Raw genomic sequence first — 71181 nt, forward strand, 5'->3', positions numbered from 1 at the left:
TGAGACACCGGAATGTCACTTCAAGGTCGGAGAGGAGGTCGGAAGCCTTCCGTGTCTTGACTACGATGTCATCGACGTAGGCCTTGACTGTGCGACCGATGTGTTCGCCGAACACATGGTTCATGCACCGCTGGTACGTCGCGCCTGCATTCCTCAAGCCGAACGGCATGGTGACATAGCAGTACATGCCGAACGGCGTGATGAAAGAAGTCGCGAGCTGGTCGGACTCTTTCATCCGGATCTGGTGATACCCTGAGTAGGCATCGAGGGAGGACAGGGTTTCGCACCCAGCAGTGGAATCCACGATTTGGTCGATGCGAGGCAGAGGGTAGGGAACCTTCGGACATGCTTTGTTGAGACCAGTGTAGTCTACACACATCCGCCATTTCCCCCCTTTCTTCCTCACAAGCACAGGGTTGGCAAGCCATTCGGGATGGAATACCTCTTTGATGAACCCTGCCGCCATTAGCTTGTGGATCTCTTCGCCAATCGCTCTGCGCTTCTCCTCGTCGAATCGGCGCAGAGGCTGCCTGACGGGTCGGGCTCCGGCCCGAATATCCAGCGAGTGCTCGGCGACATCCCTCGGTATGCCGGGCATGTCCGAGGGACTCCACGCAAAGACGTCGGCGTTTGCGCGGAGAAAATCGACGAGCACTGCTTCCTATTTGGGGTCGAGCGCGGAACCGATCCGGATCAGCTTGGCGGTGTCGCCACTGGGGTCGAGGGGGACGGCCTTGACCGTCTCCGCTGGCTCGAAGTTGCCGGCATGGCGCTTCACGTCTGGAACCTCCCTGGAGAGGTTCTCCAGGTCGGCGATGAGGGCCTCGAACTCGGCGAGGGCCTCGGCGTACTCCACGCACTCCACGTCGCATTCGAACGCGTGTTTGTACGTGGGGCCGACGGTGATGACCCCGTTGGGGCCCGGCATCTTGAGCTTCAGGTAGGTGTAGTTGGGGACGGCCATGAACTTCGCGTAGCATGGCCTTCCCAGCACGGCGTGGTAGGTTCCTCGGAATCCGACCACTTCGAACGTCAGGGTCTCCCTTCGGAAGTTGGAGGGCGTCCCGAAGCAGACTGGGAGGTTGAGTCGCCCGAGGGGCTGGACGCGCTTCCCAGGGATGATCCCGTGGAATGGCGCAGCGCCTGCTCGGACGGAGGACGGATCGACGCGCAGGAGCTTGAGGGTCTCGGCGTAGATGATGTTGAGGCAGCTGCCCCCGTCCATCAGGACCTTGGTGAGCCTGACATTGCCGACAACGGGGTCGACGACGAGCGGGTATTTCCCCGGGCTCGGCACATGGTCGGGGTGGTCGGCCTGGTCGAAAGTGATGGGCTTGTCGGACCAGTCTAGGTAGACTGGCGCCGCCACCTTCACTGAGCAGACCTCCCGACGCTCTTGCTTGCGGTGCCGAGCCGAGGGATTCGCCGCATGCCCTCCATAGATCATGAAGCAGTCGCGGACCTCGGGGAACTCCCCTGCTGGGTGATCTTCGTTCTTGTCGTCGTCGCGGGCCCTGCCACCCTCGGCGGGTGGCCCGGCCCTGTGGAAATGACGCCGAAGCATAACGCACTCCTCAAGGGTGTGCTTGACGGGCCCCTGATGGTAGGGGCACGGCTCCTTGAGCATCTTGTCGAAGAGGTTTGCACCTCCGGGGGGCTTCCGAGGGTGCTTATACTCGGCGGCGGCGACAAGGTCCGCGTCGGCGGCGTCGCGCTTCGGTTGCGACTTCTTCTTGCCTTTCTTCTTGGCGCCGCGCGGCGCTGACGCCTCGGGAGCCTCTTCCGATGGGCGGCCCTGGGGCTGCTTGTCCTTTCGGAAGATAGCCTCGACCGCCTCCTGGACAGAGGCGAACTTGGTGGCGATGTCCATCAGCTCGCTCGCCCTGGTGGGGGTCTTGCGACCCAGCTTGCTCACCAGGTCGCGGCAAGTGGTGCCGGCGAGGAACGCGCCGATGACATCCGAGTCGGTGATGTTAGGCAGCTCGGTGCGCTGCTTCGAGAATCGCCGGATGTAGTCCCGGAGCGACTCCCCCGGGTGTTGCCGGCAGCTTCGAAGGTCCCAGGAATTCCCGGGGCGCACGTATGTGCCCTGGAAATTGCCAGCGAAGGCTTGGACCAAGTCGTCCCAGTTGGAAATCTGCCCCGAAGGCAGGTGCTCCAACCAGGCGCGAGCAGTGTCGGAGAGGAACAGGGGGAGGTTGCGGATGATGAGGTTGTCGTCGTCCGTTCCACCCAGTTGGCAGGCAAGGCGGTAGTCCGCGAGCCACAGTTCCGGTCTCGTTTCCCCCGAGTACTTCGTGATAGTAGTCGGGGGCCGGAACCGGGTCGGGAATGGCGCCCGTCGGATGGCCCGACTGAAGGCCTGCGGACCGGGTGGTTCGGGCGAGGGACTCCGATCCTCCCCGCTGTCGTAGCGCCCCCCACGCCTGGGGTGGTAGCCTCGGCGCACCCTTTCGTCGAGGTGAGCCCGACGGTCGCGTCGATGGTGCTCGTTGCCGAGGTGGGCCGGGGCCGCAGGCGCGGTGTTGCGAGTACGCCCGGTGTAGACCGAGGCTTCCCGCATGAATCGGGAAGTCGCGGCATGAGGTTCCGAGGGATATCCTTGCCTCCGGGATGCAGTGCTCTCGGCCCGCCGGGCCGCGGCGCCTTCCAGGAGATTCTTGAGTTCTCCCTGGATTCGCCGACCCTCGGTGGTTGACGGCTCCGGCATCGCGCGGATGAGCATTGCTGCGGTTGCCAGGTTCTGACCGACCCCGCTGGATGTGGGCGGCGGCCTGATCCTGACATCGTTGGCGACGCGGTGCTGGAGACCTTGGGGCAGATGACGTATTTCTCCGGCCAGGGGTTGGCCCACCCATGCCTGTCCGACGTCCCGACGGATCGGCTCAAGCGCTCCTGTTCCCTCGTTGAGCCTGGCCTGCGCCTCGCGGACTTGCTCGAGTTGTGGGTCGTAACCCCCCGCCGGAGCGGGGACCACAGCTAGCTCCCGTGGGATGTCGGCGCGAGGCACCGGCCTAGGGTGATCACCATCCTCTGGCATGCCAAGATGGTTGCCTTCGGTGGGATCCCCTAGCTCAATGTGGAAACATTCGCGGCTTGGGCCGCAGCTCTCGTCGCCAAGGCTGCGGCTTCCGTCGGAACAGTCGGATAGACAGTAGTCACATGCGGTCATGAAGTCCCGCACGGCACTGGGGTTGCCAAGTCCGGAGAAATCCCAACCGATGCCGGGATCGTCATCTTCCTCGGACCCAGAGGGCCCGTAGGTCGAGACGTCCATCAGTCGGTCCCAAGGCGACCGCATACAGAACCTCAGTGGAGTTGCACTCGCCTCAATGAGAGCGCCCGCCAAAACGAGGTCGTTTGGCGGGTTGAGGTCGAGTCGAAATGACGCAAGATGGGAGTTAGTCGTTACCTTTTGGTCGACGAGGAGCGACGTAGTCATATCGGGGACTGGTTGCGTCGTCATCTCTGGTTCGAGGGCGACGTCCTGCAGGCCTTCCGCGAGCGCGCCGGCGTCGTCTTCTTGCTCAAGGTCAGCGTGCCGCGGGGGGACGGCGCCTGCCTCCGTCTCGAACGCGAGGTCGACGTTGGGCGTGCCTTCCGTCGGGGCGTCGGGGGCGTCGATTCGCTCGACGGCCGACAAAGCGCGGCCTCCCGCTTGGCCTTGACGGCTCCGCCTCCTCCTCCGTTGGCGGGGGAGAGAACGGAGCGAGCCCGAATGTTGCTCTTCCACCACGCGGGGAAGACGTCGTTGATTCCGCCGCCGGCGGGCGGGTCGTCGGCCGCCATTGTCGTAGTCGCGCGGCGGTGGAAGAAGTGTCATGTCGTAGCTGCCGTCGAAGGACATGAACTCAAGAGCCCCGAAACGAAGCACCGCCCCGGGCCGGAGAGGTTGCTGGAGACTGCCCATCTGGAGCTTGACGGGGAGCTGTTCGTCAGCACGCAGCAGGCCCCTACCTGGCGCGCCAACTGTCGGCGTTTCGAGACAGGGGGGTCCCTAAGCCGACGAGTGAGTGTGCTGCGTGCCCCAGCCCAGATGGGTCGAGCGCGTGGGCGAGCGCGAAGGGGGGAGAGGCGAGGTGGCCGGAGTCGGGCGTGAGAGAGGTGGAAGTCCCGCGGCCTTCGTGTTCGTCCCGCGCCCAGGTCGGGTGCGCTTGCAGTAGGGGGGTTACAAGCGTCCACGCGGGTGAGGGAAGCGAGCGGCCCCAAGAGAGCGCCTGTCCCGTCCTCGGTCCCGCGCGGCCAACCTTCTCTGAGAAGGCCCTGGTCCTCCCTTTTATAGTCGTAAGGAGAGGATCCAGGTGTACAATGGGGATGTAGCAGAGTGCTACGTGTCTAGCGGAGAGAGAGCTAGCGCCCTAGGTACATGCCGATGTGGCAGCCGGAGAGATCTGGGCACCCTGCTGGCGTGATGTCGTGGCTGTCGGAGGTGCGGCGGAGCCTGATGGAGGGACAGCTGTTGGAGCGGTCGAGTCCCTGCTGACGTTGTCCTGTTTCCGTAAGAGAGCTGGGGGCCGCCGTCGTCATAGAGCTTGGGGAGCGCCATCATTGCCCCCCTGGCGGAGCTGGCCGGATGAGACGCCGGTCTTGTTCTCCGTGACCCGAGTCGATTCGGGGTGGGATGATGATGGCGCCTCCTGTAGACGTGGCGGTCTGTGCCCTAGGCAGGGCGACGTGGGGTTCCTGCGAAGCCGAGGTCGAGTCTGCCTTCTGTTGCCGTGGCCGAGCCCGAGCCAAGAGGTCGGGCGAGGCGGAAATCGTTCGTCCGAGGCCAGGGCAGAGTCCGAGCCCTGGGGTCGGGCGAGGCGGAAGTCGTTCGTCCGAGGCCAGGGCGGAGTCCGAGCCCTGGGGTCGGGCGAGGCGGAGTTTCGTCGTCTTCCGGGTCTTAGCCCGAGTCCGAGCCCTGGGGTCGGGCGGAGCGGAGTTCGCCGTCTTCCGGGTCTTAGCCCGAGTCCGAGCCCTGGGGTTGGGCGGAGCGGAGTTCGCCGTCTTCCGGGTCTTAGCCCGAGTCCGAGCCCTGGGGTCGGGCAGAGCGGAGTTCGCCGTCTTCCGGGTCTTAGCCCGAGTCCGAGCCCTGGGGTCGGGCGGAGCGGAGTTCGCCGTCTTCCGGGTCTTAGCCTGAGTCCGAGCCCTGGGGTCGGGCGGAGCGGAGTTCGCCGTGGCACCTTTGGCAAGGCCTGACTGCTTGTCAGACTCACTCTGTCGAGTGGCACTGCAGCCGGAGTGGCGCAGGCGGCGCTGTCCTTCTGTCAGACTGGCCAGTGGAGCGGTGGAGTGACGGCGGTCACTTCGACTCTGCCGGGGGCGCGTGTCAGGATAGAGGTGTCAGGCCCCCCTTTGCGTTAAATGCCCCTGCAATTTGGTCAGTCGGTGTGGCGATTTAGTCAAGGTTGCTTCTGAGCGAAGCCAAGGCCTCGGGCGAGCCGGTGATGTGTCCGCCATAAGAAGGGGGGCCTCGGGCGAGACGGAAGTCTCTCGAGGTCGGCTGCCTTTGGCCGAGGCTAGGCTCGGGTGAAGCGTGATCGAGTCGCTCGTGTGGACTGATCCCTGACTTAATCGTACCCATCAGGCCTTTGCAGCTTTATGCTGATGGGGGTTACCAGCTGAGAATTAGGCGTCTTGAGGGTACCCCTAATTATGGTCCCCGACAAGCTGGTAGGCACCAGGGAGAACACCATCGAGGTTCTAGAGGATCAGCTCATTAACACTCAGCAGCAGCTCGCTGAGGCTAACGAGCACCTGGACATGCATCACCAGGAGATCCAGGACCAAGAGGCCAACGAGGACGTCGACATTGAGGGAGGAGATGAGCCTGCCTCCAGTGTGGACACTGCTGGCTCGGGAAGACCACCTTCTCCCGAGTCGAGTGTGGCTTCGTTCGCTCACTAAGTGTTCAGGGTAGGCTTAGAAGTTGGATAGTCAGACTCCTCGCAGCTAGCTTAGCTTTTGCACCCTTGGGGTACTAGGCTAGATAGAGTTGAGTCATTTTGGAACAATTTGATGTAATCGTGCTAAACTCTCTTGGGAGCTTGTTTGATGGATGCGGTTATCAGTTTAAATTTGGAAGGAAGAATTTATGCCTCTTTAAAATCCTTTTGTTGAAGTCGGAGTCTATCATGTTGTCTTAACTTTTTCTCTGTGATAAAATCTTGAACTTGGAACTGTGGTGTTAAGTATGTATGTGGTTTTTCAGATGGCCGGGAGGCAGCGTCATGGCCAGAACGAGCGCGTTCCTCCACCGCCGCCACCACCTCCCACTCTGCAGGAGCTCATGGCTCAGCAGAATGAGATCCTGAGGCAGCTGGCTCAACGTCAGCCACCACCTCAGCATTATGGTGGTGGAGACCACCAGCGTCACCCCGCGGCGGCTACATACCAGGAATTCCTTAGCACCCAGCCTCCATCGTTCACAAGGGCGGAGGACCCACTTGACGCAGATGTGTGGCTGCGAGTGGTGGAATCCAAATTCCCACTGCTACATGGAGTTTGCTCAGAGGTCACCAAAGTCAGGTTCGCCACCCAGCAGCTTCGCGGACCCGCAAGGACTTGGTGGGATCATTTTCTTGCTATGCAGCCAGAGGACCGAGAGGTGGAGTGGAGGGAGTTCAAGGCAGCTTTCAGAGGACACCATATACCAGCCGGGATCATGGACAGGAAGCTCAATGAGTTTTTGGCACTCACTCAGGGCAACAGGACAGTGCTGCAGTATGCCCAGGCTTTTAATGACTTGTGCCAGTATGCTGGGTACCATGCAGATACAGATGAGAAGAAGAGAGACAGGTTCAGGAGGGGGCTCAGCACTAAGCTCCGTGACCGTCTCAACACCGTCAGGGCCAACAGTTACAATGAGTTGGTCAACATGGCTATCTCCCAAGAGGACTGCATTACAGCGAGACAGGCAGAGAAGAAGAGGTAGACCCCTGTGGCAGAACCCTCAGCTCAGCCACAGCGCTTCAGGATTGTGTCTGACACCCAGGGCAGGGGACCCTAGCAGCAGCAAGGGCAATGGGTGATCCGACCTCAGCAGCAGCAGCAGCCGGCACCCAACCGCACCCAATTTCCAGCTCAGAGGGGCAATCAGCAGCAGCAGCAGTACCGCCAGGCAAATGACAACAGATGCTTCACATGTGGCAACACTGGGCATTATGCCAAGAATTGCCCCAGGAACCAGCAGAGGCAGGGGCAGAATGTCAATCAGAACCAAGGCAAGAGACATAAGGTGCAAGTGAGGCAAGGCAGGCTGAACTTCACCACCATGGTTGATATTCCAGAGGGAGCACCCGTCATGACTGGTATCTTTACAGTTTTGAATTATCCTGCTATTGTTCTATTCGATTCTGGTGCATCGCATAGTTTTATCAGTGCAAAATTTAGTGCCAAGTGCCAATTGCCTTTTCACCACACCAATGGAGGTATCACAATTTCAACACCAGGAGGCAGAGTTGCCACTTATCAAATCAACCGACACGTGCCCATAAAGTTTGGTAGTCTAATAATTAAAACCACCCTCCTCATTTTGGGGTTGGATAGTGTGGATATTATATTGGGAACTGACTGGTTGACCAGGCACCAAGCAGTTATTGATATTGCAGCCAGGGCCATTGAGGTGCACTCACCAACTTGTGGTGAAACCACACTCTATTTGCCTGACCAGGGTTGTACCCGTTCTTGTGCTTTCGTCATGTTAAATTCCCCAGTGGAAAAGATCCCAGTGGTCCGTGACTATCCGGATGTTTTTCCGGAGGAATTGCCAGGGATGCCACCTGACCGAGATATTGAGTTCGCCATCGAGTTGCAACCCGGGACTGCTCCTATCTCCAAGAGACCCTATAGGATGCCTCCCGCGGAATTGGAAGAATTGAAGAAGCAATTGCAAGAATTGTTGGACAAGGGGTTTATTCGTCCAAGCACTTCACCATGGGGATGTCCAGCATTATTTGTGAAGAAAAAGGATGAGAGTTTGAGGATGTGTGTTGACTACCGCCCTCTTAATGCGGTGACTATTAAGAACAAATACCCGCTGCCCCGTATTGATGTTCTGTTTGATCAGTTGGTAGGAGCCAAGGTATTCTCCAAGATAGACCTTCGCTCAGGTTACCATCAGATCAAGATCCGTGCCAGTGACATTCCCAAGACGGCTTTCTCTACCAGATATGGACTGTATGAGTTTCTGGTGATGTCTTTTGGGCTGACCAATGCCCCGGCTTATTTTATGTACCTGATGAACTCAGTGTTTATGCCAGAATTGGATAAGTTCATGGTCGTTTTCATTGATGATATTCTGGTCTATTCCAAGAATGAAGATGAACATACTGAGCACCTGCACATCGTGCTTCAGCGGCTGCGCGATCATCATCTTTATGCTAAGTTGTCTAAATGTGAGTTCTGGCTGAAGGAGATTAAATTCTTGGGTCACACAATTTCCCAGGATGGGATATCCGTTGATCCTGAGAAGTTACAGGAGGTGATGGATTGGAAACCCCCGACTACAGTGAAGCAGATTCGGAGTTTTCTGGGATTGGCAGGGTATTATCGACGATTTATTCCGGATTTCTCCAGAATTGCCAAGCCAATGACTGAACTGTTAAAGAAGGGAGTCAAATTTGAGTGGAGCCAAAAGTGTGAAGATGCCTTTCATACCTTGAGGCAGCATTTGACAACAGCCCCCGTGCTGGCCCAACCTGACAGCACCAAGCCATTTGAAGTTTATTGTGATGCTTCTGGTACCGGATTGGGATGTGTCTTGATGCAAGAGAATAGAGTGATTGCTTATGCTTCCCAAGCACTCAGGCCCCATGAGCAGAACTACCCTACACATGATCTAGAATTGGCAGCTGTAGTTCATGCTCTAAAGATATGGAGACACTATTTGATGGGAGCTCACTGTAACATCTACACTGATCACAAGAGTCTCAAGTACATTTTCACTCAGGCAGATCTGAACATGAGGGAGAGGAGATGGTTGGAGTTAATCAATAACTATGATTTGGAAGTGCATTACCACCCTGGTAAGGCCAATGTTGTGGCAGATGCCTTGAGCAGAAAGGCCCAGTGCAATTGTATGAGCATGGATGTGGGAGTGACCACCCTGTGTGATGAGTTGTGCAGATTGAACCTGGAAGTTGTTTCTTCGGGTGACCTAAGCTATATCTCGGTGGAGCCCACATTGCAAGAACAGATAGTCAGGGCACAGGTTGAGGATAAGGGTGTTCAGGTTATCAAGGATATGATCAAGCAAAAGGCAGAGAAATACAAGTGTTTTCGACAGGACAGCAAGGGAATTCTATGGTTTGGAGATCGATTGGTTGTTCCCAAGGACCCTGAGCTCAGAAAACAGATACTAGATGAAGCTCACCTTTAAAAATTCTCCATGCATCCTGGTAGCAACAAGATGTACCATGATCTCAGATCTCTATATTGGTGGACTAGAATGAAAAGGGAAATTGCCAAGTATATATCCGAGTGTGATACCTGCCAGAGAATTAAAGCTAGTCACTTGAAGGCAGCAGGCCCTTTGCAACCCCTTCCCATCCCATCTTGGAAGTGGGAGGACATTTGCATGGACTTCATAGTGGGATTACCCAATACCTCCAGGCACCATGATTCTATTTGGGTTATCATGGACCAGTTGACCAAGACTGCTCATTTCTTGCCAGTGCACACCACCCACAAGACAGAGAAGTACGCTGAAATTTATGTTGATCAGATAGTAAGATTGCATGGTATCCCAAAGACCATTATATCTGACAGAGGAGCACTGTTTGTGGCACGCTTTTGGGAGAAACTGCAAGAATCACTTGGGACCCAAGTAATCCGAAGCTCAGCATATCACCCTCAAACAGATGGCCAGACAGAAAGGGTGAATCAGATTTTGGAAGACATGTTGCGAGCATGTGCACTACATTATGGAAAGGATTGGGACAAGTGTCTGTCTTTGGCAGAGTTTTCTTACAATAACAGCTATCAGTCCAGTCTGAAGATAGCACCTTTTGAGGCGTTATATGGGAGAAGGTGTAGGACCCCACTAAATTGGTCTCAAGCACGAGAAAGGGAAATTTTTGGGCTAGATTTGGTACTTGAGGCAGAGGCAAAGGTCAGGATCATCAAGAAGAACCTAGAAGCTGCTCAGGCTAGGCAAAAGAGCTATCATGACAAGAGGCGGAAGCCTCTACAGTTTGAGGTGGGAGATCATGTCTATCTTAAGGTATCACCCACCAAGGGTGTTCAGAGATTCGGGATCAAGGGCAAGTTAGCTCCTCGCTACATTGGACCCTATGAGATCAAGGCAAGTTGTGGACCCGTAGCCTACCAATTGGAATTACCACCTCACATGTCAGCAGTTCATAATGTGTTCCATGTATCTCAGCTGCGGAAATGTGTTCGTCTACACACGGAAGTGCTACCGGAACCAGACATTGAGATAGAACCAGACTTGTCCTACCAAGAGTACCCCGTCAAGGTATTAGATCAGAAGGAAAGATCAACTCGGGCAAGGTCAGTCAGAATGTACAAAGTTCAGTGGAGTCACCATTCAGCAGAAGAAGCTACATGGGAGACTGAGGATTTTCTACGCTCTCGCTTCCCCGTCTTTCTACCCAAAGGAGTCGGTACGTAACCCCAGAACCCCACCCCCACCTGCCCTTTGAATTCAATTATAAGAAAAACTTAGATAACAAGGATAGTCTAAGTTGTGGAATTAACTTAAAAAGGGCTTCCTTCTGAAGTTGCAAAGAGGATGACATTCGAAGAGCAGTTAATAAGAGAAACTTAAGTGTAAAGGAAAAACAACACCAGCACACCTTCAAGCATCCTCCAAGGGACTCTACCTAAATCTCGGGACGAGATTCCTTCAAGGGGGGAGAGCTGTAACACCCCAGGTGTTACCTTGGCACTAGAAGCTGTGATCACAAGGGGTAAAGGCTTAGGGCAACACTTGAGAACTTGGAGATCAAGTGCTAATAAAGTTGCCAATGACATGAGAAGCATTACTCTAATCCTTGCTCACTTACTACTTTGGATAAGAGGGGAGAAGAACCCTAGACCTCTCTTAAAACCCTGTCTTCCAAAACCCTAGGTAAGGGGGGAAAGAGAGTGATCAAGTATGCAAAGTATGTGTAACTTTTACCCAAACCCTAAGCAACTTTATAACCATCAATTAGGGGAGGGAAATGTTGCAAAAAGACCCCTGGAGAAACCCCATTTCAAATCTCCAAGTGGAGAGAGAGCTAGAGCTCTTTATTTCCCTCTATGTCAAATTCTAACCCTAAGTTAAAATTCAACCGTGTTCACTTTGAAGATGGCACCAAAACCACTTGGGTTCTATACCAAAAATGTAGTATACCACCTAAGGCACCCCCTGGAAAAAGTGGAGACCGAGACTCGGACGTTTGACAGCTCTTGACATCAGTTTTGTCGCAGGGTGGGCAGTGAGACAAGCCAGATTTGGCGCCCGTCTATCTCCTGATCTAGGGCGTATCCTCCATTGGAACTCACACATGTGAGATAGCCCTAGGTGCCAGGAAGAGGCCTGCGCCGGATTCATGGCAAGATTCGCACGTTTGCGATCTCTGGAGACGTTTGAACACTGGAAGAAAAACACCTCCACGTGTTCGACGCCTTCTGCCCGCGCCAGAGCACGCTCGCGTGCGCCCCCGCATGCCCAGCGCCGCGCCCGAGCCAAGCCAGCGCCATGGCCCGCGCCCGCGCTTATAAAACCCTCCCAGACTTAGATTGTACCCTTCCGCGCACCCTCAAACCTCACCGGAGTCTAGCTCGTCGTCGTTTGCCCGTGCGCAGCGAGTCCGCGGCCGCCCAATCCCTCTGCCACCGTAGACCGGCCAGTGGAGCCATTCCCAACTCCGTCCAGCCCACGGAAAAGACCGTGCACACCTCCGTGAAGCTCCCCGAGCAAGGAATCGGAGTTTGCTTCGCCGGAGAGGCCAGTCCACGCTCGCCGGAGCTCTCAACCCCGCCGGAGTACGTGGACCGGGTAAACCACTCCACCATCCTTCGATTCTTTGTGCACACGGTCGCTACGTTACCCCGTGAAGCTCACCATGCCCTCGGATTGAACCAGTTCGCCGTGGTTTGGCTGGTATACTCGCCGCCGACGAGGACACCCGCCTGCACGCGTGGACCGGGCGATTCCGGCCATCCCCGACGTCAAGCCGTACCTCGACGTGACCGCCAGAGTCTCCCCGAGCCAACCCCACCCTTCGCCGGACCTCCCTCGCCGCCGGTAAGCCGCGCCACCCTTTTCTTTCCCGCGGTTACTGTTTACATAAGGGGAAGGACTGCGGGTGAGAGGGAGAGAAGGTCAGGGGGTTTTGTGAAATGTCAGAGACACAGGGGAATAGTGGCGTGGGGGTAGATTTGCGAAGGTGGATTTAGTTTAAACCTAGGGACCTCGGTGTAAACTGTTTTTCTAGAAAACCTTTATTACATCTGTTTTTAAATTGGACAGAAACTTTGAAATGCATAACTTCTGTTTAAATCATCCAAATTTGGTCAAACCAATTTTGTCAGACTCTAAATAATGTAACCTACTTAAGAAAAATATAAAACCCCCTATGTACTATAGAAAACTTTAAAGCTCTGATTTAATTATAGTTTTGACCAAAAGCTTAATAATAGGGCCAAAATTTGTTGCACTATTTGACTGGGGTTAGAAAAATTTTGAGAAGTTTGTATCTACCTACTAAACCAAATAAAAATGCTAAACCTCTCTGTCCACTCCATTAAGTTAGTTTTTACCCCTTATTCTATAATATGCTTAAGAGTAAGGAAAATAGAAAATATACTTTAAACAAAGAACCAGAGAGTACCTCTATTTTTGTTAGGATACTTATTTAATGTAGTTCACTGGAAAAATATATCATGCCCTGTTTTAGTATAAAATAAGTAGGATCCCTTTTGTTTTAATAAAACAAGTGAAACTTAGAAAAACTCTACAAAAATAACCCCAAAGTAAAAACATCCCCACCCTTGGGATAACTAATGTTTTATTAAGGAGAATTTGGGAAAATATGAAATCTGCTGTTTGACATTTTTCAAATAATAATGTAGTAGAAAGAGTCTTTTTGACCTTAAACTTGAGAAAATCATACCTAAATAACCACCCCTTAGTTTCCTGTGATTTTTAGCACAGAGGCCTATTATTACAATGGGATGCCAGCAAAAATAACCTTTAGGACAGAACCTACCCCTAACTAAGAGGTGTAGTGTAAAGTGGCCCATTTTGCCTAACTATTGTTATTTTTGTTTAAAGTCTAGCTTTTGTACTTTAAGCCTCAAATTCTTAAAACAAGCTAGAATAGCAAGTGACAACTCACTGTAATTTTTACAGAAGTTTTGGAAATTATTAAAACACGGTCGTAGTTCAAACCTACACTAGAAACCCTAAATGGAAATTAAAGAAAGGAAAATGAATAATGGAAATTAATGTCATCCTAAGACCTTTGTAAGTTTGTCCACTGAAATCTATAAAGACAATACCAATCCACTATGTTATCCTAAAAGAAAACCTAAACCTAAAGGGTAATAAGTCTATGTATATATATACCACTAGAAGCCCCACATAACCAAGAAACCCTAAGTTAATTCTTGACTTAGTTTCTTTAGCTTAATGTTCTTAAATCTTGCATAATCATGACATACATGTTCATTGCATTCGATAGACTGTAATCTTGCTGACGGAGAGTACATCCTCGTGCCGGAGCAAGGAGCTGCTCAGGAGGTAGCCCCAGATCCAGCACCCGAGCCTGCACCAGAGGACCTGCCAGCCACTGCTTTGGAAGGCAAGCCCCGGTCTTATGCATAACCTATTATTTATGCTATTTTACTTCACTTAATGATTGTAGGATTGATTGTGCACTTAGGTGTAGGAATTGTTTGAAACCCTAGTTGCATGATCTCAGGAATCCTTTTGAAATGAATACTAGTATGACAGGTCGAGTAGTTGCTTTATTTAATTAGGATCTCGGTAGAAGACGGGTGATTTTTCTAGCACTCGCGCGAGATCAGGAAATTGATTGTACCCACTTTCACACTGTCATGATACTAGTTGGTGGACAACAATCCATGGGGATTGGTTGTTTACGAGATGGAAAAGGGAATAAGGATTAACGTGCGGATACCTGTGTCAAGCGTTTGAACGTACTAAGCACATGCCGAGAAATATGGTAAATCGGTAAGCCTAGTACCTGATTGAACCTGGCAGTGGACTTTACCCCTCACGCGACCTGAGACGAGGTCTCCCATTCCGGTTATGGTGGGTACAAGTGCGGTCACTGCACGACGGCCAGTCGGGGTCAGTGAGGCATTGTACGCCAAGGCGGTGAGCCCTGATCCGCTGACGGGGAATCGATGGGGACGGTTGATGTGTGTGGGGACGGAGTGCCCCTACATGTCGTGTGTTTAGGTTTACCTTGCAAGGATAAAAACTCGATTCGAATCGTCTGCTTCTCGCAGCTAATGAGACTGCTTGATCCATTGTACTGCATTGAGTAACAAGTGGAAATATGATGAGTTGATATAAGATGTTGATTGCTAATAATGCTTGCTACCATGTATGAATAGATAGTTCACTTTTAGCCTTAAGAGAGTCACACTTAGTTTTGACTAAGTTAAAATCTTGATTTAGAAACTCAGCTAGTGCTTTTGGCAACCAAACCCCACAGCCAAACAGCTGCATGTCTAGAGGTAGAGGAGTAGACTCCTCACACCGGGTAAGTCTAGCTGAGTATTAGTATACTCAGCCTTGCTTGTGGCATAATTTTTACAGGTTCTCTGGAGGAAATGGTTGCTGGAATAACTTGGCCGTCCACCTTGCCACCGGGTTGGACTGTCGAGTGGGACCCTGCCTCGGCTGAGGAGGAGCATGAGGAGTGATGGTACAGGCTTCCCCATCTCTCCATTTAATTACCGTTAGTTTTATTCCGCTGCACTTCGAACAATGATGGTTACTTTTGCAAAAACTCCGATGATGATGATGGTGATGTAATAATTAAATACTCTGGCATGTATGGTTTTATGCTTTATTGTATTTGCTCTGTGACTCACCTTCGAGTGAGATTGTGGTACTTGATCCTGTCAGTGGCCGTGTCGGACTAGATCCGAGGGATTGACGGGTTATTCCCATTTAAGTGTGGTCTAGCCTCTAAGGCGGGGCTTAGGCACTTAAGTTGGAATAATTCGGGCAGTTCCGCCTCACACTTGTACCCATAGTAGTGCCAAAGAACGAAGAACTCCGCCAGCAAATTCTTGATGAAGCACATCTTAGTCGTTATTCTATTCATCCCGGAAGCACTAAGATGTACCAAGACTTAAAGCAACATTACTGGTGGACAAAGATGAAGATCGAAATTGCACGCTATGTGGCTAAGTGTGACACTTGCAGACGTGTCAAGGCCATACACATGAAAACTGCTGGTCCATTACAATCTTTGCCAATCCCAACATGGAAATGGGAAGACATAAGTATGGACTTTATTGTGGGACTGCCCAGGACGGCCAAAGTGTATGATTCTATTTGGGTTATCATTGATCGACTTACAAAGATCGCCCACTTCTTGCCTGTCAGGACAAAGTATACAGTAGCCACCTATGCCGCATTATACATTGCCCGTATTCTCAGTTTGCATGGTGTTCCGAAGACTATAGTGTCGGATCGTGGACCTCAATTTGTATCCAAGTTTTGGGAAGAATTCCATAAATCCTTGGGTACCAAATTGCTCCACAGTTCGGCCTATCATCCTCAAACAAGTGGACAGACTGAGAGGGTAAATCAAATACTTGAGGATATGCTGCGGGCATGTGTTCTGGACTTCTCACAGAAATGGGATGAATGTTTGCCCTTAGCGGAGTTTTCATACAATAACAGTTACCAAGAAAGTATCAAGATGGCACCTTTTGAAGCTTTATATGGGCGACGGTGTCGAACTCCGCTAAATTGGTCTGAACCTGGAGAAAGGTACTTCTTTAGGCCTGATATGGTGAAAGAGGTTGAAGAAAAGGTTCAGAAAATTATTCATAATATGAAGAAAGCTCAGACTCGACAAAAGAGTTATGCAGACCGACGACGACAACCCTTATGCTTTCGGGTAGGCGATTTTGTCTACTTGAAAGTTTCACCAATGAAGGGTGTATCGCGTTTCGGGGTTAAAGGGAAGCTTGCACCCAGGTACATTGGTCCATTCCTGGTGCTTGAGCAATGTGGACCAGTGGCATACCGACTCAAACTACCCGAAACATTGTCTGCTGTGCATAATGTGTTCCACGTGTCACAATTGAAGAAGTGTCTTCGGGTTCCCGATCGAACCATTGAAGTAACAGATGTTGTCCTTGAACCGGACTTGACATATTCTGAGCAACCTATTCGAGTCTTGGATCAAAAGGATAGGGTTACCCGGAGAAAAACTCTCAAGTTTTATAACATACTGTGGAACCAGCATTCTGAAGATGAGGCTACATGGGAAACTCAAGACTTTTTAAATAAGAATTTCCCAGGCTTTTTAGCCTCTTGTAAATTGTAAAGCCTGTATAGCTGTGTAATAAAGAAGTGACCCCCACATCACCCCTGCCTTGTACCAGAAATAAGGAAATGAAAGTATTCCGCGTTTCCTTTTCCATTACTTACCCTAGGACTTTTAATCTCGGGACGAGATTCTTTTATGGGGGGAAGGATGTAACACCCCTGGTGTTACTATAACTAAAACTTGAGCATGGCATCATAAGCATTGGCATTGCATATGTTTGACACACCTAGAGTGCATTCACTAGGCAAAATTTTCAAACAAGTTGTATTGTTTTAATGTTTTGCAAATAGAACCCTGGATAGGAAACTTAACCCTAAATAGGGATTAAAGGGGTAAAACTTAACCCAAGTTGAGAAAACCTAAAGACTTTAGGGAAATAGTTGTAAAATATCCCCAAAAACAAAGTTGAATCACATTTATACCCCTGGGATACTAAAAACCCTAATTGGAACCCTGGAAAACCCTAAAACCAAACCCTAGGGGCCTATGTGCAAAATTAGTCCACTTTTGGGCTAAAGTGCAAAAACCAAGTCAAATAAGTTTCTTAAGTCCTTTGGTTCACAAATGTGTGGACTTGAAAGCCAAATATTGGATTTTGGACTTAATTGCAAAATGGACCTCATTTGAGTTCTATACTAAGTCTGAAATTCTGTGTTGAAGGCTCAACTTTGGGGCTTTGTAACTTTCAAAGCATAGGGTTTGTGCCCTAGGTCACCACATCAAAATTATAGCCCAATTATAGGAGAACAAGTTTGCTTAAGAGTGCAAGCCATGTTCTTGTGAAAAGTTGGGAGATAATTAAGCCTGAAGTTGGACTGTCAGACTACTTGAGGTCTGAAATTCAGAGTAACAGTGTGATGGGATGAACTTTGAGCTCGATTTTGAATGGGATCCAGTGACTTTTTGTGGGAGCACATTGTATCAAAGTTATAGATGGTTTATAACTCTACAACTTTGCTGCAGAAAGTTGGCATAGGTTTCACACAAAATCGGGAGTAAATTGAGCTCCAAAATGCACTGTCAGGCTGTCTGAATACCATTTCCCCATGGTACAGTGACCTGATAAGGATCAGGCCGCCAACGCGGCAACTTCACCGCCGGCGACCGATTGCCGCCGTGATTCGTGCGGCAGCCGGTCCACGTTGTTCTCGGGGTAAGTGGGTAACACCGGTGTACGCCGCCGTGGATAAGCTTCAACCGATAAAGAACTCCGGCCACCGTACTGTGTCACCACGGTAGAAGCCGATAAGAACTCCGGTGATAGCCGTCGTCCGGCCTTGCGCCGCGTGGCCTAGCCTCTCTGCAGCACCGCCGTGACACCTTAAGGTTGTCCCATCGTCGTCGGGGAGCCTGCCACGGCAATGGACACGAAATCACCGCGCCACAGTTTTTACTTATCTCCGACCGCCACCCGTCGCCGTTAAAATTACTGGCCACCGTTGAAGCTGCCTATAAATTGAGCCCTCCCCTAGCTGCGTAGCATCATCACCCACCCAGCCCCAGCAATTGTTAGCAGTCGTGCCTCCGAGAGCTCGAATTTGGATTTCTCCCCAAAACTGTTTCCGCCACCGTGAACTCGCCTCACCGCGTCTAGCCCCTCTCCCGGTCAGTTCACCTCTTCCTCTTCCTCGTTCAAGTTTTCCCTTAAGCCTACGATGCTTGCCGAGCCACTGAATTGAATTAGGAGTCCATTAATCACCGGGAACACGACAAGCTAACCGCCACGCTTTCGGTCACCGTGGCTAGAGCTCCATAGTTAGTCTTATATGCAATTAGTTTGGGGAAAATATTCCCCTGGTCATGAATTTGGGTTAGCCTTAGTCTCGACGCCGGTCATCGCCTCAATCGGCTGGTCCAGGACCTCGCCGGAGTTTCTCCGCGCGAGAACGCCGTCGTGGACCTCCCACTGCAAAGAAATAGAACCTGGGGGGTTTATTTGCAAAGCGTCAGTGACTTGAACAAATAGTAAAAGAATTCGTTCTCAGTTAACCAAAAACCAGAGGCCCTTTCTGCAAAGCTGCCAGGGCGCGGGCGCACGCGCGCGCTTTCCTCGTTGAGCTGGGCCGCCTGGGCTGGATTTGGCCCAGGTCTGTTCGTCTCTTTTCCTTTTTCTTTTATTTCCATAGCCAAAATAATTATAGAAAAATGTAGAAAAATGGTAAAATTGTGAAACCAATTTTCCTAGGTTTTTTATTTTCCCTAGAATTTAATAAAAATGAGTGTGTGATTTTTAGTGGAAATAAGAAATTTTAGGGCATTTAAAGTGGTTAAAAGTATTAGTTATGGATTTTTAGAAAACAATTGGTAAGTCCAAAAATGCCCAAACTTTTTATGGGAACTTAAAACAATATTTAGAAGCCTTGGGTAGGGTTTGAGTTGATTTGGACCATGTTTGATAACTAGAACCCAAAACCACCCCCATGCCCTTTGAACTCCTTTACCGACTCCGGAAACCCTAAATTCTCGGAGTTCCGTGAAGGAAAGTTGTATTCAAGACATAGATAATAAGTTTATATTATCTTTGCATCCTCATGCACATTACATGGCATCCATTCTTATATGTGTATATATATGGTTATGTTAGAACGTGAAGAAGAAATAGAAGTCACCGAAGAAGGGACACCACCACCCTCGGATTCTCAAGCAGGCAACTGCTTCTACTTCGATATTTGTGGATCCGAACCCGACTCACCTGTGAACGAAGGCAAGCCCCGGTGCATGCAACCCCTTTCCTTGTGTTTTTAAATAATTTTCGCACACTTTAAGTCTAGTGAAATGTGCATTAGGTTTATAGGAGTTGCTTGGAACCCGTTGATGCATTGCTTTCCTTGATATCCATACCTTTATAGATACTTCTGTGAAGTATCAAAATATGATTTACAAAAATGCTTAGCCTTGCTTAGATCTTGTGGATAGAGGTTGTCCTTAGCCTAGCCCGGGAAAGGATGGCTTCTACCTGCAAGAATATTTTTTCATGTGGAGCAATAGTGGGATCTTACTGCAAAGTTCCCTGTGATGCTCTTTCATCCTAAGGAACAGAAACAATCCTAAGGATGGAAATACTTAAATTGAGACTTGGGTTAGGAACAGGTGATGTTCTACCCAGGTTGATTAAGGATTGATGCGTATGTAGGCGTGCTGACCGAGGACCCTTTAACTGGTCACATGCCTCGTCATGGGTAAGCCTTGCCTCGGGCAGACTAAGGCCAGAATAAGATAACACGAAATGGGCGTGGAGCGGTGGCGAGAGTAGCGTGTACCCTTCGTGGCAAGAGGCTGGACGGTGGTGTATCTGTGCTCTCGGTTTGCGTGAACCTGATCTGGTCTTAAGAACCCCGGTGGCGGGTTGACATATGCAAGGGTTAAGTGCTACATATGTCGTGTGATTGGAGATCCTCAGTTGAGTATAATCGATTCGGATCGCCGTACCTTCGCGGTTATGAAGACTTGGTCACTTCCCTGCAACCTAAGTCAGGATGTGAACACTATGGATAAAAATGATGTTGTATTGATGAGATGTTGAAATTAGACTAGATGCAAATAGAGTCTATTAATACTTAATATGGCGTTAAAAGATTGAAAGTAAGGACTCACTTTAGTAAGCTACTTCTGCAAAAGTATAAGTTGATTTTTGCTAAAGCCTCTCCTTGACTCCTATTTATCCAGCATACCCTTGAGAGTCTTTTCCTTAGTCGGGTAAGACTTGCTGAGTAATTCCATACTCAGGGTTTATCCCTTCGTTGTTTTTAGGTGAGGAAGTAGCAGATTTCTGTTGCTTCTGTGCTAAGGTGGTTCCCCATGATGAAAAACAAGACTGAAGTGCGGGAGGACTTGGTCCTCCACATAGGATCTTCTGCTTAAAACTTATCGGGAGGAGTTTGTGCCTCCCTTGGTTTGTATAATATTACTACTCAGCACTCACCTTTTTAGTTCTGGTCTGTAATAAAACAACTTGAGATTGCTTTTAAAATAAATGTAAGTTATGTAATCGCTTCCGCATTTCTTTATCTCAGATGTTCTGTAATGTCTGCAAGACGGGTGAAACGTTCCTGGTAAGGTAAGGAAAGATACCGAGCTTGTCAAGTAGTTCAGGGGCACCTACAGGGTTATCTGAGGTCCGTTGGACAAGGACAACTGTAGGTGGGCCTAATTACTTGGGAGGTTTCGTCACATGGGACATGGTATTTTGTAAAACCTTCTATACCTAATGTTCATTTAAAGTTAAATATAGAATAAAAAAAAGTTTTAGATAGACTAAACCACTAATACATAGAAGCTATATAGTGACGGTTCTAGATGTATTTGCACTGTTATTTTCGGTGCCACCAGTGCTAGGGTCAATGGAAAACAACATTTCCATTGTCGGTTATTTCTACTGGCGATTCTCTTAATGCAACCACTAGTGGAAATGCACTTTCCACTAGTGGTTTTCTTTATTTGGCCGCTAGTGTTAGTTTTCCCATTTTTTCAAATTTACAAAACAAAACTAAATTATATATATTTAAACACACAAACAAATATATGCATATTGAAATCAACATGGAATTAAATTATATCAGACGTTTATATACATCGAAGTCTTGTGTTTACAACCATCACATATTACTAGGTAGGTGCCCGTGCGATGCCACGGAACATAAATTGCGAACCTTCAATGGACTTCATTTGAGACAAGTGATGCCCAAAAAAATGGGGGTAAATTGACACAGCTATCACTTGCATTACTTGCCCTATGCGCGGAAGAAGCTGACACAGCTATCACCCATGAAGATTTTCGGTTAACTTGTGGAACCGGACTTCATTTGAGACAAGACAACAATACCAGTGTTGAGCTTGCCACTCGGCCATGGCACACGCGAGAACACGGGATGATCAAGTAAGAACTGAACAGAATGCACTAATACAAAAGGTTGGCTTGCGTTCGCTTCCTTGCTCCACAGGAAGCATAGCTGATATACAAATCGAGAAGCAATTTATGTTCTGTGGCATCGCACGGGCACCTACTTAGTCAACACTTAAGTTCACTGTTTTTTTTAAAAATAATAAAGTTCACCAATCAGATTGGTGGGATTTAGAATTGAGGGATTGAATACAGACATTAAGTTCTTTCAGCGCAGCAGGAACTCCCTGAATCCAAGCATGTATACCAATTCTTGGCCCTCCGCACAAGAATCTGCAAGAGGTCCCCAAGAGGTTAGGTTTTATATATCACAAGAGGTGCAAGTTAGATCTAGGGCACATCAAGAGGTGCAGGTTAGATTCCAATACCTTCTAAAAATGCATCTGAAGATAAAATGCATCTGAAGATAAAACAAACCACAATGTATTGCATAATCCACTTGTATTGTGTGGTGATGAAACTAAATGTAAAAATATACTAAACAAAAAGGTGACAAGGTATGTACGTTTTCATCAATTGTTTTGTGTCCTTACAAAGATTTGGGAGTAGAGAACAGACGAAGTGCATCATTAAGTGTCTGAACATCATTTAGGAATTATATCATGATGGAGCAGTAGGCAGGGTTGAACAGTAGCTGATGCTTTGTTACCTGATAGATATATATTCATCAGTATGCAACACTGGAAAGTGGAAAGACATGATAAACAACACAAGTGGGCAGACTCAAGCATAAGTTTCACTCTATCCCTATGGTGAGTATGATCAGGGCATTTCATTGAGCATAAAAAGTAGCTTCGATGTGAACGTTTATAGCATAAATCTGAAAGCCTTTTTGTCAAGCTTCTTTTTCAAACTCAATATATATTGGTCTGGCCATAAGCAGATAATAACAATAAGCAGATAATATCATGTTCATTGACATAGAGAAGCTGCAAAATGTAACTTGCACGCCTTGCCATTTTACGACCGGATCATTTTACTGGATAATCAGACAAACGTTTCATAATTAACATATGAACAAAATTACAAAAAATGATATGGCTGAAACGAAACCTCTCAGTCAAGATTTAACAATTAATAAGGGTTTGTAATTTCAGGCTTTTAATCTGTTTAGTGATATAATGATATCTAGTAAATGTGTGTACCTTGGAAAATCCTGGTCCAACAATAGGATCCTTGTACCAATAGAACATTCCTCCTTGAATATCCAGGCATAAATTGAGAGAAACAAAAATATATGCACATGGTCTACAGACCTCAGGGCACTTCAGTGTTCTTCCCATGGATTGTATTGCTTTATAGAACTTCTTGTGAACCTGAATTCGGATCAACCTTATGTTGCTTTACTGGATGAATTGAACAATTCAAAAATAGAAATGTTGTAACACTTTCCATATATCTATTGTTTTAAGTAAAGATTTAGAAACTACTGGATTTTTTTAAAAAATATATATATATATTAAAGACATGAAAGGATGAGAAGAAGTTTGAGCTTGACATCACATATTCAACGTTCTCCCAACACACATACAACACAGGCTCTGCTTCAGTAGAAATAGAGTTCAGTAGTCGTTTAAGCAAACTGACTAACCAACACAGGCTCTGCTTCAGTAGAAAAGCAAAGAGCACACGACCCAAACAAATGGTACCATCGAAGCGATGATACAAAACAATGAGCAGCAGCGAGCCTCAACCTGACAATAGCTTCTTGTCAGGGGATTGAAGCGCGACGGAGCCGAGCTTGGGCTTGGAGTACTTCCTGTACACCGCCTTCTGCTTGCTTTCCAGAGCCAGGGTATGGAAGCTGATAAGCCGCCTAGCGCATTCCCTGCGGTTACGGTTAAAAGCATCATCCTCAGCAACCAACAAGTTACTCCTAGCCAAAGAATTGAAAAGTAATCTACATTGTTTTCAGCACACAGGATTGTTGTGAAATACCTACAGAGATCGTCAAGCAGCTCTTACGGCGGCAGCTGCCCCCTCGATGAAGACCGGTTCAGTCCCCCGCCACCCGCCATCGTCATCCACCGGCCAGCGCGCCTTCTAAGCGCCTGTTTGTTTGAGATAAGAGTTTGGTTGTGAGCAGTTAGTTCGGAGAAGTTTGTAGGCAGTCGCGGACGATGATGGAGAGGTTGAGCGCCTTAACGACGCAGTCGGAGAAGTCGGGGACGAGGCAGACGAGCGGGGGCCGCGCGAGGGGCGAGTCCCGACTCCCGAGATCCGAAGAGCAAGCATGAGGGAGAGGGGAGGGTGCCGGGATGGAGATCACGGGGGTGCGGCTGAGGTCGACGCCACGACAACGGCGAGGGTGGAGGGAGGTAATCGCGATCTGCGGGGGCCGGCTGCGGCTCGTGCGGAGGAGGGGGGGCAGGAGGCGGCGGGACGATGGGGTGCTCGCACGGTTGGACGATGGGGGCGGGGCGATGCGTGGGGGTGAGAGTGCGCGCATCGGACGCATCAGACGGTCGAGAGACTCTAAAGTGTATTGGACGGTTGAGATCGTCAGAAGGCAGAACAAGCAGAGGCAGCCTACCCCTTAGAGCCTTAATAGGTAGTATATAGATTTTAGCTAGGCGTAGGGTGCACGTGGGAATGAGAATGAGATTTACGGGGAGGGGGTAATGAGAATGGCAGAACATGGAATGGCAGCCGGGAATGAGAATTGGCAGAACACGGAATGGCAGCAAGGAATGGGAATGGGCTTTGCGGGGAGGGGGGATGAGAAAGACAGTGCGGGGAGGGGGAATGAGAATGACAGAACACAGAATGGCAACCCATGTTTGCCATGTTTCCACTTCGATTCCTAGATCAATAAATACAATGCTAGATTGCTAGTGCTATGAAATTATACTAAATCAAGAGAGAGATGAAAACCTCATACTACAACATAATACAATGGATGTAGGTATCACTCATTGCTATGCTCCTCAACAAAAATCAGCTGGTAGCTGCCGCAGTTAGCTTGTACTTAATGTATGCTCTGATAAAGGGATCTAGCTCTCCATCCATTACGCCAGTGATGTCCGACGTCTCACACCCTGTCCTGACATCCTTGACGAGCTTGTAGGGGTGGAAGACGTAGTTGCGTATCTGCTGCCCCCACTCTGCCTTCACAATGTCTCCACGGATCTGCTTGATTTCTGATGCACGCTGCTCCAGGGCGATCACCAGCAGCTTCGCTTTGAGCCGGCTGAGGGCCTTTATTTTGTTGGCCAGCTGGCTCCTCTCCTCTGCAAAGTTGGACATTAAAAACAAATGCCAGATTTATCTCGTATTACCTGCAGTTACTTTGACTTCTTGATTTCAATTTTCAAAGATATTTCAGACATCCTGGCTACACAAAGTTGTAAATAGCTTTTCTGCAAGAGTGGCAATCCAGCATTGGTAAAAGCTAAGATTTTACCTATCAACTATGGTCACGATTCAGGGGTAGGAAGTTCTGGTACTTTCAGGAGGGCATCAATTAGTTTTTCACATCTTTTGCTTACCACCAATTCATTTACTACTTTTTTTTGCTTTTTTTGTAATCGATTGCCTAAGATCCAATGTACATAGAGAAGACTGAGTATGTGTTGTTCACCACAATGCAAATGCAAACTGGTGTGAAATTATACCTGAGCAGCGAACTGCAATTCCAGTTGGAATATGAACCATGCGAACAGCCGTTTCCACCTTGTTCACGTTCTGGCCTCCTTTACCTCCAGCTCTTGTGAAGCTTATCTCCAGGTCCTCTTCAGGTATGTCCACAGCCATGGATTCCTCTGGTAGAAGAGGCATAACCTCAACACCAGCAAAGCTTGTCTGCATAAAGTAGCACATATAGCAGAAAACTGAAAATTAGAAAGGTACAATATCTTTAACTTAGACAAAATGTTGATAAATTTACAGAATTAGAACAGTGCAATGAAAATATTACCTGTCGAAGCCCTTTAGCATTAAATGGTGATTGACGAACAATCCTGTGTGTCCCTTTCTCGCCAGAGAGATAGCCATAAGCATATCTCCCCTCTAGTTCAACAGTTGCTGATTTTATACCGGCCTGTTCACCAGGTGATTTCTCAACTACTCGTGTCTTATAACGCTGCTTCTCTCCCCATCTAACATACATCCTTAGTAACATGTCAGCCCAATCCTGCATAGATCAAACGATTTTTTTAGTAGGATACAAGCACACATAGAGTAAGCAAACAAATGCTTTTAAATGAAAATTTTGGTCATCGACATTCTTTCATGAGGTCAGTACATAACTATATTTTTTCACAACCATGCCAGACAGATCCATATAATTAATAGGTGAGTGCCCGTGCGTTGCAACGGAACCGCTACATTGCAGCCATATACGTGTGTTGCTATGGTTTCTATATATCACATATGTCGATCTTGTTTAAATGGGTGTTGTGGAAAACTGGCAATCATTTTTAAGTAGCAATATACTATATGTTACCATGAAGCACTGGTTTCGTACAACAATAACGAAATGTTATTGTTAAGTAGCAATACCCATAAATTAGCACTAAGATGAACGACAATTGCTCAACTCGGTTTTATCCTGTGAAATAGAATACAACAAAATTACCATTCTAAGCAAACAAAGCTTCAGAGTCCACAATAATATCATCAGTTCACTACTACAGGTGCCATAAGGTAGAAAGCAATAAAGGCTAACACAAAGTTTCAAATCACATGCACTGCATGATAAAAAATAAGTTACCGCAAAAACAGATGGTACAAGCATTGTGCCATTGTAGACCTTATATTGGGATAAGAACACAGACTCCTATCTCATCTCATAAGTTAAAGGCTTCATACCGCGAGATAGGAGCAGAGCCCACAAGGGACGCCTTTGCCACTATCTCTTCGGTCACCACCCCTCCGCGGTGGGCGTGAAGACGACATTTGGAAAAGAAATTCAAAACCCGCAATCTGCTCCACAACTAAACACCTACATAGAAGGGATCTTGTAGCTCCACAATCAGCTAATATGTGCAAGCAGGTTCTTTTGGAAAAGAAATTCAAAACCCAAGAATAACATAGGTTGTTTGCTTAGTACCTCCATCCGGTTTTGACTTTTGTCACAACCAACAAAATGAAGACCATCAATTTCAAGCATGGGAACAAAACAGGGATTGACCTATAATAAATAAATAAATAAAGAAAAGAAACAAGTAATAAGTTCCAAGCATATTATTACAATGCACATAAAAAATAATAACTAATAGGATGTTTATAAACAAAGATTGATGACAAACCCCATATCTATGATGATAACGCTCATCTACATGTGGAGAACTTATGTACCTAAAAGTTCCAATCAATAGTCTACCGGCTGCAGCAGCTTCCCGAGCGAGGTCCGCTCCGCCGTGTCAAGACCACAACCATGGATGCACACATTAACTTTCTATGATTCATTCTTCTGCAGACTCGAAACGTTATCAGTTCCAGCAAAACACTGAAAGAAAGATAGATGTAGCTTTGGCCAACGACAACTCTTGAGGCTCTAGGATAAAGTTCAAGCAATCTCATAAGCAGTACTTGAGCAGTATACAACAACACAAATGCCATGCAACGGAGACAAAAATTAGTCTGCATATACATCCTTATGCTAGTGAAGGACTGATTATCACCTCAACATTAGCATAGTTGATGTGAGAAACCAATATTGATCTAAGCAGCAGCAAGCAAGCTAACAAATCTTGATTGTGTTTGATAGAACAAAAACCTTATTACTATTTTTAAATTTGTTTTCATTCAGTAATCACTTAACCAAAGGACGAATAAAGCTTCAGCACAAATTTTCCTCTCTCAATTTTCATTTTTACCAATTTGTAAAAGGTTGCAGGAACCAGCAGTGTAAATTAACAAGCCACTATAAAGGCATACAAAAGAACTAAATATGGTAACAAGTTAAAGTGTGCAATATCGATGGGGATATAGCTTAATGTTGTGCAGCTTACATCTGAGAACCCGACCACTCTGCAGTTCCAATCTGCAAAAATAGCTTTACATTATACTCTATATTCAGATAGCACATGAAGTAAAAGCACAGGGCCATAAGAAGATGAGAATGTTGGTATTTTCCTATCAGTCAAAGCAAACATCCTATCAAATATTTCCCTACCAAGCAAAGCAAACATCCTATCAAATCTTTCTCTAATAGGCAAATCAAATATCCTACACATTCCTACATTAGGTTTCAATTACAGAAAAATAATTTGGAGCATCAATTGTGTGAAATATAGTTGTGAGCTCGTTTTTCAAATATCATGATTGTCAACTACAACAGAATGGTTTGTCTAGTTCACCTGTTTGTAACTTACATCAAAGTTCTATTTTCTCTACAGTAGAGTTCGACAAAAAGATTAGAAGATCACTATAAGAAAACAGATAACAAGCACATAGAAAAGTTATATGGACTTAACCATAACTGTTTTGTAGTCATGGTTTCCTAATACACCGCATGCATACATATGCCATGACTACACTATTTTTCTAAAACAAAACAATTAACACAGTTTAGCAAATAAAGGAAACTGTACCTTGAAGGTGCTTCGGTTCTTGATCATCGGATCATCACTAACAAAGCTTCGCAATTGACCTACTATTTAAGGATTTATCTTTTGCAGGTCACATATAGATGGAGATTGCCGCACAAGCGGCGTTAAATTATCTATGCACCAGTTAGGAAGTAGCAGTAACAAGCTTATTGACTCCAGTCTAAAATGTAGGGAAAAAGAAACGATTAGCGACTGGTTGAGGGTCAACAACACATCATTGTATCATCATAAATAAAAAAAATGTGGAGCTCACCTGGAGCTTCTTGATAGCTGAGCCATCTTTGTTAAACTATAACTCATTAGCTGCTTTTACTCTTAAGTTCACCTTCCTTTGAAGGCGCACATTCTTCCCTATTGGAGAAGCCATAAGGCCGACCGTAGAAGTGGTGTGTGCGGTTAGACACATAAATTAGTCGATAAAAAACATATATTACCATCGATTTCAATATCTCATAATTGTGGCATTGACTTGACTGCCAAACAATATAGAAACAGATGAATTCAATATAATTGTGGCTTCAAAAAACATCCACTAAAGGTAGCTTTTAAGAGTATGATAAAACCAAATGGTCAAGGCATAATAATAAGTTTATTCAATGGTTATATCTAACAACAATCGAATTCATCTTAAGAGTATGATAAAACCAAATGGTCAAGGCATAACAATAATAACTTTTAAGAGTACGCTGCATGTAAAAATCTAGTGATGCAGTGAATATAACTCACTGCAGGCCACATGTCTCACTACAGATGAAGGCAAACAAAAAAGAAAATTACACCAAGAGAATAAATAATCAAGCATACAAAAATAAAAATAAAGAGACATTAGGGTTTAACTCTCTGCATTGTGATTTAAGTCTGTGATACTTTTAAGTGCTGATCTGAATATAATTCTCTGCAATGTGATTTAAGTCTGTTATACTTTTAAGCGCTGATCTGAGTATAACACTAATCAGGAAAAACTTGGTCTAAATATACCACTGGTCTGAGTATACCACTAATCAAGAAAAACTTATGTGATACTGCTATGAGTTCGAATGAAGAGACGAGAAAATTACCTGGGAGAGCGCCGAGAAGCCATAGATCGAACAGATGCACGTAAACAGCTAGCAAGAAATGGGAAGTAATCAGTAAAAATGCATTTAAGTCATGGAATGAGTCACTTAAAAGATTTAGTGCTACTGCTATGAGTACATCGCAAGAAAAAATTTAGTGCTGATTTGAATATAACTCACTGCAATGTGATTTAAGTCTCAGATTTTTGAACAGGGCTAGAGTAACTATTCTAGTATTAAATATGCTTACTAATTCACAATTGCACGACACAAATATCAGTAGAATATATATAAAAGGTTTACGTTATTGTTTTTCCCCTTTTAAATTCGAGAGCATGTTTAACTCACATGAAAGAATGAAGGTTTATCTGAGTGAAAAAATTACCTAAGAACATAAATATCAGCTGGTTCATCTATATCCAGCCATTCTTCAATATCCAATTCATTGGGTTGACATACGTCTCAATGTTCCATGTTCCTACACAGATCATGTATTATCAAGACTTTGCGGATTAAATGATAGAACATCACTCCAAACTACAAACTACAGAATAATAAGTAGCATGCTTTTACATATTTCAGCTGGCCAACAAGTAGCAGCTGAGTCTGATTGCTGCTACTGGCATGTCACCACCATATCAGGAATTCCGGATTCAGGAGTAAGTGAGTAGCAGGAATGCGAATTCAGTCCAAAGAAATTATGGGAGAAGAAACGATGTTATTAGACCGACTAAATTTGTATGCATGGTGTCTGTACCAGAGCTCTCTAACGTCAACATACTGGGCACGAAGGATCTCTGATTTCTGCCTTCTATGCCTGCATGGTGCAACCTTCATTTGACTCTCTGAGTGGCAAAGTAGACTACATTAGCATACGTACAGGGCGGCACGTAGGCCAATGAACGACGACCACAATCTAAAAGACACTCCATCCCGTGAGGGAGTTATTATACCAGTCAGGGAGGATACCGCATTACCATTGCTATCAAATGATCAACTACCTTTAACTCTACTATAGTCAGGTGCCCGTATATTGTTACTTCACATCATGCTTGTTAAGACGCATAATTGCATCCATGTTTGCTAGTAGAAACTTCTCCATTTTGAAGTATAGTGAATGGTAGTTGCAATTCTTTAGTATTCGTCAAAATAAATATGCCATGAATTTTTAGATCGAGGGGTTTGTAGACTCACTCATCTTGGTCAATACCAGAGCCATTCATTGCTGGTGTGTGTCACTCTTGGATTGCGTCGACCCATAGATGAAGAAATCTGAGAGTGATATTTTCCTGTGGCGGGAGGCGAGGAACCGGCCACCGTTCCGAGAGGAGGTGACCTTGTTGCTGCGGCTGTCATGGCGTGCTGACGATGAGTAGTGGCACAGGTCCGTCTACGAGGTGGAGCACGTCATGTTATCCTGGAAGGAACATGGCGACATTTGGATTGCAACGACGGGTCGCTCACGAATTTGCAAAGCGATAGGATGGCAGGTCGAGCAATAAGTTGAATATAACTCACTGCATTGTGATTTAAGTCTCAGGTTTTTGAACAGGGCTAGAGTAACTATTCTAGTATTAAATATGCTTACTAATTCATAATTGCACGACTTAAGCATGAGTGTGGACGCCTACGTTAGGGTCTTAAGGAGTAGTAAAGACTTACCTCGACAAAGACAAATTATAATTGTGAGCAGTAGCTCCCCGGATGATAGGCGCACAACACCTGCATGAGGTTTCAGGACTGTACCTGATAGAAATGTATAATGCTGCTATCTAGAGCAGGTGCTAACCTGATAGGGAGTGAGCTGGACAGGAAACTGAAGTTTGTTGAAGCCGGTCACTACTGAGTACTGATGACAGGTATATCATCTCGAAGAATAACAAGGACCAACATGTTTGCCACTACTGAAGCTAGCATATCCTCTGGTCCACTTCAAAGTACCGATGGCTCGCCTTTTCTGCTGAATTATTGCCGCCCGAAGACCCCTGCTTCTTTTTATAGCAATAGCAAAGCAGGGGGAGGCATGACAACACAAACTTCAGAAAACCCTATCTAAACAGAGCAATGGAGAGAGTACCTGGGGTGGAAGAGCAGAAGTCAGCAGACCAAGTTAACCAAGCTGGTCTAGCTGATGAGAGTACCACAGTACCGTGGCTGAAGTTGGGTCTTGATGCGCCAAAAAGTGAAGAAGTCAAGCCTCAAGAGGTGAAACCAGTGGGCACTCCACATAGGACTTTCTCCTGCAACTACTGCATGAGAAAGTTTTTCAGTTCGCAGGCTCTCGGTGGGCACCAGAATGCGCACAAGAGGGGAGGTGTGCAGCAAGAAAGACATACAGACTTCAGATGATGATGGGCCTTCCTCCATCCGCTTCCTTTCTCCATCCTTCGAGAGTGAACTCGCACTCCACGATTATGAAGGGTCATGGTGAAAGAGCTGCGGTTCCCGTAGCAAGATTCGACGGAGGCCGAATGAGTGGTTGGATGCCTTTTGCAGTTGAAGAACCTGGAGGGTTAGTATGGCCAGGAAGCTTCACAACAAGTTCAGATGAGTCCAAGAAGCAAATGGAGAAAAATCTTGACCTAACCCTACGTTTGTAAATTAAACTGTAATAAGAAGTAGGTCATCATATGTAAGCATTTTATGATTCGACCAGACGAGGGAAGGCCTGCAGGAGAACCACTCGGGGCTCGACCGGCGGTCACTCGCGGTCTCGCGCAGTCGGCCGTAATTTCACAGCAAAAAAACACAACGGAAGCCAACAAATTTCCCTGCCTCCGCAGCATTTGAGATTGAGAAAAGCCCTAGGTGGACATTTTGTCAATCAGACTGAAGAACCCTAATTATGTGGCTGCTCTACTGCGGGGCACGAGGAGCAGAGGGGAACCCAGGGAGGTGGAGGCGCCCGCGGGTGTGTGGATGAGGATCTGTCGTCGCGGTTGGGGAAGGTCCTGCGTTGCGCGAGCGTGGGCGAGGAGCAGAGCGCATCGAGCGGCACCACACCGCACCCAACCTCATCCCTGTCACCGTCGGTTGCGCTAGGAGGAGTGGGAGATGAGGAGGTGAGAGGAGGCGGCAACCATGTCACGGTGGAGGCTGGTCGGGGAGGCGAGGACGCGTGGTTGTGGGCGGCTGGGGAGGTGGAGCAGAGGCGGAGGGAGAGGCGGTGAGGGCGCCGAGCGCAGAGACGGAGGAAGGGAGGAGGCCGAGCGCAGATCCGAGCGCAGAGACGGAGGGAGGGGCAGGACGGGGAGGAGTGGGAGACGTGGTGCGCGGCGTGGAGCTCCACGAGGCAGGGGTGGCCGCGGCACGCCTCGAGGCAGCGGACCTCGCGGCGGAACATCTTGTCGAATGCGTCGCTCTCGCCGTTGATGGCGGGGAGCAGAGGGAAGGAGGGTGGGGGATCGGCGGCGCGATAGGCAGAACCGTGCACCAGATTGAGTGTGGACGCCTACGTTAGGGAAGGAGTTGGAGCGGGAGGGGAGTGGAGGAGGTGGTGGAAGTGGTCGCGACGCGCACGGCCCGCAAGCAGAGGCGACGGACGAACGGTGATGATTTGACGCATATAGATGGACGGTGTAGATTGGCTGAAGGCAGAACCAGGGGAGGCAGCCTACCCCTTAGAGCCTTAATAGGTAGTATAGATATACATCAAAGTTCTTGCCTAAGCTCTAATAACTATCTCAGCTAAGAGACAGTCTACTAATTTATGTGAGTACTCTAAACTCTAGCCTTGCTAATGTACCGGTAGCATCGTGACATTTTCCTTCAACTGGAATGACCTCTTTCAATATTAATGTGCATAGGTCCTCAATTATGCGATACAATGCATCTTCGGTCAAGTTCTTCGGCTTTCCTTGTTGAAATTACTGTAAGGTCTCGTTTGTTTCGTTGGAATTGAATTTCATTCTAATTATCATAATTTAGACACAAACTGATTAAGTTAATATATTTTTATATGTAATATATTTGTATAATATACTAAATTATATGAGAGAAATAGTTATACGCTAAACTTATGCTATAGAGAAGCAAATAGAGGAGTGTGCTATAAGTTGTACATTTGAAAAGTAACATGTAAATCTATAGAATCAATTTCCATCTCTCACCTATGAATTTGAGATAGGATTATATATAAACTTTGCAAAGTTGTGGAATGTCACATTCTAAAAACTAGCCTACTCTATTAGTTAGATTCTGATTCCTCAAAATGAAGGAAAACAAACGGGGCATAAAGGAAGTTTATAGATATCATCTATTTACACTCAATAACACATTTTCATCTTTAATGACATAAATACATACATGACTATTACTAATAATACTTGGCCAGGGTTCGTGATGTATCGTCCGTTCTGTTTCATGAACTCTCACACATAGAACCCACATAGGACTGATCCAGGTGGTTGCTTGTGGCACTACATAACGGGAGATTGGTTATTTAGTTACAACATTGCCCTATGTATGTACATGTATGATATGTATTTACAAATTCACATACTTACTGGCTAGTTATAATGGATGTATAGTGGCACACTTTTTTTGACAAATCATACATTCCACCTTCCCACTTATAGAACCTATATGCCCTGTGATCTCAAATAGAATCACCATGTTATTCTAAAATTCTCATCGATATAAGTATGCATACATAAAAAAGGCTTACATCTCTAAGATGCTGAGGAATTTTGCACAGGTCAAAGGGTCGTAGTTCAATGAGTAGAGCCCAACACCTTTCCAACCTTAGAATAAATGATGAAGCATATCCAGTGGTCCCTGTACGAATAAAATTTGTGATGCATGTGTATTGAAATTATTAATTTTATTTATGAAAAATCACACTTACTTAAAGTTATACGGGGCCACTACGACTTCCCTGTCTTGAAATTCAAGCATTGTGTGTCCTATGTAGGTGGCGTATCTTGCTTCAAAATCCTTCTTCATATTCTATGTAAGCTTCTCAACTGCTCCATCTGTCTTTCCTTTTTAATTCTTCGTTGTATTTTCCAATTCTGAAAATGTGATTTTCCTCGGATATCTATATTGGGTTGAGATACCCCAACCCTTTTGAGAGAACCTAGAGAGGGGTGAGTAGGTGATCCTACAAAAACATAACTAAGAACAACAAACTTGGTATATAAATGGGGTTAGTGAAATATAAAACCAAATTCCATCAAGAATAGAAGGAGGATTTCTTCACTTATTTGCTCTCACAATATGTGTATTGAAACTAGAGCAATAATGAAAGTGAAGTGGGGAGCTCAGAAGAACAAAATCGCAATGAAATTAAGTGGACAATAAGACACGGTGATTTATCCCGTGGTTTGGCCAAAGGCCTACCTCCACGTTGTGACATCCCAATGGATGACGGTTGCACTCAACCCCTCTCAAGTGATCCAAAGATCAAACTTGAGTACCATAGTTGTCTTCCTTATAGTATATTCTCGTTTGTGTGGAATCTCCATAAGTTGGAGTCTCTCACACCTTACATAATATGGTCATTATCAAGGACAAGATTAAGGGTGGGTACAACAACACGCACAAGAGCACAAATCCAGCAAGACCCCACACAACAAGTGAAGAAAAGAGTGCACGAATAAAAACTGATAGAGTCTCAACTCCAAATGTGCTCAAATCTCTCTCTCGAATGAACCAAAGCGTGATCGGAGTCTCGGAGTTTGTTGTATGCTCTTGTGATTCTTTTTCGGTGTGTTGCACGAATGCTGCTCCATGGCGCCCATGGGGTCACTAACTAGTACAAACTACATTTCCTAAGAACTTATTGCAATCCTAATAACATTAAAACATATTCTAATGCATCACTAATTGTTTCTATGTTGTTGATAATCAACCCACATTTGTTGTGCAATTGTGTCTCTGAGATTGTTTCCTTGTTCATTGCCTTGATCATTGCTTTGATCTCCATCTGGAAGGTCAACAACATTGCCTTGAACATTTTCTATCTGATCTTCTAACCATTGTTCATCTCCTTTGAGAGATCGAATAATGTTGTGCAAGACGGCAGCTGCTACCGGTATCTTCACTTGGTTTTCTATTTTGTGAAATGTGGCAACCTTAAGGATGGGGAAGCATTTCTTTATAACTCCCAAGGCCCTCTCAATATGAATCCTCAACATTGCATGGCGATGATTAAAGATCTCCTTGTAGTTTTGTGGTCTTCGACGACCTGCCCCATATTCCTTCAAATGATACCTAACTCCACGATATGGGGTAAGGAAAGATGCTTTGTTGGCATAACCGCCATCTACTAAATAAAATTTCCCTAGGGGTACTTGAAAGCCACTATTCATTGCAGCCCTAAGAACTCTAGCATCCGTCGCGGACCCCTCCCACCCACTGGATATGAAAGTTACATTGAGATCAAAATCACACGCTACCATTACATTTTGAGTAAGAATGCCCTTCCTATTCCTAATGGAGCGGCTTTGTCAGGTGATATCGATATAGGCACATGAGTGCCATCGATTGTGCCAATGCAATTCTGCATAGAAAAAACTACATGTGATTTTCTAAACATTGGAAGGAAAAGGACAATTATTGACATATGATAGAATAGTCCATGTAATCACCTTGAAGTAAGGATAAAACCTAGGATTCCTTTTGATTTTTTGATGGACATGATTAGGATTTGGTGGCTTCAGGAATTGCTTGGAGAGGACATGAACAACTAGGTCAAAGAAATGCTTTATGTGATGATGAAATGTATCACCACTGAAAGGATCACGATGCCCAAGAGGGGGGGTGAATTGGGCTTTTCTAAAAATCAACACTAATTAAAAGCTAAGCAAGAGCCCAACTTCACCCCAACAACTAGCACTAAGCTAATAATACTAGAAATACAATAATGCTAAGACAATACTTCAAATACTTGCTAAACAAATACACAATGTAAAGTGCTTGAATTAAGTGCGGAATGTAAAGCAAGGTTTAGAAGACTCCTCCAATTTTTCCCGAGGTATCGAAGAGTCGGCACTCTCCACTAGTCCTCGTTGGAGCACCCGCGCAAGGGTATCGCTCCCCCTTGGTCCTCGCAAGAACCAAGTGCTCACTACGAGATGATCCTTTGCCACTCCGGCGCGGTGGATCCCTCGAGACCGCTTACAAACTTGAGTCGGGTCACCAACAAGATCTTCACGGTGATCACCGAGCTCCCAACGCCACCAAGCCGTCTAGGTGATGTCGATCACCAAGAGTAACAAGCCGTAGACTTTCGCTTTACCAAGAGAAGCCTAATGCAAGTGGTGTGTGCTCTAGGTGGCTCTCGCTAGCGCTAATGAGGAACAAATGCAGATTAGGATTCTCTAATCTCCTCACTAGGCTTTTGGTACTTGCAATGCTCTAGCAATGTGCTGGAATAAATGTGGGTTCAAGACATTGAATATGGTGGGTGGAAGGGGTATAAATAGCCCTCACCCACCAACTAGCCGTTACCAGCATTTTCCTGCGCGTGGGCGCACCGGACAGTCCGGTGCGCCACCGGTGCGCCAACGGTCGTTTCCAACGGCTAGTTCTGACAGTTAGCCGTTGGGCTGATGGCACACCAGACGGTGCACTGTCCGGTGCGCTATCCGGTGCGCCACTATAATTCAACTCTGAAACCTGCGCTCTCGGGTTTCTACGTGGGGAAGGCTCTTCCCTGGGCCAGCCTGGCCCCACCTGGCAGAGGGTGCACTGGACAGTCCGGTGCACACCGGACAGTCCGGTGCCCCAGGGCCAGAAACCCTACTTCTTGTTTTTCAGCTATTTTTCAAATCGGTTTTCGTTCTAACTTGTGAGTGAGTTCTAGAGTGACACCTAGCACTTAATGTGAGTGTGATTGTGCACCAACACTACACTAGAACTCTCTTGGTCAAACTACTCATCGACAACCCCTCTTTATAGTACGGCTAAAAGAGAATAAAAGACCTTACTAAATCACGAGTGTCCACATCTCCTTGACACTCGGACTCCATAGTCCTTCACCTTTTGTTTCGTTGTTTTAGCCGTCGCTTCGAATTCTTATCTCTGGGATTGTTTTCACCATTGTAGTACTTCTACCTGTAATGCGACCTAACTTACCATTTGTCTCTGCAAAACACACGTTAGTCACATATAACATTACGTTGTCATTAATCACTAAAACCAACCAGGGGCCTAGATACTTTCAATCTCCCCCTTTTTGGTGATTGATGACAACCCTACAAGATTTGTGAGAGTAGTTTATTTTGAAGTTTCTGTCAATAGAAAGGATGGTTAGTTATACTCAGTAATCTTTGACAGAAAGAACGTGTACCATAATAATAAGAGTGAGCGCATACACATCGTAAGATTCTTGTTCATATAAAAGTGAAGTTAAATCAATGAAACAAGAACTTGAAGACTGGTGATAAAATATAAGGTGAAAACATAATTCACACAGTCAATCATAAGCAACGAGAGTATATATAGAGTTTGTGAGCCAAAAACACCAAGCTAGTACAGAGAGTAGCAAGCACATATATTACATCAAAATGACTCTCTACTAACTCTCTAACTCCCCCTAGCTCTCACAACTCATATCTCTCCCCCTTTGGCGTCAAACACCAAAAGGGTACCCGAACCTACACATCTGAGGCGGGAGGAGGCGGCGAGGGCGCATCCGGTCACGGTCGAGTCAGCAGAGCAAACGCCAGCGGGGGGTCAGAGTCAGTCTCGGATCCAGGATCTGCGGTAGAAGCTGGAGCTGCTACTGACTCGGACGGAGGCCGCGCTGCAGAAGCTGCCGGAACTGAAGTGGTCACAGATACTGCCGCAGCAGTAGTGGTAACAGCAGAAGCTGGTGGCACTGGCGGCTGAGGGCAGACAGAGCTGAGAACCGGTGACGTGAAAGCCAGGGTGACCGGCCGGAACGGAGAGGAAGAAGGACCAACAGAAGGAAGAGGGGGTCCTGACTGAATCGCTGGCACAACAGGAGCCTGAAGCGGAGGAGGTGGTGCAGACTAAACCGGGGGAACTGACACACCAGAATGCTGTAGCATAAGAGCCATGAATGCCCTGCTCCCAGCCCGATCCTGGAGTAGCTGCTGCTGAAGAGAATCATGTCTGTCCTGTATAGTCTGAAACATCGAGAGCATCCTCTCGGATAACTGCTGATGGGCTGCTGCCTGGCGGGTCTGCTCGGCTGCCAAGTGAGCCTGCTGCTGAGTGAGAGTCTGAAGAATCGAAGCAATAGTATGGTCAATAGCCGGAGGGGCAGCAGGGCTAGCACTAGAACTCCCAGCCTCATGATCATGTGAGCGTGGAGGCATAGGAGGCGGAGGCGGAGGAGGAACCCCAAAATCATCATCATCATCATCAACTGCTGCATCCTGAGCTTCGAACTGATGAAGAGCAGCATCCTCGGCCTGAGAGTCAAAAAAATGGAGCAGAAGCTGGCACATGAGCCTCAGGCACAGGACGGTAGGACCCAAAGACAAGGCGTGAGGCCTCAAGTTTGCCCTAAAACTGGGGAGGCCGAATCAGCTGCGCAAAAATGTGGCACAAGTAGTGAGCATACGGCAGCTGGCGTCGAGCACGCAGACCATCCAATACAGTGTCCTCGATCTCACAAATAAGGAAATCCACGACGTCAAACTCGGAGTGAGAGACCAGGGCACCAAGGAGCCAGAGCTGGATATGTGTGGTAGCCTCCCTGTATCCCATCCTCGACGGAAGAGTCCGTCAGATAAGCTCAAATAAGTACTTGGCTGCTGTAGTAAAATCTGCCGGTGAACATCGCGACCCATCTGAGAAGGGCGGGCGGAACAGAGCCGCGACGTGAGCTGTACCCGGAGCCACACCACTGTGAGGGCGACGAGGAGGGTCAGAGGTGCCGTAGCATAAGCTGTGAAGTCGAGTCGACGACTCGAGAAATCCAAAGAGCTGGCGAATCTGACTGGCAGTAATAGTGACATCCTCTCGCTCAAAACGAAACCTCATCCAGTGATGATCTGGGTCTATCCATATAGTCGCGTAGAAAACTCGGACCCACTCCTCAACATACCTGCCGCTGGTAGTCAAAAGAGTCAGAAGGCCAGGCAGATATGTGAGGTGCACCTCAGAGTCAGCACCGGCGGCAAGCAGAAAAGCTGGAAGATCCAAAAGCCGGTGCACTCGCAGAGCAATCTGTGCAGACATCTGAGCTCTGAACAAGGACTCCTGAATACGGGTGCTGAAAAGGTCAACTGTAGCAGGGTCCCTCTGAGCCGGTAACCAAGATTCCACGGGTACGTATCTGAACCTACGTACTCGTGCCGCTGTAGCACGCTGAAGGTCAAAAAGTCTGGGATCCGCAGCAAGTGGTCGTACCTCAGTCTCATCGCGCTCCCGAAATCGAGGTGGAGGGATAGGAGGAGCTGAAGCGGGAGCGGGAGGAGGAGCAGTGGAAGCTGGTGTAGTGGAGGTAGCGGGTGTGGCTGTGGTGGTGGATGGCGCAACAGGGGTGATGGGAGCAGGCAGAGTGGGTGGTGGAGTGGAAGCAGTGGTGTGAGTGGAGGAGCAAGGCCGGGAGGCGAGACGACGAACACAGTACGCAATCTAATCCGACGGAGTCTGTGGCTGATCTCCAAGCTCGGCCTGCGCAGCGGCTGCTGCTGCTACTGCCGCTGCACGAGCTGCTCTGTTTGTACGCTGCTTCTTGCAACCTTCCTGCTGCTCCAAGTATACTGTCTTGCCCTTGACCTGCCTGAAGGGGCGACGAGGATCCTCATCATTGCCTCCCCCTGGCGCCGACACATTCTTCGTGCGCGGCATCCTAACCTGATGACTGCAAATGAGAGAGAGTGACTAAGCACAGATCGATAATATCCGATAGAATATCAAAGGATGAGATGACTACCTGGAAAGCTCACACGAGAGGTGACGATCCAGGCAGGACAGGTGACGGCACACGGGCAATCAAGGTCACTGAAATGATAGAAGAGGTGAGCACGTATTAGTCACATAGTCATAAGTATATGAAATGTGAATAAATACATATACAGAGAAATATGGCACAGGAAACAAGAGATGAGACGATCGAGAGGTCAAACGACGTGAAAACAGCGTTTGAACGATAAAAAGTGCCATAGGAGGTTTGGAATTCGAATTGAGGCACGAAATGACATGGAATTGAGCTGATACTTCACGAATAGGTTTATATAGGTGAATATGAGTGAAGTGTGTGTTTGGTTTGAATTTAGGCGAATAAAATGAGATTTGGGCACTCGGCTCGGAAGAGATCGCTCGAAACGGGGAATTTGGTGAAATTAAAGCCTGGAATATCGGATGAGCGTGAAATTTGGCGTATATGTTACTGGAGGTGTTGTGAAGGTGCCTGAAAAATCTGGGTTCAATTGGAGCATTTTTGGCTGGTTTGGGCATTTCACCGAGCACGTGACGTGCGGAGTTCTAGGGTTTCGGTGAAAAGACTATTTGAAGTGGGAAAACCCTCCCGAAGGAGCTAGGAACCTGCAAGGATACTCAATGGCCACATAGGAACACATTGCACCACATGGATTCACTGGGATTCACAGGATTTTGAATTGGGCACAAAGGGTGGAAATAGGGGGTGCACAGCCTAGAGAAATAGAGAGAGAGAGAAGACAGAGGGAGAAGGGGCTGCTCACCGAGCGAGGGCAGGAGAGGAGCACTGGGTCGAGGTCGCCGGAGAACAGTGGACACCGGTGAGGGCTTGTCGCCGGCGAGGGGGGCTGGAGATCGCCAGAGACAGAGAGGAGAGGCAGAACAGAGAAGAGAAATGTCAGGCCTCGGGCGCGAGAGGGGAAAGATTTTTTAAAAAACCGAATATGGTCGCACCGGACAGTCTATAGTGCCTCTCCGGTGCACACCGGACAGCGCACAGTAGTTGTCCGGTGAACCACCGGACAGCGCACAGGAGAAAGGAATTTTAGCGCGCGGCTGCCGGTGCACCGGACATTGCACAGGGCAGTGTCCGGTGCACACCGGACTGTCCGGTGAGCCCAGACAGAGGGAAAATTTGGATTTTTTGAATTTTTTCTATCTAGTTCCCAACCAAACCAAATCCCAACTTATAAACACACAAAATAACACTTGTTGGGACAGGTATTGGCACCCTCATATACTTTTCTCATAATTTTCAAAATATTTTGCCATAGGCTAGATACTTTTTAGAGAAAATAGGCAAATTGTGAAATTTGCATTTCGGCCTTGCACTAAGGGTTTTCATGAGTGATTTGAGTTTTGAATACTCCCCCTAAGTGCATCACCTCATGCATATTTCAAGAACCAACAATTGCATAAAAAGTAAGAATTTAAGTGCTTAAAGCTTAAAACTAAGACTTGTCAAGTTTGATCCGAGTTAAGCTTTTTCACTCGCTTTGTTGGCGGTTATCTCAACTAGGTTAGACAAGCCCTAGATGCAATACAAGAAATTTAAACATGCAATGCAAGCTTGACAACACCATTTGACATTTTACATAAAATTTCTGAGATCAAAAATATTTAGTTCATTCCTCAACATGCAAAAGCGGGTCTTATCAAGTGGCTTAGTGAAAATATCCGCTAATTGATCTTCCGACCTCACTCCTTCTAAAATGATATCTCCTTTGGCAACATGATCTCTAAGGAAGTGATGACGGATATCAATGTGCTTGGTGCGAGAGTGTTGTACAGGGTTATTAGCAATTTTAACAGCACTCTCATTATCACACAACAAAGGTACCTTTTCTAGAACTACGCCATAGTCTAGAAGAGTTTGTTTCATATATAAAATTTGTGTGCAACAAGCACCTGCGGCAATGTATTCCGCTTCGGTAGTTGACAAGGCAACACTATTTTGCTTTTTGGATGTCCATGAAACTAGTGATCTACCAAGCAGATGGCATCCCCCAGAAGTACTTTTCCTATCAATTTTGCAACCGGCATAATCCGAATCGGAATAGCCAATTAAATCAAAAGTAGCTCCTTTGGGATACCACAGACCAACGCTTGTGGTGTGCCTGAGATACCTAAGAATTCTCTTAACAGCGCGAAGATGAGCTTTCTTAGGATTAGATTGAAATCTAGCACACATGCAGACACTAAACATAACATCGGGCCTAGATGCGGTAAGGTACAATAAACTACCAATCATAGAACGGTAGAGAGTTTGATTAACCGGGTTACCTCCCTCATCTAAGTCGAGATGTCCATTTGTAGGCATGGGGGTCTTGATTGGTTTGCACTTCTCCATGTTTAACCTTTTCAACAAGTCTTTGGTATACTTCTCTTGTGAGAGAAAGTTACCATCTTTCATTTGCTTGACTTGAAAACCGAGGAAGTACGTTAGCTCACCAATCATTGACATCTCGAACTTCTTCGACATCAACTCACCAAATTCCTTGCAATGATAGTCATTTGTCGAGCCAAAGCTTATATCATCAACATATACTTGACAAATGAAAATATCACTGTTATGTTTCTTTGTGAATAGAGTTGTGTCGACGGTCCCGATCTTGAAGCCCTTTTCGTTGAGGAAGTCGCGAAGGCGCTCATACCAAGCCCTTGGAGCTTGCTTTAGCCCATATAGTGCCTTGGACAACCTGTAAGCATGGTTAGGATATCTAGGGTCTTCAAATCCAGGTGGTTGCTCAACATATACAAGTTCATTTATGAAGCCATTTAAAAATGCACTTTTTACATCCATTTGATAAAGTTTTATATCATAGCATGATGCATATGCAAGTAGGATACGGATGGCTTCCAGTCGAGCAACCAGTGCAAAGGTCTCTCTAAAATCTAAGCCTTGAACTTGAGAGAAACCCTTTGCAACAAGTCTTGCCTTGTTCCTTACAATCACACCTTGATCATCTTGTTTGTTTCTGAACACCCACTTTGTTCCAATGATTCTTGCATCTTGTGGGGGCTTCTCCAAGGTCCAAACTTCGTTACGGGTGAAGTTGTTAAGTTCTTCATGCATGGCATTCACCCAGTCTGGATCCTGTAGCGCCTCATCTATACAAGTAGGCTCAACACAAGAAACAAATGAGTGATGTTCAATAAAAGAAGCATGTCTATGTGATCGAGTAATAACCCCTTGTGAAGGACTCTTGATGATTTGGTTTTGAGGATGAGCTTGAAGTAGTGATGAGTTTCTCCTGTCAACCACTTGGGAAGAAGATCCTGGAGCATCAGCATCTTCAGCTTGTACCCTTGCTTGTTCATGAGAGACAAATGTATCTTCATTTGCATGCCTCTCATCTTTTTCATCATCTTGTGGTACATTTGATGAATAAGGTCTGTCAATGTTTTGCACCTCTTCTTCATCTTCTTTTGGTTTGATAGCTCCAATTGGCATGTTCTTCATTGCTTCCCTAAGTGGCTCATCACCTACATCATCAAGATTTTCAAGTGCTCCTTGGGAGCCATTAGTTTCATCAAATTCCACATCATATGTTTCTTCTACCACGCCAGTGGCATGGTTGAATACACGATATGCTTTGGACTTTAATGAATAACCCAAAAGAAAACCAATATCACAACGTCTTTGAAACTTCCCTAGGTGATGACGTTTCTTGTAGATGTAGCATTTGCACCCAAACACCCGGAAGAAGGAGACGTCTGGCTTTTTCCCATTTAGCAGTTCATAGGGAGTCTTCGCAAGTAGCCGGTGAGGAAATAGCCTGTTTGATGCATAACATGCAGTGTTGAAAGCTTCGGCCCAAAACCTCTCCGGTGTGTTATACTCATCAATCATTGTTCTTGCAAGTGTGATCAAGGTCCTATTTTTTCTTTCAACAACTCCATTTTGTTGAGGTGTGTATGTGGCAGATACTTCATGCTTGATCCCAATTTCATCACAGTACTCATGAATGTTGGTGTTGTCAAATTCTTTGCCATTGTCACTTCTAATCTTCTTGATCTTGCAATCAAATTCATTTTGTGCTTTCTTGGCAAACTTCTTGAATATAGATGCAACTTCAGATTTGTCATGGCGAAAGAACACCCAAGTGTATCTTGAGAAGTCATCAACAATCACTAGACAGTAGAGGTTGCCACCGGCACTTACATAATTTGTAGGTCCAAATAAATCCATATGAAGTAGTTCCAGTGGCCTTGATGTTGACATGAAAGCATTAGTAGGATGTGTATTAGCAACTTGCTTTCCAGCTTGACATGCATTACATGGCTTGTCTTTTTCAAACACCACATCCTTTAATCCTCTAACCATGTCTTTCTTTAATACCTTCTTGAGTGTGCTCATCCCAACATGTGCAAGCCTCCTATGCCAAAGCCATCCAAGTGAAGCTTTGGTGAAGAGGCAAGTTCTTAAGTCTGCATCTTCTGAAGTGAAATCCACTAAGTAGAGGTTGTTGTATCTAAATCCCTTGAACACCATTGATTCATCATCCATCTTTGTTACAATAACCTCTGTTGGAGTGAATAAGCATTGAAGTCCAAGATCACAGAGTTGACCCACTGATAATAAATTGAAGCTCAAAGGTGCAACTAAGAGAACATTTGATATTGATAAATCATTTGAAATTGCCACCTTGCCAAGTCCTTGCACTTTTCCTTTTGAATTGTCTCCAAATGTGATTTTATCTTGTCCATCAACATTCTCATCAAGTGAGGTGAACATCCGTGGGTTGCCTGTCATATGTTGTGTGCATCCACTGTCAATAACCCAATGGCTCCCACCGGTCTTGTAGTTCACCTACATCCACAGACAATTCAAGCTTGAGTTTTGAGGGCCCTATATTGCGTAGGACCAGTGACTCTCTCAATCAAGGACTTTGCAACCCAGATTTGTCTAGGTCTACTCTTGTTTGGTGGACCTAGGAATGTAACTTTGACCTTTCCATTTGCAACCTTTCTTAGAACATAATGAGCATTGAAAGCAAATGGTCTTGAGTGCTTAGGCAAGGGAGTTGGTGGTTTGGCTTTGCAGTTGTAGGAAAAATGACCTTCATTTCCACACTCAAAGCATTTGATAGGCTTGTGAGTCTACTTTGGCTTGTATTGAGTGGTAGCTTTCTTTTGCACAAAAGCATTGTATCCAATACCACTCTTGTTGTTTTTCATGACAGTGTTCATAAGCAGCTCATTTTGGAGGTATTGACCCTTGTTGAACTTTTGCACACTTGTTGCAAGATGTTCATTTTCACTTTTTAGTTTCTTGACCTCATTTTTAAGCCTTTCATTATCCACTGCCAACTCATTGTTGAAATCATTGTTCTCAATAGCAACCTTTCCTCTAGTAGTTGCATCAGTCAAGTATTTCTTCAATTTTTGGTTGTCTAAAGTCAGGACTTCAACTTTTTCAGTCAATTCAGCATGTAGACTAGTTTGCTCTCCTTGACTCAAATCATCACATGAGGTTGCTACATCAATCTTAACAACAGGGTTAATAGCCTCATGTGTTTTGCAAGATAAAAGTTCATTTTCAACAAGAAGATTGTCATGATCAAATTTAATTTGAGTATAGTCTTCCTTGATTTTTACTAGTCTATTTTGCAACTCCCAATTAGCTTCATTTAGCTTGTCACATTTATCCTTAGCATCTTTTAGGGAGTTTTTGAGCTCATTTACAGTTGATGACATAGTTTTATTTTCTTCTTTTATTTCATCACTAGCTTTCATAAATATGTCATATTTGGCATTTAAAGATTCATTTTCATTTTTCAACCTATCACATTTAGCTTTTGACTTTCTAATAATTTGAGTATATTCTTTAAGCAAGTCAGCTAGTTCATCATATGAAGGTGAAGCAAATTCCTCATCACTATCACTATCATCAGTAATATCAATATCATTTTGTACCTTCCGTTCACCTTTAGCCATGAGGCATAGGTGAGAAGTCGATGATGGCGATGGTGGTGGTGAAGAGAAGTCCCCGGCGATGGCGGCAACTTTTTCATCATTCTCTTCTTCACTTGAAGAAGATCCACTTGATGACTCAATGTCGGTGAGCCAGTCACCAACAATATATGCCTTTCCATTCATCTTCTTGTGGAACCTCTTTTGCTTCCCATCATTCCTCTTGAAGAATTTCTTTTCCTTCTTTTCATCATCGCTGTCATCTTCTTTCTTGCCCTTGAACATGTTCTTCTTGGGCTTGTTACATTGATGAGCAAGATGACCGAGCTCACCACAGTTGTAGCAATCCATCTCAGAAATGGGCTTTCTTTTGCTGGAAAAGAATTTCTTCTTTCTTGAATCAAATTTGATGCCTTCTCTGTTGAGCTTCTTCAACATCTTGGTGGTCTTCCTTACCATCAAGGCAATGTTAGCATCAAGGTCATCATCACTTGAGGATTCTTCCTCAACTTGTATTTTTGCTTTTCCTTTTCTTTCTTGATTTGCTTTGAGAGCCAAATCCTTTCTTTTGGAAGATGACTCTTCTTTGTCGTTGATGTGCATGTACATCTCATGAGCATTGATCTTTCCCAGAATCTGTGTAGGTGTGGTAACTGAAAGATCCATTTGATGTAGCACAGTGACAATGTGTCCATATTTGTCTATTGGGAGGACACTGAGAATCTTCCTCACAACATCCGGTTGTGAGATTTGAGTAAGCCCCAATCCATTAACTTCCTCTACAAGAATATTGAGACGTGAGTACATGGCATTGGCATTTTCATTAGCAAGCATTTCAAAAGAATTTAGCTTTCTCATGGCTATGTGATATCTCTCCTCACGCTCACTTCTAGTTCCTCCATGTAAAGCACAAATGTCCATCCACAAATCATGAGCATTTTTATGATTTCTTACTCTATTGAACACATCTTTGCAAAGGCCTCTAAAAAGGGTGTTTTTGGCCTTAGCATTCTATTTCTCATAATTGAACTCATCACCTACAAGATTTGTGGGATCTCTAGGTTCGGGGAATCCTTGTGTGGCGGCTTTATAGACACCAATGTCAATAGCCTCTAAATATGCTTCCATACGAATTTTCCAATATGGAAAATCGTCACCATCAAAAACGGGAGGAGGTCCATCCCCACCGGACATCGTAACTCTAGCGGTTAAGCTAATCTACGAGCAACAAGGCTCTGATACCAATTGAAAGGATCACGATGCCCAAGAGGGGGGTGAATTGGGCTTTTCTAAAAATCAACACTAATTAAAAGCTAAGCAAGAGCTAAGCAAGAGCCCAACTTCACCCCAACAACTAGCACTAAGATAATAATACTAGAAATACAATAATGCTAAGACAATACTTCAAATACTTGCTAAACAAATACACAATGTAAAGTGCTTAAATTAAGTGCGGAATGTAAAGCAAGGTTTAGAAGACTCCTCCAATTTTTCCTGAGGTATCGAAGAGTCGGCACTCTCCACTAGTCCTCGTTGGAGCACCCGCGCAAGGGTATCACTCCCCCTTGGTCCTCGCAAGAACTAAGTGCTCACTACGAGATGATCCTTTGCCGCTCCGGCGCGGTGGATCCCTCGAGACCGCTTACAAACTTGAGTCGGGTCACCAACAAGATCTTCACGGTGATCACCGAGCTCCCAACGCCACCAAGCCGTCTAGGTGATGCCGATCACCAAGAGTAACAAGCCGTAGACTTTCGCTTGACCAAGAGAAGCCTAATGCAAGTGGTGTGTGCTCTAGGTGGCTCTCGCTAGCGCTAATGAGGAACAAATGCGGATTAGGATTCTCTAATCTCCTCACTAGGCTTTTGGTACTTGCAATGCTCTAGCAATGTGCTGGAATAAATGTGGGGTGCAAGACATTGAATATGGTGGGTGGAAGGGGTATAAATAGCCCTCACCCACCAACTAGCCGTTACCAGCATTTTCCTGCACGTGGGCGCACCGGACAGTCCGGTGCGCCACCGGTGCGCCAACGGTCGTTTCCAACGGCTAGTTTTGATAGTTAGCCGTTGGGCTGATGGCACACCGGACAGTCCGGTGCACTGTCCGGTGCGCTGTCCGGTGCGCCACTATAATTCAACTCTGAAACCTGCGCTCTCGGGTTTCTGCGTGGGGAAGGCTCTTCCATGGGCCAGCCTGGCCCCACCTAGCAGAGGGTGCACTGGACAGTCCGGTGCACACCGGACAGTCCGGTGCCCCAGGGCCAGAAACCCTACTTCTTGTTTTTCAGCTGTTTTTCAAATCGGTTTTCGTTCTAACTTGTGAGTGAGTTCTAGAGTGACACCTAGCACTTAATGTGAGTGTGATTGTGCACCAACACTACACTAGAACTCTCTTGGTCAAACTACTCATCGACAACCCCTCTTTATAGTACGGCTAAAAGAGAATAAAAGACCTAACTAAATCGCGAGTGTCCACATCTCCTTGACACTCGGACTCCGCAGTCCTTCACCTTTTGTTTCGTCGTTTTAGCAGTCGCTTCGAGTTCTTATCTCTGGGATTGTTTTCACCGTTGTAGTACTTCTACCTGTAATGCGACCTAACTTACCATTTGTCTCTACAAAACACACGTTAGTCACATATAACATTACGTTGTCATTAATCACTAAAACCAACCAGGGGCCTAGATGCTTTCAACCACTATGCCCAAATTCTTCTATTAGGTCTTCAAACGAGGCATTATGGCTGAGCATGTATAAGAAGAATGCTAGCTTTTCCTCGACCTTAATTCTTGTATCACGAACCAGCCCCTCCCTTCTAAGATAACTTGCCAACGATTTGAAAATTTTAGGCTCCATTCTGAACGCTACCCGACGGTTCTTCACATGACCTTTAAGCAACTCCTGAACATGTTCTTCGCCACTTAATTTTGATGTATGCCTTCGCTTCTTTTCCCTTACTGTGTTGGAACTAGAACCCAATATATGTAGCATAGGTAAAAAAACAGCATCATATCATCATCATCATCATCTCTCCTCTTCCTAAGGTGATCACTTAATGCCACATCCATTGATAACTAAAAGGAAATTCATTGCAGATAATAAACACCAACAAAACAGACCATGATGTAATAAAGAACATATAGGATATAACAAGTACCTAAAGGAGAGGGTATAGGGTCCCAAGACGGTGGAAGCTCGTCTTCTCCAACTCGAACCGATGCAGGGATAATCTAGAAATATAATAGGTTTTTGTTAGAAATACATCTAGACAATTAATTGGGAATAAATGAGATTTGTATTGGCAGAGTTCTTCAAATAATTGGAAATAAATGATTGTGCTGTTTGATCTAGCAATTAGACCTAAGAGTATTTTCTTGAAAGCCAGAAGAGTAGGTAATCAGTGAGTAACTAATATATATATATATATATATATATATATATATATATATATATATATATATATATATATATATGCTCTAGGGAGTATTATGTGCATATAACTAGTAGTTTTGACCAATCACAGTTCACAACTAATGACAAGAGCAAGTCACGGAAGAACCCAAGTAGCAACTTGTGAAAAATACATTTCTGTTTATTAGCTAGCATAAGTTGTTTACTAGCTAGCATGGCATTTCTATTTCTCCATGCGCCCTTTATTTCAAAACAAAACTCTACCTTGCATTGCGTAACGAAACTAACTTGTCTACATGCAGTTACATGGCATGTGCTCCTCCTCATCACATGATTCTAGTGCCAACTAATCATGTGCTTGTATATATGGACAATGTTAAATATTCAGATATGAGAGATGCACTTGCAACAAGCAAAGATAACAAACAAGTGAGGTCACCGACGCTTAGTTGCTCTGAACCGCCAAATGTAGTTGTCCAGGCACTGAACTTGTAATTTCCTAGGAATCAGGATCCTCCTCTTCTGGGATTCAGCACACTTTTGCTTTGAATCATCCAAAGCCGTGTCCCACGTGAAATGAACTGCAGCAGAACAGAATGGATCGAGCTCGCGTCCAAGGATCACAGACTCATAGTTCAAGCACCGGCACTGGCCTCCACACGCACGAGCTCAAGCACCGGCACTGACGCCTGCGAGACGGAAGTGCTCAACAGCGACGATGGTGAGGAGGAGGGAGGATACGTGCCCAAGGTCGCTTCGTCGGTGGCGGGCGCCTCGAATCGGTGGTGATAGAACTCCGCGACAGCATCGACGCAGGAATCAAGAACCCTAAATGCTTGAGCAGATCGATGCCGGAGGAGATCCTAGGTACGATAGAAGAGACATGAGGAATAAGAATACCGGGGAGAAGGTGGCTGCCGGAAGAGATCGACGCCGGAGGGGGGAATCTCGCATCGTCGCCACCGTCTTCGCTTGCCTTCATGCGTGCTGCTTCCAGTACGTGCGCTTGACGGCGCTTGACGGGATATGTTCCACCTCCTATGGACCGGGCGCCGTTCCTAGGCCGGGGTGGCGGGGAATGGCCAGGCTCAGCCGGGATGCAGTCCATACGAGGCTTAATCGAACGTTATTTTCTTTTGGGTCGGGATTCCTTCCAGGCGGCGGAGGTCCACAGGGATTAGGCTGCAATCCCCACCAGGAAGGGGCTAAGCAAACATGCCCATAGGGACGAGGAGCCTAAAGGAGGTGGAAACGGCAAGGCACCAGCTGCTCTCCATAATAGTGTCTCCTCGCACCATCATAGGGACCTTCAGGAGCAACTGCGTGCGTGCTGGCACAACCTTCCTCAAGCGGCTTAGAGCATCAAGACTCTTTATTTTGAACTCTCTGTTTAACTTTTTATTTGTATCTCCATAAATATTAAACTCTATATATAATATCTCATTCTAACAGACTCTCCAACATGCAAGTTAGCTTGGCTAGCGAGAGTTGCTAGCCAAATTTGGCTAGTGAGGGAGTTAATTTAGAGAGCCAGATAGATTAGAAAGTTAAATGGCTAGTCTGTTGGAGAGCTATTATGCTATTAAATAGCTAAAATTTAGCTTGACAAGCTATTTAGCTAGTCTCTTGGAGATGCTTTTAGGACAACTGTCGGCATCAACGGCACAGGTGCCGATGACGATGAATTGCCCTACTTCGTCACAAAAGCCACGTCCTTCATCGTCTTCCATGACATGTATGCATTGAGGAGATGACAAAATAAGAATTCCAAACAAGCATTGAAAAAGGGAAGGAGCAAGCCCCACGTACTCGGAAGAGCACGCCCAGCGCGAGCCACATGCTCAACCTTCTTCTTCTTTCTCGCCTGGCGGCTCTTCTTGCATGGCGCCAGGGTCTCCTCATCCTTCTCCCTCTTCCATTTCCTCTCCGCCTTGAGGGAGATGTCCTCGGGGATAGGAGGAAGGGAGGGATTGATGGACCCAAGCCTCTACAATACGAACATGTTACACCTAAGGGCTTGTTCGGTTAGCTCTCAATCCATGTGGATTGAGTGGGATTGGTTGGGTTTAAATAGTCAAATTTCTTCATAATTTTTTCCAATCCCGTCCAATCCATAGGTAACGGGATTAACCGAACAAGGCCTAAGCAAACCAATCACCCAAAGGCAGAGGAGGACGAAGGAGACTTACCAGATCGCTCAATCTCATGTCACCCCCTCATCCACGCCTCTACAAGATCCTCCCACATCCATGAAATCTGATGTCACCCCTAGGGTGACTTTGTTGACGTGGGCCTCGACCTCCCCCTTTGAGAGGACTTCAATAGAGTGACAGTCAGGGTCGCTCTCACCACCATACTGCCACATTGGGTTCCGGCAGGCCTTGAGAGGCTGGATCCATCGCTACATAAAGGTATAGATAAACCTCTTGCCTGAGAGCCCCTATCTCTTCGACACAGTGACTGCTTCTAGCATGTAATCCACCTTCTTCTTAAACCGCCGGGTCTCTGCGCCAAAACCCCACTTAACACGGTACTCCAGCATCCGGCCAGTGAATGGTGGTGTGTTTCCCTCTTGATTCTTAACATAAAACTACTTGCCCTCGTAATGGAGAACGAAGGACAGAAGTGGGACCTTGAAGTACTTCGCCTATCGACTGGAGCATAGTTGGACGATAACGCTGCCAACATGTGATTGCCCACCTCGCCCCATGGACAGCCACAAGATGAATTGGTACTTATAGAGCTTCCAATGGGGGCGATACCGAGGTGAGCCTCAAATAGTGTGATGAAGCACGTTATGTGAAGTATGGCATTTGGGTGGAGATGTTGGATCTCCAATCCATAGTAGAAAAGCAGCCCCACACGAATGGGTGTAGGGGCAGCCCAAAGCCGTGCTCATAGAATGATACATGCACGACCACCTCGTCATCCCTCGGTTAGGGGAGCTCGCCCTCCTACTCAAGCCTCCACCCCGAGACATCCTAGAGAGGAAGGAACCCTTTCCTCTCTAGACCCAATGTCGGGCTGCGGGAGATCGAGCAGCGGGGGAAGGAAGCCATGGGCGCAAGAGAGGAGATGACCGGACGAAGCGCTCAAAGGCAAGAAGGTTTTATGGCAAAAAGACGAAGCGTTCCATCAGTTGCCCACGCCAAATTACATCATGATGGCCTCCACTTTCTTCGCACCGCAACAGCAATCATGACTATCTCGAGCCGGCCAGGTAAATAGTACCACCAAACCTCTCACGTAGAGCGAGGGGTAATCCGAGTGATCTCCCAGCGAGCCACAAGACAGGTGTGCCAGCACAAGGCCACTTGCTTGGAACAGCGTTCAAGGTCGCACCTCACACTCCCTTGCGATCACCTAGCTAATGGGGTGCCCACTGCCCCCCTTTGGTCGGATGACCGACGAAAGGGCCAACATAGGGTTGAGTAAGGTAGAAGTTAATAAGATGCCCCCAGCGGGCTGAGCCCCCTATCGGAACCTCTCGCCAGACTAGACCCTACCAGAGGGTGGTTGGATCTTAATTGGATAACACGTTAGTACCTCGACAACCCCTCATCGTGCTGGCTAGGTCGGTGAAGGACGACCCTCCCCTTAAGGACAAAAACCTTTCCGAGGGGAGATGCGTGCAAAACCAAAGCTACGACCAAATGACCGAGCCAAGCTCTAGTCTAAAAAACAAGACCACGCTAGGCTCTGGTCCAAAGAGCAAGGACACACCTAGTTTCGACGAAAACTCAGCCTACGCCCACCTCTAGCATTAACTGAGCACACACTCGACTCATTGAACTAGACCAACCATCACAAAAGAGGGTTCGTCCCAACGCTGCGAGCACACCACACTCACGAGATAATCGCCCAAGCAATCCTCACAGATAACTCAGGGCTTGGGGCTACATCTAGCAGATGCGCTTGCACGTGTCAAAAATCCTGATTCCCAACAAGAAAGTCTCTGAGCGACTCCAAGGAGTCACTCAAAGGCTTGGGGGCTACTAATGGGTTCCCAGGAAAAGGGTACCCAAATTAGACCCATTACATATGATGGGCCAACTAGGCAAATAGCCACGAGAGTAAAGTCGACCAACTCCCATTGAGTAACTCTGTAAGGTGGACGAACTAACCATGTCCTGCTGAGCAACTAGGCGAGCCGGACGAACCAACCAACCAAGTCATGCCAAGCAACTCTGCGAGGCAGACGACCTGACCAAGTCCCGTCGGGCAACTGGGCAAGGCAGACCAAGTCCCACCGAGCAACTAGGCGAGGCAGAGATATGAAGACCCACAATTGGAGGCAGTACATTTATGAACCGCAGTTCCATGACCCCCCGACACGTGCCTGGCAGGCACACACCTGTACCCGCTTAGCGTGAAAACACAGACACTATTGACCCACGCCAGCCACGATAAGGCACGTCACCACTAAATACTGTCTTGATTGACACCATGGAAAGTCGGGGAGTGTCAGAGAGTCCCCGTCAACAAGACGAGGCATCATCACGTACGACCCTTAATGCCCCCGACCCTACGACGTGGGACCAGCCAAAGTCCACTATGGGGAGCCTCAACACCATAGGTCTCTAAAGTACCCCATGAACAAGACATGGTGGAGCGATTCACCATACCGGTCGTGTGCTTACTTGCGTATTAGAAGACGATGTCGGAGGAATTCCGTCAGAGATACTCCTGTAGATAACAGGTCCCACTTTGCTTCAAATGACCCATCTCATTATAAATGCCTCCCCTTGAACTATAAAAGGGGCGGATGAACATGAACAAGGCAGGCAAGAGAGTAGGAGCATTCAGTAGCAGTTCTCCTCTTCCTTGCCATTTTACTCTCACTTGCACCCTTTGTAACACGTCCTCAATAGCAATACTAAGATCAACACTACACTGGACTTAAGGCATCCGCTTGGACCCGTATAAACTCCTTTGAGTCTAATGATTCACCATTCGGAGTGAGTCCGTGCTAGCCTCCTCTACCAAATATAAATTATATTGTGTCCCCGGTTTCCGAAACCACGACAGTAAGTGGAACTGCTTCTAAGGTGGTTTGGCTTGCCAATTATCTCTGAAATTACAGATGCATCTAAAAAATGTGAGACTAGCTAAATACTCCCTCCGTTGTTTTTTATTTGTCGTATTTTAGTTCAAAAGTAAATTAGCGGGCGATAAATATTCGAGAATGGATCTAGTAGTATTTTTAAAGATATTTTGATAGTGCCATATCTAGCGAAAACGGAGTCGCCTCTATAAATAAATTAAAAGTTCATGGCTTTAGAAATTTGTAGAAAGGATAAATCATAAGGGTATCATTGGAGTCGTCGTTTTCCATGAATGTTCGATAGCTTTCCTTCTGCTGTGAGCCTGTGACACACCGAAATATTTGCTCGAACTAATAGAGGAAATCATCATAGCTATTTTTTACACGTCGCGCTAATCTTCTTCTGCACTTTCTGACGAGTTTGAATTCAAATCTCTTCGGAAGGCAGCCCTCTCTACACTACTACGTACAATATAATCTCTTGGGAAATCATCTAGCTAGAGTATCCAATAATAAAAGTGAAAGAAAAAAAAAGAGAAAAATATACACTATAAAAAGAACATTAATTTGATCACGTACGAATGTTTTGCTTGGCAGCATTGATGAACGGTGGCCTCCGCGTCCTGTGACTGTCAAATGAATCGCTGCAGATCAACGAGCATGACGGTGATGTCGTCCCGGCTCCCCCTTTTCCTGGCCAAGGCGACCAGGTCCTTGCACGATTCCACGGAGGACGATGCTCCAGCTCCACCTGGCGGGGCGGAGACGACGACGTCGACTGCCTCCTGGCAGGACACCTTGTTCCAGAGGCCGTCGGACGCGACGACGAGGAAGCGGCAGTCCGGGGTGAGGCGGCGCCGCGAGACCTCCGGCTCACAGGTGACCCAGGCCTTCATGGACGCGTCGCCGAACGCGCGCGACACGGCCAGGCAGTCCTGCACGCGCCACACGCCACTGCTGCCGCAGCTCACGTACCCTCCCTGCATATATAGCCACACCACACGTACGTGTGCAGCCTCATCATCAGTACCGGCTCGACTGCAAGAGAAGCTTGTGCGCGTGGGGATCACTTGTGCAATGCCGGCATGTCCGTCTCGATCGCCACATACCGAGCTCTCGATGCGACGCCTCTCGTCCTCGCGGGCGGCGGTGTGGTCGCTCGTCAGCGCGGTCGCGATGCCGCTGTGGCTCCCGAGGACGGCGCGGCAGTCGCCCACGTTGGCCACGAAGAGCTCGCCGTCCTTTACCAGCGCCGTCGCCGCGCATGCGCCACCGCGTACACCCTTCGTAATTATACATTCATAACACACAGGAGTACGATTAGTAATTATCAAATGCAAATTTCTAGTAGCGGTAATATAATGAAACACATGTAAATTCTTCAGGCCTTGTTCAGTTCCTAATCAATCCAAGGATCAAGTTGGACAGAAATGAGATTTGAGAGGGTTTAAATCCCTTGTAAGTCAAAATCTCACTTCAAAATCCCTTCCAATCCTCTCTAATATAATCCCTATAGAATGGGGAATAACCGAACAAATTAAAGCCACAATTAGTTATAACTCCGACGCGTTTATTAGGTAAGAGCGCATGTTATTTCAAGCTAAGTCTTCATGTTAGGCTATGCGCAACGCTGCCCCCTTGGCAGCCCCCTCCCCTTCATACGGTGCGTAGGGGGCACTCTACGGCCGCAGCGGTGCCCCCTACGGCGCCCTCTACGCGCCGGCCCCCTTCTCTCTCTCCCCAGATATAGCGTGTTACTGTTCATCTCCCTAAACACTGTGTTGTGGGTCCACGAGTAATTGTTAGTAGATAAAAATTGATAGTTGGTATAGAAAATGATATTTTATAGTGGTAGTGGGATATAGGGGGTATTTAGGGGGAACTGTTGCGGGAGATGAAAAAATAGGGGAAAAATAGGGGGAAAAATGATATATGGGGAAAAATTTAGAGGTAACGGTTGCGGTTAGCCTTAGTAACTTGCTAGTGGTGGTAGTGTTCATGAAAACGACGTGTGCAAGCTAAGCTTAAAATTCCCTCATATTTGTTTGTGCCTGAGTTTTTCATTCAACAGTTTTACACAATCATAGTACAATTAAAAAGATATACGTATGATTTATAAGAGATAGTTCACGTTTTTTTATTTTATCCCTAAATGAAAAAATTATGTCACACGACAGTAACAAAAAATTAACAACCTAAAATCTAAGAGAAGTGATAAATCAAACACTAGTAGAATTTAGAGCAATGTACTTCGTCCTTTGATAGTGAGTATGTTCTGTATTCTCTGCTAGTTCGAATATAGGAGTTCGTTTTTAGTAGGGAAACACGAATCACTCTAGATCTGAATTCTCTTACGAAATATTTCAAGAGATGATTAAAAATCACTTTTACGAAATTATTTTGCTTGTAGACTGAATTATAATTAAAAATGTATAATAAATAAAAATATGCTAAAATCTAGAACACCATAGGGGCAAAGATAATTAATTTTAATTTATTGCACTAAAAATTATTAGGAAAAAAATAACGGTGCGGATGTATCGGAGAAACGAAATGGAATCTAACGAAACCAGGCTCAAGCCGTTTCGTTCTCCCTAGCCAAATGCGCGGAAGGACACAAACATTTCGAGGCACAAAATCTCATGGATATATAATGTTTTGTAGGTTTATTCCAATTGGACAAGATTAAGAATCAATCCGATCATCCAAATATACTCTTAAGTATAACTAGTTTAACGTTCACTGTTAGGGCTAATTTAAAAACTTAAATCTTATTCGCAATTCCCGAGAATAAAATGAGAAATATGTTCATTTTCTCACTTAATACTAGAAATCCCGAAAACTAGCCCGTAATATATAAAATTTTGGAGAGTAGGTTTTCAGCCACCCAGCCTAACAGGCAACAGTCCCCCTCACGTTAGCTTAAGTGCTAAACAACCCTCCATATATAGGCCACAAACCTACCTCCCCAGAGCCATCCGTAGTCCGTGCCCCTCCCATATTGTGTTCCTCATCAGCATTGCAAAGCTCGATTTCCGAAAATGAGGTGTACGAATGGAGGGAGGTGGAGTCCAACGGCGCCCTCTCTGGCACGCTCTCTAGGGGGAGAAAAGAAAATCCCCCTCTCGTAAAGGGGATCTCTAATCTCCTATCATTTAGTTAATCCGTGTTTTAATTGTAAAATTAATTTATTTCTAATATAATTACTTGATAATAATGTATTTTATGATACTACAAAGTACAAATATGGTAGTATTTTTAAAACTCCAAAAACTATTGCAGAAAAGTCAAATAGTTCAGTTAAAAAGTAAAGGTGGAGTTGAATACGGGGAATAGTTGGAAATGAGATAAAATAGAGAAAAGAATAATTAAGAGAGATATTAAATACAAATAGAAAGTACGGATGGGAGGACCACGTGCCTAGTCCAGTTACTCACTGCTTGTATTTTAATTCTTTTTTTATTTTTAGTATTTAGTGATTCATAAATTTAGATACATTGTAGGGCATTAGAATGGGAAAATTTTATTTTGGTAAAAAACACGCACTTTGAGTGGATATCATGATTTCTAGTATATGGCTGGTACGGTATCGTTGAGGGCTTCACTACTTCCGTCCTAAAGTAAAATATATTTTACCTTTTTATTTGATTAATAAAATAATTAATATATTTGTTTTATATGTATCTATATTCATTATCATCCATTTAAATATAAATATAAAATTAAATCAAAAGCTAAAACAGCTAATATTTTATGATGGAGGGAGTATTAGCCCAGCTCTTGGCCTATCTATTTCTAGATCCACCACTACTAAGAACTAAACAATGTGCCTGCATATATGTAATCGACGACAAAGCAGAAAGCTAAACTTTTTCAGATGCACAAGACCTTAATTAATAACGTAGGTTGAAAGCACGAACATATATATGATTGTTTAACTCCACCCACACGACGCGGGAGTACGAACTTCACATGAACCGGGAAATTTTGACATTTGAAACTGACATGAGAGAACGCGTAGCCGTGCCGTACGGACTAGGGTGCACGGCTGGCAGGCAGCCAGCCAGCCAGCCAATGTGAACGTGTGTACGTACGTACGTGCTACCGACGGCCGTCCTCTGCATGCTGGATGCATGCCATTGCCATCCAATGCAAGCTAAGCTAGCAGAAGCCACACGGCACTGGCACTGAAGCAGCTAGGAGCGGCTTTTGCTGGACATGCAATCTCTATCACACACACACGCTTACAACAGCACTTGGCTAAAAACCTAACCAGTTGGCCACCACCTACGTATACGTGGCTACCAGAATCGCGACGCAAACTGTCAACGTCCAGCCGAGAGAACAACAGCAACCAACACGCAAGACTTGACCCGTTCAAACAAATTAAACCACGCCGATCGACGCCGTACCGACCCATGCATGAATGTATATATGAATATAACAATGCAGGAAGAGACCCGGTCAGACAGGAGGAAAAAAGGGCTAGCTAGTTGCATTGCAATTTGCAAGCTAGCTACAAGCTAGCTAGTAGCATATACGAATCTGATGATGCGCATGGTGTGGTGTGGTGGGCGGTAGATGATGCATACCTGGGTCAAGAACTCGCGGTCTGTCGTCAGGTAGGCCGCTCTGATCGCCGCCGCGACCGCGTCAACCTGCTCGTCACCACTTGTTTTGGCCGGCTGCGTCGTTGACGACGATGCCGCCTCGGGCCGTTGGTGCTGGCTCGTCACAGTGGCGGCGGCGGCGAGCGCGGCAACGACGTTCTTGCCCAGCTTGTCGGCAACGAAATCCACGGCGGCCCGGCCACCGTGCCCGTCGTAAACACCGTAGAACGCCTGTACATATATAGCATGCTTGTTGAATATATATACTCATCTTACATGCATATATATATATATATATATATATATATATATATATATATATATATATATATATATATATATATATTGACGAAATAAAAGAACGGAACACATCAGTGCAAGATTTAATTTGCAATGCTGCCTTTTTTCTCTCTCTCTCTCTTTGAGATATGGGAGGTGGAATGTTGCTGCGTTTTGACCAACAGAGTCATACGGAGTATGCCCTATACTTCTCTCGAGTGAGAGAGATAGAGAGATATTGAGAGGGGAAAAAATTAAATACATTTTATGTTTTGGATGTTTCGCAGCTAAGCAATGGACTCGTTCTCGCTTTCGTCGTCTAGCTATAGTAGTTTCTTAAATAAGAGCTAGTTGCGTTGCTTTTGCATAATAAGAATAATACAAAAGAGTGCTCCATGCATGAGAAGCTAATTATTAAGAGTTACAATTAATTCCATATGCTATATATAATTTTGTTTTTTTAATATTGACGGCATTCAACTTGAGTTTAGAGTTTAAAATCCGTACATGTATGTTTACTATGGTAATTGATGAACCGCTAACTGTATCCTATTAATTAAACAAAATACTACAAAGCCATGTTGGTGTAACACCTCATTCAATCCCTGTACCGATGGTACTTACTTCTGTCAGCTCTTTACGATTATATATCATCCTCACATACCAACATAGGTTTTTTGTGCACACTTTGTCTTCACTCATGCGCATCCGAGAAAACTTTTCGGTCGGTCACTCATCCCAAATTGTTTCAAGCCAAGCACACTTAACTTGGAGGTTTTTTCGAAATAGGCTTCCGAAAAAGAAGATGCATCTTGTTGGTATGAATATTTTTTAAATTTTATTAAGCCTTGGATCAGGACATCACCATCCCAGGGGCCAGGATATCACAGTTGGTTTCTTCAGTTTTAATTATTGATGAATTATTCTTAAATGGATCATGGTATACATTGTAACTATTAAACTAGAGTGTGTATATTTCACACAAGTCATACATATGTAGACTAGTATGCACTTATTTGAGTGTTTTTATATTTTTCAATCCCAAAAATTAATATGAGGTCAAACTACCGTATCAGTATCATTGATTGATTGAATTTATAGTTTTTACAAGATCGATGATCACGAAATTAATAAGCACTAGCCATGGAAATTTATCCAGAAAATGTAGATTTCTTCCACACCGTGTCGTTGTTCGTCAGATATATTCTTGTATGATTTTCATTTGGAAAAGAAACTAGACCATTCAGAACACCTAGGCAGGTTAGATGTTAGAACACCTAGGCAGGTTAGTTGATCGAGCTAGCTGATAAAATGCGCGTACCGTACCAATTGGGAGGCTCCGTGATCAGTGATGACAACCCCATAGCCATCCTCCATGGCGTGCCTGACCCCTCTCCTGCTCGCCAGGCAGAAGCCCTCGCCCTGCACTTCCAGTTCGGTGGCCAACTCTGCCTCCACCGCGCCGAACGGGTCGACCCCGGGAGCGCAGGGCAAGGGCGGCGGTATGGCAAGTCTGGTCGGCCTTCCCCTCGCCGCCTTGGCCGTCTTCGTCTCCGCAACTCTCTCGGCAGGCTGCTGATGCTTGAGCGCCGGGACAACGACGACGACCGCTGGCTGCGCCGACGACGACAGCGCTGTCAGCTGGTCCTTGGGGTCGTCGAGAGCCATCAGCGGGCCCGCCGGGTGCACCTTCATGTAGGGCGCCGCCCTCGCCGGCTGCTGCCATGTTGGCGCGGGGATCGCTGAGGTCGACGTCGGGGAGCAGAGGGGCATGAGGAGGAGGATGCTGCGGATGAGCGCGTGCGCGAGGCGGGCGACGGCAGAGCACAGGAACCTGGCGCCGTGGAGCATCGCTCCGATCCGGCGGCAGGATAAACGGAGACCGTACGTCGGCTGGAGGACCCGAACCCGATGCGCTTCTTCTTGGATTAGGTGTGCTACTATTCCTGCGGGGGGCGGTTGAAAGAAGCTGGCGGAGGTACGTAGCGTAGTGGCTTTGGTTGGACGGGGTTTGGTTACGTAGTACGTTTATATATAGGTAGTAGGCGGGAAGGAAAGGATCCGAGACCGAGAGAAGGGGTCATCAGGTTGACCGGTCAAATTTTACAGTTTTTTTTTATATCCAAGGATTGAATCGAGCGGCGAGCGCGGGCGCGAGCAGGTGCAATCAATTTTGTTTGTGTGTGACTGTGTGTGAAGCGTTTCTATTAGGTTCATCTTTCTCCGGTGCTCCATAGGATACAACGAACAAAATCATTTTAAAAAAATAGGTTAGCTGGTTTTAGTTTTTTCGGGTACCGGAAACCGTGTACCTGAAGTAGGCTGATGACCTTTTAACGGCTCACTTATCGTCCAAGCCTCAACCGAGCAACTCAGCGAGGCGGAGCGTCTGACCAAACCTTCGCCGAGCAACTCAGCAAGGTGGAGCACCTAACCCGACCTCTGTCGAGCAACCCAGTGACACGAAGTACCCACGCGACCGATCAGATACCCGCGCGAGGCGGAACGACTGACCAACTCCTGACAGAGCAAGCAACTCGGTGAGGCGGATGACCTAATCTAGTACTACTGATCCACATCAGCTACGACAAGACGCGTCATCCCTAGGCCATGTCCAAACATACATGCGACACACTGAAGGTGTGTCGAGAGGTCCCTGTCGACATGACTTGACGCCCCCGCGTACGGTCTCAAATGTATCCCCCCACCACATTGTGGGGCCAGTCAACCCCGGTCATAGGGGACCTTAGTACCGAAGTCTCTACATTGACCCGCATACCGGAAAAGGACGTCACGATACGCCATACTGGGTGTATGTCTACGCACGACGGAAGATGATACAGGGCTCATGACGACTGAAGAAGCCACGCTTCGCACGGCGCTCCATAAGACTGGTCCGTGGGACCCGCCGCGCACCACTATGAAGACATTAGCAACAGACTCGCTACAGGGATCCGTATGGCAGACGGGCACGGTGGTACGCCATACTGGGAGCACGGCTACGCACGACACCACATACGACGTAAGGGACATTACATCAACCCAGGGGGGAACAGATCGCCCCCATACCAATAGAGAACATGTCTCACCTGTAAGGTTGACCCTTGAACTATAAAAAGGTTCTCACACACATAGCAGTTGTGACACACTCTAAGGCAATACTACGATCAACACAACACTAGACTAGGGCGTAAGCCTGAACCAGTATAAACTCTTTGTCTCAAACCCTAGGATCGAGTCCCAACGATTCATCATTTGGAGTGAGTCCGCGCTAGCATCCCCCACCGAACACAGATATTATTGTCCCCTAGTTTCTGAAACCACGACAGTTGGTGTGTCAGGTAGGGGACCGTTAGAAAACCAAGTGACATCTTTCACTCCGATGGCTCAGTCTCCAACATTCGATGAGGTCCTAGGCCCGCTCATCCGCGGTGATGTAAATGTCGGCTTCCCTGAACAATTGTTCGAAGGTGGGCAGCGCCTTTTGAAGTATGGCCCGGACGAAGGCCGAGTCGTTGGATCCTCGATAGAAGTCTTCAATCACAGTCGTTGTCGGTGTTTCGGGTCCGACCGCGCACCCAGGGTTACCCCCCAAGGTGCTTTTAGGAATAGGACGGTGTTACCGACTGTAGCTCGATGGTTCGTGCTGGGCGCACGAGAAATAGTAGACGATGATGTACAGGTTCGGGCCGCTTTAAGATGCGTAACACCCTACGTCCTGGCTGGAATGCTTTATGCGATGGGTTACAAGGGAGTTCTCTAGTGCTGGAAAACGTAGAGAGGGGTGGATGGCTAAGTGATGAATGATGTCGATCGTCTTGAAGGGATGCCCCCTGGGCCTTATATACTTGACCGTGGGGCATTACATGTGGATATGATAACAACGTGTGCCAAAGTAATAGCGAACTAACTGAGTCTATCTTCCTATAGTTCAGCCGACTCATCCTCGCTCAGTTCCGATGTACGGGGCCCCTGCGCGGGAAGGTCGGGTCACTGTTGCGATCACTGCTCAAATTTGTTGGGCCGTCTAGGTTTGCGCCGACCCGGCCTTGTGCTAATCCGTTCCACTGGTCGTTCCTCCCAGGCCCACGAGGGGATGACCTTACGAATTATGGGGCCCTTGGGCCTTTCGTGAGGTCTTTTATCCTTCTAGTGGACCCGGGGGATATCTGTCCCCCACAAGCCCCCGATCTTTGGGATGATTTTGGAATAAACGACCCAAAGATCCTAGGTCCAGCTTGCAGTATTTGATTTTAACAGGGAATGCTTTGGAAATAAGTCTGTCGGGCCATTGCTTCTGAATTCTGTGTGATCCGGTTAACACGTTTTCTTTTTAGTGTCTTCTTCTGCTATTATTCCTTGAAGTTTGGCGTTCTGTCTCAGGTTCATGCTTCGGAGGTCAGCATTTTGCACTGTTGGACTCCCAATGGGTGTAGCCCCCGAGCTTCGAGTGGATTTTTGCAAACAATCCACTCGAAGGTCTTCACTTCAAGTATTATCAGAAACCACTTTCATCTTCCACTCGTGCTTTTTCAGAGGTCAGCCTTGTCTTAATTTTGCCTTGTGCTTTAGAGGTCAACATTTTGCTTCTTCGGGGATGATGATTCATTGGGTGCACCAAAGGTGCACCCAATGGGTGTAGCCCCGAGCTTCGAGTGGATTTTTGAAAATAATCCACTCGGAGGTCTTCATCTCATGGTGTCTCTTTTTTTTCTTTAGGAATCATCCTTTTCTTTTGTCGAATGCCTTAGAGGTCAGCATTATGTCATCAATGTTATGCTTCAGAGGTCAGCATACATTTTTGTCTCTGAAGCCAAGTACACGATCTGCCCATATCTTGCTAGGTCTGGCAATTTATTTGATCTGTGACTGATTGGATGTTCGATAGATGGCCCTTGACTAGTCTTCATGTCACTTCGTGCTTTGATGCTTCTGTCGATTGGATTTGTACCTTATCGGCTATATTTGGCTTTCCTTTGATCCTTGCTGATATCTCTCTTTTGTCTTGGAGTATTCATTGCATATACTGTACGGATGTGACAGTTTTGGAAAATATACTGATAATTTCTGGGCGTCCCCCCTAATGGGTGTAGGCAAGGGACGGCTTGGTACGCTGAGCGTTTAGCAGACTGCTTCTGAGTAGTAACTTGATGTGACCGCGGGTGTAATCATATCGCCCGTGCAGTTGACTGGAGTCCCAATGGGTGTCGTGTTACGTGAAACGGCGTCAGCCGCCTGACGTGTCTTCAGACGGTTTGAATTGCATATTGAATTTTTGTGACTGTTCGGTAGCCGTGGTAAGAGGTGAGCGGTTGCCTTCTTCTTCTATAAATAGTGCTCTCGCTTCTCTGGTGTTTTCACATTTCTTGCTACTGCTTGTTATTTCATCTCCTTTCCTTCCACTCCGCCATGGGCAAGAGCAAGAAAGGTGGTGGCTCTTCGCATCACTCGGGCGACAAGCGCAAGCGCGAGCCGACTCCTCCCTCGGAGGACTTTGGCAACTCGGAGTACTCGGAGGAGGAGTTCTCCTCCGAGTCCGAGGGCTCTCCGGCCCCTGCCTCTCCCCCGGCATCGTCTGATGATTCAGACGACTCCTAGGGGATCGCCGCGGAGGTATGGACTTACATCCGGGACGTCGAGCGCGCCGGGCTCGAGGGCTCGGATGAGTCGGAGTACTCCTCGGACAAGGAGAATTCCTCTGACTCGTCCGAGGAGGGTGGCGGCGGTGACGGCGACGACGACGGTGACGGTGGCGGCGACAGCGGCAAGGGCGGTGACGGCAGCGGTAAGGGTGGCAGCGGCGACGGCAGCGGCGGCAGTAAAGGCAGCAGCAAGGGCAGCAACAAGGCCAGTGGCTAGACGCCACTGGTTTTAGATGTTAGTGTAGATTAGTAGTAGAAACAGTATTAGCGAAATAATGTAGTAGTAGCTAGTAGTATAGTTAGTTAAATGTAATGTAGTAGAAGGGAAAGCATCAGCTCAGAATGAGTTGATTTGTAAGTTCGGTAGTACTTCTTGTATAATGGAGAATGATTTCAACCCCTCTTGTGTGTATCATTCTGCCTTCTTGCTGATCGTCGATTGTGTTAACGCCTACTGCAGAGGCTGTTTTTGAACGTAATGCTTGTGTAGCGACTTAGAATCATTGAGCCGTGCTTCAGACTGCCTTTTTCACGATGCCAGCGCTTTTGTAGTGGTGGCCGAGTGATTATCAGCGAGGTTGGGGCTTTTAGAGGTGATAGCCGAGCGATAGCGGGTGTCGGCGTTTCGACCCCGGGGGGTCCCTGGACCGACGAGTAAATTGTCGCTGTGTGTCCCAGCCCAGATGGGTCGGCGCGAGACGGGACACAAAGGGGGAGAACAGTAAGGGGAAACCCGCGGCCTTCGTGTTGTCCTGCGCCCAGGGCGGATGGATGCGCTTGCAGTAGGGGGTTACAAGCGTCCGCGTGGGAGAGAGAGAGAGCGAGAGCCTTATGCGCCGGCCCATTCTCCCGCGCGGCCAACCTTCTCGTACGAGAGCCCTGGACCTTCCTTTTATAGGCGTAAGGAGAGGGTCCAGGTGTACAATGGGGGGTGTAGCAGTGTGCTAACGTGTCTAGCAGAGAGGAGCTAGAGCCCTAAGTACATGTCGTCGTGGCAGTCGGAGAGGTTTTGGCACCCTGTTCATGTGATGTCGTGGCCGTCGGAGGAGTGCTTGGGCCCTATGGAAGGACAGCTGTCGGGGCTGTCGAATCCTTGCTGATGTCTCCTTGCTTCCGTAAGGGGCTGAGAGCCGCCGTCGTCATGGAGCACGCGGGGCGCCATCATTACTTGTTTACCGGGGCGAGCCGGATGGGACGCCGGTCTTGTTCCCCGTAGCCTGAGCTAGCTAGGGGTAGGGTAATGATGGCCTTCCTTGTGACGTGGTGGGTCCGAGCCCGAGGTCGGGCGAGGCGGAGGCTCCTCCGAGGTCGAGGCTGAGTCTGAGCCCTAGGGTCGGGCGAGGCGGAGTTCGTCTTCTGAGGTCGAGGTTGAGTCCGAGCCCTGGGTCGGGCGAGGCGGAGACCGTCTTCCGAGGCCGAGGCTGTGTCCGAGCCCTGGGGTCGGGCGAGGCGGAGTCCGTCGTCCAGCGTCGAGGTTGAGCCCGAGCCCTGGGGTCGGGCGAGGCGGAGACCGTCTTCCGAGGCCGAGGCTGTGTCCGAGCCCTGGGGTCGGGCGAGGCGGAGTCCGTCGTCCAGCGTCGAGGTTGAGCCCGAGCCCGAGCCCTGGGGTCGGGCGAGGCGGAGACCGTCTTCCGAGGCCGAGGCTGTGTCCGAGCGCTGGGGTCGGGCGAGGCGGAGTCCGTCGTCCAGCGTCGAGGTTGAGCCTGAGCCCTGGGGTCGGGGGAGGCAGAGTTTCCTATGGCGCCCGAGGCTGGACTTAGCTGCTGTTAGCCTCACTCTGTCGAGTGGCACAGCAGTCGGAGCGACGCAGGCGACGCTGTTTTCTTGTTAGGTCGGTCAGTAGAGCGGCGAAGTGACTGCGGTCACTTCGGCTCTGTCGACTGAAGAGCGCGCGTTAGGATAAGGTGTCAGGCGATCCTTGCATTAAATGATCCTGCGATACGGTCGGTTGGCGTGGCGATCTGGCCAAGGTTGCTTCTCTATGAAGACTGGGCCTCGGGCGAGCCAAAGGTGTGTCCGTTGCTTGAGGGGGCCCTCGGGCGGGACGTGAATCCTCCGGGGTCGGCTGCCTTTGCCCGAGGCTGGGCTCGGGCGAGGCGAGATCGTGTCCCTTGAGTGGACTGAGCCTTGACCTTAATCGCGCCCATCAGGCCTTTGCAGCTTTGTGTTGATGGGGGTTACCAGCTGAGATTAGGAGTCTTGGGGGTACCCCTAATTATGGTCCCCGACAGTAGCCCCCGAGCCTCGAAGGGAGTGTTAATACTCGCTTGGAGGCTTTTGTCGCACTTTTTTGCAAGGGGACCGGCCTTTCTCGGTTGCGTTTCGTTCTGGTGGGTGCGCGCGAGCGCACCCGCCGGGTGTAGCCCCCGAGGCCTCGGAGGAGTGGTTTGACTCCTTCGAGGTCTTAGCGCGTTTCGTGATGCTTCGGCCGGTCTGGTTGTTCCCTCATGCGAACTGGCCGTAGCCCGGGTGCATAGTCGAGTCCCAAGTTCTCGGGCTGGTATGTTGACGCTGTCAACGGTTTGGCCAGAGCTGGGTTTGCGAGAGCAGCCCCCGAGCCCCCCGCACATAGCGAGAGGATGGTTAAGGACATACTCGACTTTTTTCATACGCCCCTGCGTCGCCTTTCCGCAAGGAGGAGGGGGGAAAGCGCCATGTTGCCCTCGGAGGGCACCGAACATGGTGTCTCCAGTGAGTTGCTAGCGAGTGATCCGAGTGGACGCCCGTGCCCCATTCGTTAGGGGTCGGCTAGTGGCCCGAAGGCGCGCTCCAAAAGTACCTGCGGGTGATTCGCCGGACCCGGTCCCCTTTTGACGGGGTCCGAGGGCTCGATGCCTCCCTCTGGTGGGATTCCGTTACGAAATTGTTCCCGTCGGTCTCGGAAATGTCCTAGGGTACCTCGGAAGCGTAGCCCGAGCCTTGGTTATGTATCGAACGTACCCAGGGTCATCCCTCGCTCTGCGTGCTCTGAGGCGGCTGTCGAACCCTTCGGGGGCCAGCCTACGAACCCCTGATCAGTAGTGGTTTGCGAAGGATATTTGGGGATTGCCCCCCACTGGGACCTGTGGACCCATCTCTTCTCTGCGGAGCTTTTTGCCTCGTCGACAGGGGAAAGAAGAGTTCGCATGGCGGTGCGGGCCGGTGGCTGCATCCTCCAGTTGAGGCAGGCGCGGGCGCTGCAGTACATCCCTACCATCCTCGTGTCTTCGAACAAAGGGTGGCAGCGCCGGTGGTTTTATCTCCGAAATGACGACGGGAGGCTCCTATCGTTTTCTCAATGAGTGGTGACCGCCGCCGCCGATAACTGGCGCTACGGGGCCTCGCGCGAGAGATAGAAGAATCTCCAGCCCCTTTTGAAGGCCTTGGATGAGCTGCGAGAAGGAGGGCTCACCGCCGCGGGGGTGGTTGCCGCCATTCATCGCCGGAGGGTGCTCCCCTTGACGGAGCGGCGGCTGCCACTTTGGGAGATGACGCCGGGGGTCGACTTGGAGGGTTTGCAGATGTCCTCGGACTCCCTTCCCGCCGACGACCTCCATAGGCGGGTAGCCGACACGGTAGGGAAGTTAGACGTCGGTGCCTTTTCCCAGCTCTCGATGCGTCCCGATCGCGGGTGTGTCCCCGGTGAGTGTCTGCTCCTTCCTTCTTGTGTCGGATTGCCCTTGGTTCTCACAACCAAGACTTTTCGTCCGACTCAAGGAGGTGGGGTTTCACAAGCCTTCCCTGCCACCGGTCCCGGAGGACGCGGTGGACCGAGCTGCGCGGAGGGTCGCCGCGGAGAAGAGGAAGGAGAAGAAGGACGCGAAGAAGGCTTGGGCCCGCGAGCGGACGCGGGCTCGGGACGCCTTGGAAAGGCTTCGTCGTTGGCAGGAGAGGGATGGGCTCCCGAGGGAGCCGTTGCCGGAGACGCCTGATGACGACGACGACGATGAAGACGATGATGAAGACGATGACATGGCTGCCCGCCTCGGCCTCAGCCCGGATCTGAGGCTGGGCCAGGGGTCGTCGAGCCAGCCCCGGAGCGGGCTGGCGCCGTCGGTATCCGGGGCCAGGACGTCGGGGTCCCGGTCCGAAGAACGGGGGCAGGCCGAGGGGGTACTTGACCCCTTGGCCGAGGTAGTTGAGGTGACCCCGGGGAGTCAGGCCGAGCCGCCTGTTCCCCAAGAACCGTTGCCCGTGCCGACTGCGCAGGAGGGTGATCCTCAGGTCGTCGTGGCTGCGCTTGGGCAGTCCGTCCCTCTGGTGCCTCGGGCACCCAAGGCAAGGACGGTGCCGAAGCCGGCAGCAGGGCTGACCTCGGTGGTACCTTCGGGGATCGAGGCTCGAGAGACCTCCCCACAGGCACGATTGATCATGGCCCGGAGTGGGTAAGTATCTTAGGATATCTTTGTCCTGGCTCCTTCTTCGTGTGTCTTGATCCTGCTCTTCCTTTTCTTCCCAGCAAACGGAGGCATGGTTCAACCGGTCTGGCTCCCCAGAAGGCCCTCAAGACGATGCCGGCTTCTGCAGCCAGTGCCGCACCGGGCCTCGCCGGCCAGCTGGCCTTCTTACACGATGCCCCAAAGCGGGGGGCCCAGGCAGCACAAGTTGCCGTGGGGCGAGCTCCCGAGGCCGACTCGTCCGTCGTGCCGAGGGAGACTGCTGGCGCGGCTGCGGCCTCGAGCCCACCAGACGCGTTGCCGGCACTGGCACCGGCTTCTGCCGAGGTGGTTGCCGTTCTGGCTGTGGAGCCACCCGTCGCCGCCGACGCTGAGATGGCCGAGGCATCGCTATTTGGTGCCTCAGAGGAAGGGGGCGCGGAACCGCGACCCGTCCTGGGGAGTGGCAACCTCGTCCCCGCGTGGCGCAGTCCCGACGGGCGGCGTCAGTCGCTCCGGTTCTGGACCAGTGGGGCTTCGGATCCCCTCTTCGTTCTTGACGATGAGCGAGAGGAGCAGTCTTGGGACGGGCTTCGTGAGTGTGCTGAGGCAACGGTGGGGTCGCTTCGGTCGACCTTGGAGGTCCTTTGTAGGGACGTTCCCAAGATCCTCCAGGTAATGATTTCAAGCATACCTTTCATGTGATCAAGACATTCTTTGTGACGCCCCGCTTCCTTTCCTCAGGATCTGACGGAACTGAGCGCCGCCAAGTCGTCGTTCATCCGTCGCGAGGCCGATGTCTGGGGTTCGCTGCGGTCCTTGAGGACCACGCTTGCCGGGGCTACCGAGCGCCTCTCCCAACGGAGCGCCGAGGTGGCGGACCTTCGGTTGCTCTGTGTTGATCTAGGAGCAGAGGCAGCGGCGGCACGCGCAGAGGCGCAACGGCAGCAGTTGGAGCTTGGCCAGGTCATCGGCGAGCGGGACCAATCTCGGGGCCGGGCCACCGAGGCTGAAAGCCGGGCTGAGGCTCTTGTAGTCCAGTTAGCCGAGGCGTCTGCTCAGGCCGGAGCCCTTGCGGCAGACCTAGCCGTGGCCCAAGCCGCATCCTCGGAGCAGCGTGCCCGAGCCAAAGGTATGTCTTGGCTATTTTAAGATTTTGATTCAGCTTCGTTCCTCAACTCATGTTTGAAGTCTTCTGCTTTGGCTGTTTGCAGAGCTCGAGTCTGCCCTCGATGAGTCCACCAAGGCACTTGCCCAGGCGGCCGAGCAGAGGGAGGTCGACCACGCGGCCATGTCCGAGGCCATCTCGGCCTTCTGCCGGGTCTTTGGTTTCGACGACGTCCCCTCGGGAAGCTCCCCTCAGAGTCGCCTGCAGGCCTTAGGTGACCATGCGCGTGGCAGACTCTGCGAGGCGCTGCATCACGACGTTAGGCGGCCCTTCGCCGTGCTCGCTTCCCACTACGACGTGGATCTGGAGCGGGTCGGCGAGGGGTATTGCCTTCCCGACGAAGATGAAGCTGCCCTGGCCAAAGTCCAGAGGCTTGACGCGGCCGCCGCGGGCCCAAGCGCGGTGCTGGCGGCCACCTTCGAAGCAGAGATCCTCCCGCTTGCGCCGTCGTCCGAGGCCGGGGCGGATCTCGCCGAGGGTGGGGACGAAGCCGAGGGCGCGGCTCGTTCTCTGGGCGACGCCTGATTCTGCTGGAGCAGTTTATTTTGAATGCGTATGTGTCTTTTGCGGCCGCCGAGGCCCGAACACTTTATCATCGTAATATAAGGTTGTGTCTCTTTTCCTCCTGTTTTGCGTATTCGGACTTGTTCGTCACTAGAAGGATTGCTTACCCATGTAAGAGTTATTTTTTGCGGTAGGCGACGAGTGAGGTATCTGTATCCTAGAGGCGTAGGAGTCGCTCAGCTCGGTCGGCCTTGCCACTTACATGCACTCTTATTCGTTTCTTGGGGTCCTGTTACTGATATAGCCGGGAGACGCGAAAGTCGTTTTGATGGAAGACTTTTTCCGA

General features: G+C 47.9%; 2 protein-coding genes, 1 long non-coding RNA gene and 1 pseudogene across 16 annotated transcripts; 1 reads left to right on the top strand and 3 right to left on the bottom strand.

Annotated features, from left to right (window-relative positions):
• Window positions 1-24214: 24214 nt before the first annotated feature.
• LOC109940337 (peptide chain release factor PrfB1, chloroplastic) lies at window positions 24215-25264 on the bottom strand. The gene is made up of 2 exons (XM_020539813.3): window positions 25050-25264; window positions 24215-24665 (listed from the first exon to the last, which is right to left on the bottom strand). The coding sequence occupies exons 1-2, from the start codon at window positions 25252-25254 to the stop codon at window positions 24373-24375; spliced, it is 498 nt and encodes a 165-aa protein (XP_020395402.1). The 5' UTR covers window positions 25255-25264; the 3' UTR covers window positions 24215-24372.
• Window positions 25265-25532: 268 nt separating this feature from the next.
• LOC109940361 (uncharacterized) lies at window positions 25533-31010 on the bottom strand. 13 transcript variants are annotated; one of them, XR_004850090.1, is made up of 11 exons: window positions 30834-31010; window positions 30707-30766; window positions 30239-30434; window positions 29430-29522; window positions 29048-29095; window positions 28243-28340; window positions 27972-28149; window positions 27390-27421; window positions 26734-26848; window positions 26486-26566; window positions 25621-26377 (listed from the first exon to the last, which is right to left on the bottom strand). It is a non-coding gene; the product is annotated as an uncharacterized lncRNA (long non-coding RNA). The 13 variants fall into 13 exon arrangements; XR_004850089.1 differs by having other exon boundaries at window positions 30239-30461; XR_004850085.1 differs by lacking the exon at window positions 30834-31010 and adding an exon at window positions 25536-25567 and having other exon boundaries at window positions 26245-26377; window positions 30239-30801.
• A 54-nt stretch (window positions 31011-31064) lies between these two features.
• On the top strand, window positions 31065-31715 carry LOC103629112 (zinc finger protein 4-like; annotated as a pseudogene).
• A 22845-nt stretch (window positions 31716-54560) lies between these two features.
• Window positions 54561-61233, bottom strand: LOC103629111 (probable protein phosphatase 2C 77). Of its 2 annotated transcripts, XM_008650308.3 has the most exons (4): window positions 60493-61230; window positions 58870-59118; window positions 55387-55560; window positions 54561-55257 (listed from the first exon to the last, which is right to left on the bottom strand). In XM_008650308.3, exons 1-4 carry the CDS (start codon window positions 61015-61017, stop codon window positions 54910-54912), a joined length of 1296 nt encoding a protein of 431 aa, XP_008648530.2. In that variant the 5' UTR covers window positions 61018-61230; the 3' UTR covers window positions 54561-54909. The 2 variants fall into 2 exon arrangements, with proteins under 2 accessions (XP_008648530.2, XP_020395789.1); XM_020540200.3 differs by having other exon boundaries at window positions 54561-55560; window positions 60493-61233.
• Between the last annotated feature and the right edge of the window lie 9948 nt (window positions 61234-71181).

Source organism: Zea mays, chromosome 6 (assembly GCF_902167145.1).
Source record: "Zea mays cultivar B73 chromosome 6, Zm-B73-REFERENCE-NAM-5.0, whole genome shotgun sequence".
NCBI classification, from domain to species: Eukaryota; Viridiplantae; Streptophyta; class Magnoliopsida; order Poales; family Poaceae; genus Zea; species Zea mays.

Coding starts and splice junctions, on each gene's coding strand:
- LOC109940337 (XM_020539813.3), bottom strand. CDS start 25,254: ATGTGCTACTTTATGCAGACAAGCTTTGCTGGTGTTGAGGTTATGCCT. Junction 24,666..25,049: donor AATTGCAGTTCGCTGCTCAG/GTATAATTTCAC, acceptor CCAACTTTGCAG/AGGAGAGGAGCCAGCTGGCC.
- LOC103629111 (XM_020540200.3), bottom strand. CDS start 61,017: ATGCTCCACGGCGCCAGGTTCCTGTGCTCTGCCGTCGCCCGCCTCGCG. Junction 59,119..60,492: donor ATCACGGAGCCTCCCAATTG/GTACGGTACGCG, acceptor ATATATGTACAG/GCGTTCTACGGTGTTTACGA. Junction 55,561..58,869: donor ACCGCGAGTTCTTGACCCAG/GTATGCATCATC, acceptor ATAATTACGAAG/GGTGTACGCGGTGGCGCATG.